The sequence below is a fragment of the Delphinapterus leucas genome, unplaced genomic scaffold, assembly GCF_059928025.1.
Source record: "Delphinapterus leucas isolate spDelLeu-1000000601 "Yukka" unplaced genomic scaffold, BTC_Dleu_Yukka2 spDelLeu_asBTCV2_sq31, whole genome shotgun sequence".
NCBI classification, from domain to species: domain Eukaryota; kingdom Metazoa; phylum Chordata; class Mammalia; order Artiodactyla; family Monodontidae; genus Delphinapterus; species Delphinapterus leucas.
In genome coordinates, this window is record NW_028322240.1 from 4518337 (window position 1) to 4590425 (window position 72089).

The following is a 72089-nucleotide window of genomic DNA, read 5'->3' on the forward strand; positions in this document are numbered from 1 at the left end:
TCATATTTCAGGAGGTAGATTGGAATTGCATTTAAAGCATGTGAAGAGCGGCAGATCTTTGACACTGATGCACTTGGACAAAAGTGCGTAAACATTTTTTCCTGAATATATTCAGGAAAAAACGCATATGCCCTTTTTGGCCAACCAAGCACTCCAGCAATGGAAATCCGCACTACAATGAAGTCTCATTTCCCATTCGTCAAAAGGGCCATCTGAAAAAAATGTAAAAACCAGAAACACAGGACAGGCCATGGAGAACAGGGAGCCTTGTTATGCTGATGGGCGGGATGTAAATTGCCAACAGACACTCTGGAGATGTTTATGGTGTATCCTGAAACATCTGAAAAACAAAGCTACAGAGCCTAGGGTACTTCCACTTTTAGCCCTATAGCTTAGGAAAATTAAAATCAACAAGACACAGCCAGCACAAAATTTAGGGCTGCTGTGTTTACAAGAAACTCGAGTCCAGTACAAATTAAATATCCCAGAAAGAAAAAAATGGATAAAGGAGTTGTGCTACTTACGTACAACGGAATATCACTCAGCAATGAAATCAATGTCATCAGGCCTGTAGCAGCAAATTGAGTGGATTTAAATATGATGATTCTAAGAGAAATACGTCACACAGAGAAAGATAAGTATCATAAGATATCACTAATAGAGGGAGTGTAAACTTGGCTACACATAAACTGAAATACAAAACCGAAAAGAGTCTCACATTTAGATAAAAACTTATGCTTGCTTAAGGGGAATGTTGAGTTGGGGTGCTGTATAAAACCAGAGATTGAAATTAGCACACATACCGTTCCATAAGCCAAATATGTACTAGACAAGACCTACTCTTTGCTCAACGAAATAGACTCATCCATGGTGTATCACCTCACACATGTTAGAATGGGCATCATCAGAAAATCTACAAACAACAAATGCTGGAAAGGGTGTGGAGATAAGGAACCCTCTTGCACTATTGTTGGGAATGTAAATTGATACAGTCACTGTGGAGAACATTATGGAGTTTCTTATAAAACTAAGAATAGAATTACCATATGATACAGCAATCCCACTACTGGGCATATACCCAGACAAAACCATAAATCAAAAAGAGACATTCACCGCAATGTTCATTGCATCACTATTTACAATATCCAGGTAATGGAAGCAACCTAAATGCCCACAGACAGACGAATGCATAAAGAAGTGGTACATATATAAAATGAAATATTACTAAGCCATAAAAAGGAATGAAATTGGGTCATTTGTAGAGACGTTGATGGATCTAGAGACTGTCATACAGAGTGAAGTAAGTCAGAAATAGAAAAACAAATCTTGTCTATTAATGCCTATATGTGGAACCTAGACAAATTTTACAGATGAACCGTTTTGCAAGGCAGAAATAGAGCAACAGATGTAGACAACAAACGTATGGACACCAAGGGGGGAAAGCTGTTGGGGGGTGGTGGTGGGAGGAGTTGAGAGATTGGGATTGGCATATATACATTTATATGTATAAAAGAGATAACCAAAAAGAACCTGCTGTATAAAAAAATAAAATAAAATTCAAATTACAAAAAGTAAAACAGAGAAAATATTCTTCCCTTCACATACATGTATTTATATGAATAAATTATTTCCATGCTTATATCTGTAAATACAAAAAAGAGGAATAAAATCTACCTTGAACCAAAAACGAAAAAAAGAAAAAAAACCAGAACCCACCAGTTACACAGAGGAAAACCGTATCAGGGCACTTGCTCCAGTTGTAAGCAATTCTGAAGTTGGTCAGTGGTGGGGAATCATCTCCCATTCAGCCAGCAGGCCCCACGCAACAAGCGTCCTCATTGCAAAGCTGGGGGACCGTGCCGAGGCATCTGTGAGTAAACGTGGGCTGAGCCCCAGGCCAGCTGCTGCTGAAATGTTCCCACCCTTCCCAGGTAAAACACCTGAATATGTACAAGGACTTGAAAGCCTAGAGGAAGGGCCATGGAGCCACATGAGCGACAGCATGCCAGCCGACTTGGTGCCTGCAGGCCAGCCAGGGTGGTCCTGGCCCTGGGTGCTCTTCTGGAAGCTTTCCATTTCCCTGCCTGAGATACCCCTGCTGTCCCGGCCCCCACTGCTTTCTTCCTCACTCACCTCTGCCCAGGGAGAAATTCCAGCGGCAGGTATGGGTGACACATCCTCTTCTTTAGCAGGTGGCATCTTGGCAACTGCTGCAGAAAGTCCAGCAGAGCCCCACTCACACTGGGCCACCCACAAAGCCGTGGCCTCTCACTCCCTCCCACCAGTCCAGCCCCAAGACTGCTGACAGGGCAGAGAAAATGGCGTCAGGCACAGCTGCAGGGGCTCTTGCTGCCTGGAGCGGTGTTTATATTGATCTGAACCCAGGCACACCTGGGGAGGGCTGGCCGGCACGGTCAGGCTTCCCAGGCCAGCCAATAATCACCCCTCAGGGGCTCACAGTTGCAGAAACTGGAACTTGCTGAATCGGCCAGGTCCAAGGAACAGGTGTGGGCTCCTGAGAGTCAGGATAGACAAGGGGCTGCAGCTCTGGCTTGTTTTCTAATTATATTATCTGGCCCATGAGTGGGAGACAACTTCAAGAAAACCCTCTCCTAATGAGAGGAACCCAGGAGTCAGGGAGAGGAGGGGTGGGTGGTGGGTGGAGACAAAGGCCTGGTGCCCCGGGTGCAGTGGAAGTCTCTGGAAGACCAGGTGGAGGGAGGCCACACAGAGTGATGCCCAGGGTCACAGACCTGTCGGAGCTGCTGTTTGTTAGTTCAAGTCCTGCTCTGAGGTGCTCTGTGTCAGATCTGAGTGACAGGTGAGCTGGGAGTGCTCTGCAATGAGGGCGATATGCACGGTTCCTGTGTTCCCAGCCCTGCCATGGTACCTGCAAGGGTAGCTCTGTATCCTGGGAGGGGCCTGACCACGAGAGCCCCATGGGCTGCAGGGGGACCTGCCCAGGGAACACCATATCCTGGGAGGGTCCTGAACATGAGAGCCCCGTGGGCTGGGTTGGGGTACCTGCCCAGGTGAGCTCCATATCCTGGGATTGGCCTGACCTCGAGAGCCCCATGGGCTGCTGGAGTCCTGGTAAAGGATGTCAGGACAGTCAGTTAAGCCACTGAGGATATACCTCCAGTAGTTCCTAAACCCTACACCCTGCTGCTCATTCTACCAACCACCAGGACATGGTATTCTGTATTAGTCTTCAATGATGCCTTCTTTTGTATTCTATTAGTCCCAGAGTCACAAGAAATTTTGGCTTGTGAGTGGCAGGACTCAACATACAACTAAAACAATACTTCCGGGCCGTGTTGTCCCAAGGGTTCAAAAATTCCCACACCATCTTTGGGGAAAGCTCAGCTAAAGACCTAAAAGTTCTACCTCTGGAAAAGGAAACACTCCTTCAATATGCAGACGACATTCTGATCGCCAGCCCTACTAAGGAGACCTCTGAACTACGAAGCCAATAAAGGATACAAGTTGTCCAAGAAAAAGCTCAAATATCACAGACTACGGTGACCTGCCTGGGCTTCATTCTCACAGAAGGTCGGAGAAGCCCATCCCAGGAAAGGGAAGAAACAATTTACAGCCTTACCCATTTCTAAAACTAGAAGACAGCTTAGGGGTTCCTGGGGAGGCCAGGGTTTGCTGCTTCTGGATCCCTAACTACAGTCTACTAGCTCGGCCTCTATATGAAACACTGAAAGGAAAAGGTGATGATCCTTTTGAATAGAATGCAGAAGTGGCCTTTCAAGAATGGAAAGAGCAGTCAATTCAGACCCTTGCACAGGAACTCCCTAATTTAGCTAAACCCTTTGACCTTTACATTCCTGGTGAACGGTGAATCGCCATTGGAGTATTAGTGCAAAACCTGGGACCACTTGAAATGGAACAATGCAAGAATGCGATCCAGGTAGGATAAACTACGGTCACCAAGGGGATTGGCCCACCGCCACATCTGGCCAAGATACTGGCAGTATCCGAAAACCTGGAAATCAGCAGCCCAAAAGGCCACCTCCCTCCTAAGGTAAAAGGACCCCACGTGGTGATCCTAACCACCAAACATGCCCTGAAGTTGCAGGGTTGGCTCCGTGGGCACACTGACCTTGAGTGAGGAGGCCCTCCAACTCCAACCTCCATAGAGATAACCGGGGCAAAGGGGCACCATGACGACTCGTGTGAAGGTGTCTGCACGGGCAAATTTAACGCTCATTTCCCACCAGGAAGAGGAATTAACCAAAGGCTCAGCATGCCGTGCCAGAACCAGATTAGGGCCTGAAGCATTCCTGCGGGTTTGCGGCCAGCTCACAAGAAAGCGAGATGAAGAAAGGAGCTCAGGGGCACTGTAATTCACAAACCTGCAGAGTTATAAATGACAGCTATGGTCTAAAAATATATTGAAGGAAGGCTGCGAAGAGGACTTGAAAGTGGGGCAGAATTTCAGGAAAACGATTTCAGGGGGTAGACTGGAATTGCATTTAAAGCATAGGAAAAGAGGCAGAACGACGACAATGATGCACTTGGCCAAAAAGGGCGTATGCGTTTTTTCCTGAATATATTCAGGAAAAAACGCATACGCCCTTTTTGGCCAACCAAGCAAGCGTGTAAAGGAAATCTGCAATACAATGAAGTCTCACTGCGCCCCGGTCAAAAGGGCCATCTGAAAAAAGTGTAAAATCCAGAAAGGCAGCACAGACCATGGAGAAGAGGGAGCCTTGTTATGCTGATGGGCGGGATGTAATTTGCCAACAGCCACTCTGGAGAAGTGTATGGTGTTTCCTCAAACACCTAAAAAACCAAGCAACGGAGCCTACAGCACTTCCACTTATGGTCCTATAGCTTAGTGAAATTAAAATCAAAAACACACAGCCACCCCAAAGTTTCGGACGGCTCTGTTTACAAGAACCTCGTCTACGGTACAAGTTAAATATCCAAGAAAGCGAAAAATGGATAAAGAAATTGTGGTACGTACGTACAATGGAATATCACTCACCAATGAAATCTATGTCATCAGGCCCATCGCGGCATAATGAGTGGATTCAGGTACGATGATTCTAAGTGAAATAAGTCACAGAGAAAATGAAACATCATAAGATATCACTAATACAAGGAATGTAAACTTGGCTACACATGAACTGAATTACAAAACAGAACAGGGTCTCAAATTTAGAAAACCAACTTATGCTTGCTTAAGGGGAAATGTGAGTTGGGGTGCTGCATAAAACCAGAGATAGAAATTAGCACAGATACCTTTCCATAAGCCAAATATATAATACTCAAGACCTACCCCTTGCTCAACGAAATGGACTAAACACCCCATATTCAAAGCCTAGGAATACACCTGACTGATCAGAATCTTCAAACCCATGGATTTATATGTCTCCATAAGAGAGTCAAGCGTGTGTACAGCTGCAAGAACGCAGCAGTGAAAATCCGATAAATCCCATTATCAAACTAAATTACAAAAACAAAACACAATGACAGTGAAAGAGACAGCAATTCTTAAATAATTGATTCAGGGCTTGTGATGAAACCTGAATTTACCACATCTACACCCAGAGCTGGGTGAGGCATAAGGCTGGACACTTCGAACTGATAGCATTGGTGAGGTTCGGTGAGCAAATTCAGACCCTTTTTAGTCATACTGCATGGTACCCATTCCATGGGTCAATAATCTCCAGGTTTAAGGAATTCTTCCTTCAGCTAAAACATGCATGGGAAACCCAGAGTATTGTCCACTGTGAGACTGGGAAACCATTTTAAATGGCTCTCAGGTTTCGTTCCCTGGTACTCGGGTTCACCATTCCAGATGCTTTACTAACCCTCTACCCACTTGGAGAGTCAGTGCCTTTAACCTCCTGTTTGGCACAGTTTGCAATTTCTGCACAAGATGAACAGGAATAGGGAGAACCAATGAGAGACTAGCTGTAGGTGTCTCCACGGGCAAATTGAATGCTCATTTCTCACCAGAAAGAGGAATTTACCAAAGGCTCAGCGTGCCGTGCCGAAACCAGATTACGGCCTGAAGCAATCCTGCGGTTTTGCGGCCAGCTCACAAGAAAGCGTGTTGAAGAAAGGAGCTCAGGGACACTGTATTTAACAAACCTGCAGAGTTATTAATGACAGGTATCATACAAAAATATATTGAAGTAAGGCTGCGAGGAGGACTTGAAAGCGGGGCAGTATTCCTGGAATATGATTTCAGGACGTAGACGGGAAGTGCTCTGAAAGCATAGGAGAAGAGGCAGATCCTGGACAATGATGCACTTGGTCAAAATGTGCATCTGCGTTTTTTCCAGGGCCCTCATTAAAGAGGGTAGGAGGCTCCCAGAATGCTTTAGTGGCCAACAGAGGGCCCACATCATCAAGGCGACGTGAGCCAGCCAGGCAGGAGTGACCTCACATCAGAGGGCCCACCTCACAGAAGGGTAAGGAACCCAGCCAGGATCAGACTCTCACCAGAGTGCCCACATCAGCAAGGGGCTGTGAACCAGGCAGGAGTGTCATCACACCCGTGGGGCCATATCATCAAAAGTTGAGGTAACAAGAAAATGTGGCCTCAAACCAGAGGACCCACATCACCATGGGTCTTGGAGCGAGGCAGGCAGGATTAACCTCACAACACATGGCCCATTGTATAAAAAAGGTGAGGAATCCAGCAGTTGGGACATCCCAGCAGGCGGCCCAGAGCACCGAGGCTATGGGATCCAGGCAGTGATGAACTCACAACAGAGGGCCCTCATCATGAAACTGTGAGCAAACCAGCCGTTGTGACCTCAGAGCACAAGGCCCACATCCCCATGGGGAAGGGAACCAAGTAGGAGTGTCATCGCACCAGTGGGCCCACATCAGAAAATGTGGGGAGCCCAGCAGTTAGGGCCTGACACCAGAGGGCTCTCATCACCGAGGAGAGGAGGCTCCCAGCAGGCTCCAACTGCTACCAGTGGGCCGCCGTCGCCAATGCGGGGTGTGCCAGCCAGGCAAGAGTGACCTCAGAGCAGAGGGCCCACCTCACAAAAGTGTGAGGAACCCAAGGAGGATCAGACTCTCACCAGAGGGCCCACATCACCAAGAGAATGGGAACCAGGCTGGAGTGTCCTCACACCAGTGGGACCTCATCAACGAAATGTGAGTGACCCAGCACACGTGGCCTCAAACCAGAGGACACACATCACCAAGGGGCTGGGAGTGAGGCAGGCAGGAGGAGTCTCAAAACAGAGGGCCCATAGAAGAAAAAAGGTGAGGAATCCCGCAGTTGGAACCTCCCAGCAGGCGGCCAGGAGCAGCGAGGCTATGGGATCCAGACCTGACTGAACTCAAAACAGAGGGCCCTCATCATGAAACTGTGAGCAACCCAGGCTTTGGGACCTCAGAGCAGAAGGCCCACATTCCTATGTGGTTGGGAACATGGCATAAGTGTACTCGCACCTCAGGGCACACATCAGAGAATTGTGGGAGCCCAGAAGTTAGGGTCTGACGCCAGAGGGCCCTCATTACCAAGGGGAGGAGACTCCAAGCAGGCACCAACTCCCAACTGAGGGCCCATGTCGACAAGGTGACGTGTGACAGCCAGGCAGGAGTGACCTCACAGCAGAGGGCCTACCTCACAGAAGGGTGAGGAACCCAGCCAGGATAAGACTCTCACCAGAGGGCCCACATCACCAAGGGGATCAGAACCAGGCAGGACTGTCTTCACACCAGGGTGACCACATCATAGAAAGGTGAGGAAACCAGCACATGAGGCCTAAACCAGAGGACCCACATCTCCGAGGGGCTCGGATTGAGGCAGGCATGAGTAGCCTCACAACACAGGGCCAATAGAATAAAAAAGGTGAGGAATCCTGCAGTGGGAACCTCCCAGCAGGCGGCCCAGAGCACCGAGTCTATGTGATCCAGGCTGCAGTGAACTCACAGCAGAGGGCCCACATCATGAAACTGTGAGCAACCCAGCCATTGGGACCTCAGAGCAGAAGGCCCACATCCCCATGGGGATGGGAACCTCGCAGGAGTGTCCTCGCACCACTTAGCACGTATCAGAAAATGTGGGTACCCAGCAGTTAGGGCCTGACGCCAGAGGGCCCTCATCACCGAGGGGAGGAGGCTCCCAGCATGCTCCAACTGCCACAAGAGGGCCGATGTTGCCCAGGCGGGCTGTGCCAGCCAGGCAGGAGTGACCTCACAGCAGAGGGCCCACCTCACAGAAGGGTGAGGAACCCAGCCAGGATCAGACTCTCACCAGAGAGCCCACATCTTCAAGGGGATAGGAACCAGGCAAGAGTGTCCTCACACCAGTGGGGCCACATCATCGAAAGGTGAGGGACCCAGCACACGTGGCCTCAAACCAGAGGACACACATCACCAAGGGGCTGGGAGTGAGGCAGGCAGGAGGAGTCTCAAAACAGAGGGCCCATAGAAGAAAAAAGGTGAGGAATCCCGCAGTTGTAACCTCCCCGCAGGTGGCCAGGAGCAGCGAGGCTATGGGATCCAGGCCGGAGTGAACTCACACCAGGGGGCCCTCATCATGAAACTGAGCAACCCACCGTTGGGACCTCAGAGCAGAAGGCCCACATTCCCATGGTGTTGGGAACCTGGCAGGAGTGTACTCGCACCACAGGGCGCACATCAGAAAAATTTGGGAGGCCAGGAGTTAGGGCCTGACGCCAGAGGGCCCTCATTACCAAGGGGAGGAGACTCGCAGCAGGCACCAACTCCCACGAGAGAGCCAACGTCGTCAAGGCGGGGTGGGCCAGCCAGGCAGGAGTGACCTCAGAGAAGAGGGCCCACCTCTCAGAAGTGTGAGGAACCCAGCCAGGATCAGACTCTCACCGGAGGGTCCACATCACCAAGGGGATGGGAACCAGGCAGGAGTGTCCTCACACCAGTGGGGCCACATCAGCCAAAGGTGAGGAACCCAGCACATGTGGCCTCAAACTACAGGACACACATAACCAAGGGGCTGGGAGTGAGGCAGGTGTCCGGAGGGGCACATTTAACTCTAATTTCCCACCAGGAAGAGGAATTAACCAAAGGCTCAGAGTGCCGTGTCGGACCCTGATTATGGCCTAAAGCAAACCTGCGGTTCTGTGGCCAGCTTTCAAGGAAACGAGTTAAGAAAGGAAATCACGGGCACTGTAATTCACAAACCTGCAGAGATATAAATGACAGCTATTGGCAAAAATATATTGAAGTAAGTCTGCAAAGAGGACTTGAAAACGAGGCAGAATTGCAGGAATCATATTTCAGGAGGTAGATTGGAATTGCATTTAAAGCATGTGAAGAGCGGCAGATCTTTGACACTGATGCACTTGGACAAAAGTGCGTAAACATTTTTTCCTGAATATATTCAGGAAAAAACGCATATGCCCTTTTTGGCCAACCAAGCACTCCAGCAATGGAAATCCGCACTACAATGAAGTCTCATTTCCCATTCGTCAAAAGGGCCATCTGAAAAAAATGTAAAAACCAGAAACACAGGACAGGCCATGGAGAACAGGGAGCCTTGTTATGCTGATGGGCGGGATGTAAATTGCCAACAGACACTCTGGAGATGTTTATGGTGTATCCTGAAACATCTGAAAAACAAAGCTACAGAGCCTAGGGTACTTCCACTTTTAGCCCTATAGCTTAGGAAAATTAAAATCAACAAGACACAGCCAGCACAAAATTTAGGGCTGCTGTGTTTACAAGAAACTCGAGTCCAGTACAAATTAAATATCCCAGAAAGAAAAAAATGGATAAAGGAGTTGTGCTACTTACGTACAACGGAATATCACTCAGCAATGAAATCAATGTCATCAGGCCTGTAGCAGCAAATTGAGTGGATTTAAATATGATGATTCTAAGAGAAATACGTCACACAGAGAAAGATAAGTATCATAAGATATCACTAATAGAGGGAGTGTAAACTTGGCTACACATAAACTGAAATACAAAACCGAAAAGAGTCTCACATTTAGATAAAAACTTATGCTTGCTTAAGGGGAATGTTGAGTTGGGGTGCTGTATAAAACCAGAGATTGAAATTAGCACACATACCGTTCCATAAGCCAAATATGTACTAGACAAGACCTACTCTTTGCTCAACGAAATAGACTCATCCATGGTGTATCACCTCACACATGTTAGAATGGGCATCATCAGAAAATCTACAAACAACAAATGCTGGAAAGGGTGTGGAGATAAGGAACCCTCTTGCACTATTGTTGGGAATGTAAATTGATACAGTCACTGTGGAGAACATTATGGAGTTTCTTATAAAACTAAGAATAGAATTACCATATGATACAGCAATCCCACTACTGGGCATATACCCAGACAAAACCATAAATCAAAAAGAGACATTCACCGCAATGTTCATTGCATCACTATTTACAATATCCAGGTAATGGAAGCAACCTAAATGCCCACAGACAGACGAATGCATAAAGAAGTGGTACATATATAAAATGAAATATTACTAAGCCATAAAAAGGAATGAAATTGGGTCATTTGTAGAGACGTTGATGGATCTAGAGACTGTCATACAGAGTGAAGTAAGTCAGAAATAGAAAAACAAATCTTGTCTATTAATGCCTATATGTGGAACCTAGACAAATTTTACAGATGAACCGTTTTGCAAGGCAGAAATAGAGCAACAGATGTAGACAACAAACGTATGGACACCAAGGGGGGAAAGCTGTTGGGGGGTGGTGGTGGGAGGAGTTGAGAGATTGGGATTGGCATATATACATTTATATGTATAAAAGAGATAACCAAAAAGAACCTGCTGTATAAAAAAATAAAATAAAATTCAAATTACAAAAAGTAAAACAGAGAAAATATTCTTCCCTTCACATACATGTATTTATATGAATAAATTATTTCCATGCTTATATCTGTAAATACAAAAAAGAGGAATAAAATCTACCTTGAACCAAAAACGAAAAAAAGAAAAAAAACCAGAACCCACCAGTTACACAGAGGAAAACCGTATCAGGGCACTTGCTCCAGTTGTAAGCAATTCTGAAGTTGGTCAGTGGTGGGGAATCATCTCCCATTCAGCCAGCAGGCCCCACGCAACAAGCGTCCTCATTGCAAAGCTGGGGGACCGTGCCGAGGCATCTGTGAGTAAACGTGGGCTGAGCCCCAGGCCAGCTGCTGCTGAAATGTTCCCACCCTTCCCAGGTAAAACACCTGAATATGTACAAGGACTTGAAAGCCTAGAGGAAGGGCCATGGAGCCACATGAGCGACAGCATGCCAGCCGACTTGGTGCCTGCAGGCCAGCCAGGGTGGTCCTGGCCCTGGGTGCTCTTCTGGAAGCTTTCCATTTCCCTGCCTGAGATACCCCTGCTGTCCCGGCCCCCACTGCTTTCTTCCTCACTCACCTCTGCCCAGGGAGAAATTCCAGCGACAGGTATGGGTGACACATCCTCTTCTTTAGCAGGTGGCATCTTGGCAACTGCTGCAGAAAGTCCAGCAGAGCCCCACTCACACTGGGCCACCCACAAAGCCGTGGCCTCTCACTCCCTCCCACCAGTCCAGCCCCAAGACTGCTGACAGGGCAGAGAAAATGGCGTCAGGCACAGCTGCAGGGGCTCTTGCTGCCTGGAGCGGTGTTTATATTGATCTGAACCCAGGCACACCTGGGGAGGGCTGGCCGGCACGGTCAGGCTTCCCAGGCCAGCCAATAATCACCCCTCAGGGGCTCACAGTTGCAGAAACTGGAACTTGCTGAATCGGCCAGGTCCAAGGAACAGGTGTGGGCTCCTGAGAGTCAGGATAGACAAGGGGCTGCAGCTCTGGCTTGTTTTCTAATTATATTATCTGGCCCATGAGTGGGAGACAACTTCAAGAAAACCCTCTCCTAATGAGAGGAACCCAGGAGTCAGGGAGAGGAGGGGTGGGTGGTGGGTGGAGACAAAGGCCTGGTGCCCCGGGTGCAGTGGAAGTCTCTGGAAGACCAGGTGGAGGGAGGCCACACAGAGTGATGCCCAGGGTCACAGACCTGTCGGAGCTGCTGTTTGTTAGTTCAAGTCCTGCTCTGAGGTGCTCTGTGTCAGATCTGAGTGACAGGTGAGCTGGGAGTGCTCTGCAATGAGGGCGATATGCACGGTTCCTGTGTTCCCAGCCCTGCCATGGTACCTGCAAGGGTAGCTCTGTATCCTGGGAGGGGCCTGACCACGAGAGCCCCATGGGCTGCAGGGGGACCTGCCCAGGGAACACCATATCCTGGGAGGGTCCTGAACATGAGAGCCCCGTGGGCTGGGTTGGGGTACCTGCCCAGGTGAGCTCCATATCCTGGGATTGGCCTGACCTCGAGAGCCCCATGGGCTGCTGGAGTCCTGGTAAAGGATGTCAGGACAGTCAGTTAAGCCACTGAGGATATACCTCCAGTAGTTCCTAAACCCTACACCCTGCTGCTCATTCTACCAACCACCAGGACATGGTATTCTGTATTAGTCTTCAATGATGCCTTCTTTTGTATTCTATTAGTCCCAGAGTCACAAGAAATTTTGGCTTGTGAGTGGCAGGACTCAACATACAACTAAAACAATACTTCCGGGCCGTGTTGTCCCAAGGGTTCAAAAATTCCCACACCATCTTTGGGGAAAGCTCAGCTAAAGACCTAAAAGTTCTACCTCTGGAAAAGGAAACACTCCTTCAATATGCAGACGACATTCTGATCGCCAGCCCTACTAAGGAGACCTCTGAACTACGAAGCCAATAAAGGATACAAGTTGTCCAAGAAAAAGCTCAAATATCACAGACTACGGTGACCTGCCTGGGCTTCATTCTCACAGAAGGTCGGAGAAGCCCATCCCAGGAAAGGGAAGAAACAATTTACAGCCTTACCCATTTCTAAAACTAGAAGACAGCTTAGGGGTTCCTGGGGAGGCCAGGGTTTGCTGCTTCTGGATCCCTAACTACAGTCTACTAGCTCGGCCTCTATATGAAACACTGAAAGGAAAAGGTGATGATCCTTTTGAATAGAATGCAGAAGTGGCCTTTCAAGAATGGAAAGAGCAGTCAATTCAGACCCTTGCACAGGAACTCCCTAATTTAGCTAAACCCTTTGACCTTTACATTCCTGGTGAACGGTGAATCGCCATTGGAGTATTAGTGCAAAACCTGGGACCACTTGAAATGGAACAATGCAAGAATGCGATCCAGGTAGGATAAACTACGGTCACCAAGGGGATTGGCCCACCGCCACATCTGGCCAAGATACTGGCAGTATCCGAAAACCTGGAAATCAGCAGCCCAAAAGGCCACCTCCCTCCTAAGGTAAAAGGACCCCACGTGGTGATCCTAACCACCAAACATGCCCTGAAGTTGCAGGGTTGGCTCCGTGGGCACACTGACCTTGAGTGAGGAGGCCCTCCAACTCCAACCTCCATAGAGATAACCGGGGCAAAGGGGCACCATGACGACTCGTGTGAAGGTGTCTGCACGGGCAAATTTAACGCTCATTTCCCACCAGGAAGAGGAATTAACCAAAGGCTCAGCATGCCGTGCCAGAACCAGATTAGGGCCTGAAGCATTCCTGCGGGTTTGCGGCCAGCTCACAAGAAAGCGAGATGAAGAAAGGAGCTCAGGGGCACTGTAATTCACAAACCTGCAGAGTTATAAATGACAGCTATGGTCTAAAAATATATTGAAGGAAGGCTGCGAAGAGGACTTGAAAGTGGGGCAGAATTTCAGGAAAACGATTTCAGGGGGTAGACTGGAATTGCATTTAAAGCATAGGAAAAGAGGCAGAACGACGACAATGATGCACTTGGCCAAAAAGGGCGTATGCGTTTTTTCCTGAATATATTCAGGAAAAAACGCATACGCCCTTTTTGGCCAACCAAGCAAGCGTGTAAAGGAAATCTGCAATACAATGAAGTCTCACTGCGCCCCGGTCAAAAGGGCCATCTGAAAAAAGTGTAAAATCCAGAAAGGCAGCACAGACCATGGAGAAGAGGGAGCCTTGTTATGCTGATGGGCGGGATGTAATTTGCCAACAGCCACTCTGGAGAAGTGTATGGTGTTTCCTCAAACACCTAAAAAACCAAGCAACGGAGCCTACAGCACTTCCACTTATGGTCCTATAGCTTAGTGAAATTAAAATCAAAAACACACAGCCACCCCAAAGTTTCGGACGGCTCTGTTTACAAGAACCTCGTCTACGGTACAAGTTAAATATCCAAGAAAGCGAAAAATGGATAAAGAAATTGTGGTACGTACGTACAATGGAATATCACTCACCAATGAAATCTATGTCATCAGGCCCATCGCGGCATAATGAGTGGATTCAGGTACGATGATTCTAAGTGAAATAAGTCACACAGAAAATGAAACATCATAAGATATCACTAATACACGGAATGTAAACTTGGCTACACATGAACTGAATTACAAAACAGAACAGGGTCTCAAATTTAGAAAACCAACTTATGCTTGCTTAAGGGGAAATGTGAGTTGGGGTGCTGCATAAAACCAGAGATAGAAATTAGCACAGATACCTTTCCATAAGCCAAATATATAATACTCAAGACCTACCCCTTGCTCAACGAAATGGACTAAACACCCCATATTCAAAGCCTAGGAATACACCTGACTGATCAGAATCTTCAAACCCATGGATTTATATGTCTCCATAAGAGAGTCAAGCGTGTGTACAGCTGCAAGAACGCAGCAGTGAAAATCCGATAAATCCCATTATCAAACTAAATTACAAAAACAAAACACAATGACAGTGAAAGAGACAGCAATTCTTAAATAATTGATTCAGGGCTTGTGATGAAACCTGAATTTACCACATCTACACCCAGAGCTGGGTGAGGCATAAGGCTGGACACTTCGAACTGATAGCATTGGTGAGGTTCGGTGAGCAAATTCAGACCCTTTTTAGTCATACTGCATGGTACCCATTCCATGGGTCAATAATCTCCAGGTTTAAGGAATTCTTCCTTCAGCTAAAACATGCATGGGAAACCCAGAGTATTGTCCACTGTGAGACTGGGAAACCATTTTAAATGGCTCTCAGGTTTCGTTCCCTGGTACTCGGGTTCACCATTCCAGATGCTTTACTAACCCTCTACCCACTTGGAGAGTCAGTGCCTTTAACCTCCTGTTTGGCACAGTTTGCAATTTCTGCACAAGATGAACAGGAATAGGGAGAACCAATGAGAGACTAGCTGTAGGTGTCTCCACAGGCAAATTGAATGCTCATTTCTCACCAGAAAGAGGAATTTACCAAAGGCTCAGCGTGCCGTGCCGAAACCAGATTACGGCCTGAAGCAATCCTGCGGTTTTGCGGCCAGCTCACAAGAAAGCGTGTTGAAGAAAGGAGCTCAGGGACACTGTATTTAACAAACCTGCAGAGTTATTAATGACAGGTATCATACAAAAATATATTGAAGTAAGGCTGCGAGGAGGACTTGAAAGCGGGGCAGTATTCCTGGAATATGATTTCAGGACGTAGACGGGAAGTGCTCTGAAAGCATAGGAGAAGAGGCAGATCCTGGACAATGATGCACTTGGTCAAAATGTGCATCTGCGTTTTTTCCAGGGCCCTCATTAAAGAGGGTAGGAGGCTCCCAGAATGCTTTAGTGGCCAACAGAGGGCCCACATCATCAAGGCGACGTGAGCCAGCCAGGCAGGAGTGACCTCACATCAGAGGGCCCACCTCACAGAAGGGTAAGGAACCCAGCCAGGATCAGACTCTCACCAGAGTGCCCACATCAGCAAGGGGCTGTGAACCAGGCAGGAGTGTCATCACACCCGTGGGGCCATATCATCAAAAGTTGAGGTAACAAGAAAATGTGGCCTCAAACCAGAGGACCCACATCACCATGGGTCTTGGAGCGAGGCAGGCAGGATTAACCTCACAACACATGGCCCATTGTATAAAAAAGGTGAGGAATCCAGCAGTTGGGACATCCCAGCAGGCGGCCCAGAGCACCGAGGCTATGGGATCCAGGCAGTGATGAACTCACAACAGAGGGCCCTCATCATGAAACTGTGAGCAAACCAGCCGTTGTGACCTCAGAGCACAAGGCCCACATCCCCATGGGGAAGGGAACCAAGTAGGAGTGTCATCGCACCAGTGGGCACACATCAGAAAATGTGGGGAGCCCAGCAGTTAGGGCCTGACACCAGAGGGCTCTCATCACCGAGGAGAGGAGGCTCCCAGCAGGCTCCAACTGCTACCAGTGGGCCGCCGTCGCCAATGCGGGGTGTGCCAGCCAGGCAAGAGTGACCTCAGAGCAGAGGGCCCACCTCACAAAAGTGTGAGGAACCCAAGGAGGATCAGACTCTCACCAGAGGGCCCACATCACCAAGAGAATGGGAACCAGGCTGGAGTGTCCTCACACCAGTGGGACCTCATCAACGAAATGTGAGTGACCCAGCACACGTGGCCTCAAACCAGAGGACACACATCACCAAGGGGCTGGGAGTGAGGCAGGCAGGAGGAGTCTCAAAACAGAGGGCCCATAGAAGAAAAAAGGTGAGGAATCCCGCAGTTGGAACCTCCCAGCAGGCGGCCAGGAGCAGCGAGGCTATGGGATCCAGACCTGACTGAACTCAAAACAGAGGGCCCTCATCATGAAACTGTGAGCAACCCAGGCTTTGGGACCTCAGAGCAGAAGGCCCACATTCCTATGTGGTTGGGAACATGGCATAAGTGTACTCGCACCTCAGGGCACACATCAGAGAATTGTGGGAGCCCAGAAGTTAGGGTCTGACGCCAGAGGGCCCTCATTACCAAGGGGAGGAGACTCCAAGCAGGCACCAACTCCCAACTGAGGGCCCATGTCGACAAGGTGACGTGTGACAGCCAGGCAGGAGTGACCTCACAGCAGAGGGCCTACCTCACAGAAGGGTGAGGAACCCAGCCAGGATAAGACTCTCACCAGAGGGCCCACATCACCAAGGGGATCAGAACCAGGCAGGACTGTCTTCACACCAGGGTGACCACATCATAGAAAGGTGAGGAAACCAGCACATGAGGCCTAAACCAGAGGACCCACATCTCCGAGGGGCTCGGATTGAGGCAGGCATGAGTAGCCTCACAACACAGGGCCAATAGAATAAAAAAGGTGAGGAATCCTGCAGTGGGAACCTCCCAGCAGGCGGCCCAGAGCACCGAGTCTATGTGATCCAGGCTGCAGTGAACTCACAGCAGAGGGCCCACATCATGAAACTGTGAGCAACCCAGCCATTGGGACCTCAGAGCAGAAGGCCCACATCCCCATGGGGATGGGAACCTCGCAGGAGTGTCCTCGCACCACTTAGCACGTATCAGAAAATGTGGGTACCCAGCAGTTAGGGCCTGACGCCAGAGGGCCCTCATCACCGAGGGGAGGAGGCTCCCAGCATGCTCCAACTGCCACAAGAGGGCCGATGTTGCCCAGGCGGGCTGTGCCAGCCAGGCAGGAGTGACCTCACAGCAGAGGGCCCACCTCACAGAAGGGTGAGGAACCCAGCCAGGATCAGACTCTCACCAGAGAGCCCACATCTTCAAGGGGATAGGAACCAGGCAAGAGTGTCCTCACACCAGTGGGGCCACATCATCGAAAGGTGAGGGACCCAGCACACGTGGCCTCAAACCAGAGGACACACATCACCAAGGGGCTGGGAGTGAGGCAGGCAGGAGGAGTCTCAAAACAGAGGGCCCATAGAAGAAAAAAGGTGAGGAATCCCGCAGTTGTAACCTCCCCGCAGGTGGCCAGGAGCAGCGAGGCTATGGGATCCAGGCCGGAGTGAACTCACACCAGGGGGCCCTCATCATGAAACTGAGCAACCCACCGTTGGGACCTCAGAGCAGAAGGCCCACATTCCCATGGTGTTGGGAACCTGGCAGGAGTGTACTCGCACCACAGGGCGCACATCAGAAAAATTTGGGAGGCCAGGAGTTAGGGCCTGACGCCAGAGGGCCCTCATTACCAAGGGGAGGAGACTCGCAGCAGGCACCAACTCCCACGAGAGAGCCAACGTCGTCAAGGCGGGGTGGGCCAGCCAGGCAGGAGTGACCTCAGAGAAGAGGGCCCACCTCTCAGAAGTGTGAGGAACCCAGCCAGGATCAGACTCTCACCGGAGGGTCCACATCACCAAGGGGATGGGAACCAGGCAGGAGTGTCCTCACACCAGTGGGGCCACATCAGCCAAAGGTGAGGAACCCAGCACATGTGGCCTCAAACTACAGGACACACATAACCAAGGGGCTGGGAGTGAGGCAGGTGTCCGGAGGGGCACATTTAACTCTAATTTCCCACCAGGAAGAGGAATTAACCAAAGGCTCAGAGTGCCGTGTCGGACCCTGATTATGGCCTAAAGCAAACCTGCGGTTCTGTGGCCAGCTTTCAAGGAAACGAGTTAAGAAAGGAAATCACGGGCACTGTAATTCACAAACCTGCAGAGATATAAATGACAGCTATTGGCAAAAATATATTGAAGTAAGTCTGCAAAGAGGACTTGAAAACGAGGCAGAATTGCAGGAATCATATTTCAGGAGGTAGATTGGAATTGCATTTAAAGCATGTGAAGAGCGGCAGATCTTTGACACTGATGCACTTGGACAAAAGTGCGTAAACATTTTTTCCTGAATATATTCAGGAAAAAACGCATATGCCCTTTTTGGCCAACCAAGCACTCCAGCAATGGAAATCCGCACTACAATGAAGTCTCATTTCCCATTCGTCAAAAGGGCCATCTGAAAAAAATGTAAAAACCAGAAACACAGGACAGGCCATGGAGAACAGGGAGCCTTGTTATGCTGATGGGCGGGATGTAAATTGCCAACAGACACTCTGGAGATGTTTATGGTGTATCCTGAAACATCTGAAAAACAAAGCTACAGAGCCTAGGGTACTTCCACTTTTAGCCCTATAGCTTAGGAAAATTAAAATCAACAAGACACAGCCAGCACAAAATTTAGGGCTGCTGTGTTTACAAGAAACTCGAGTCCAGTACAAATTAAATATCCCAGAAAGAAAAAAATGGATAAAGGAGTTGTGCTACTTACGTACAACGGAATATCACTCAGCAATGAAATCAATGTCATCAGGCCTGTAGCAGCAAATTGAGTGGATTTAAATATGATGATTCTAAGAGAAATACGTCACACAGAGAAAGATAAGTATCATAAGATATCACTAATAGAGGGAGTGTAAACTTGGCTACACATAAACTGAAATACAAAACCGAACAGAGTCTCACATTTAGATAAAAACTTATGCTTGCTTAAGGGGAATGTTGAGTTGGGGTGCTGTATAAAACCAGAGATTGAAATTAGCACACATACCGTTCCATAAGCCAAATATGTACTAGACAAGACCTACTCTTTGCTCAACGAAATAGACTCATCCATGGTGTATCACCTCACACATGTTAGAATGGGCATCATCAGAAAATCTACAAACAACAAATGCTGGAAAGGGTGTGGAGATAAGGAACCCTCTTGCACTATTGTTGGGAATGTAAATTGATACAGTCACTGTGGAGAACATTATGGAGTTTCTTATAAAACTAAGAATAGAATTACCATATGATACAGCAATCCCACTACTGGGCATATACCCAGACAAAACCATAAATCAAAAAGAGACATTCACCGCAATGTTCATTGCATCACTATTTACAATATCCAGGTAATGGAAGCAACCTAAATGCCCACAGACAGACGAATGCATAAAGAAGTGGTACATATATAAAATGAAATATTACTAAGCCATAAAAAGGAATGAAATTGGGTCATTTGTAGAGACGTTGATGGATCTAGAGACTGTCATACAGAGTGAAGTAAGTCAGAAATAGAAAAACAAATCTTGTCTATTAATGCCTATATGTGGAACCTAGACAAATTTTACAGATGAACCGTTTTGCAAGGCAGAAATAGAGCAACAGATGTAGACAACAAACGTATGGACACCAAGGGGGGAAAGCTGTTGGGGGGTGGTGGTGGGAGGAGTTGAGAGATTGGGATTGGCATATATACATTTATATGTATAAAAGAGATAACCAAAAAGAACCTGCTGTATAAAAAAATAAAATAAAATTCAAATTACAAAAAGTAAAACAGAGAAAATATTCTTCCCTTCACATACATGTATTTATATGAATAAATTATTTCCATGCTTATATCTGTAAATACAAAAAAGAGGAATAAAATCTACCTTGAACCAAAAACGAAAAAAAGAAAAAAAACCAGAACCCACCAGTTACACAGAGGAAAACCGTATCAGGGCACTTGCTCCAGTTGTAAGCAATTCTGAAGTTGGTCAGTGGTGGGGAATCATCTCCCATTCAGCCAGCAGGCCCCACGCAACAAGCGTCCTCATTGCAAAGCTGGGGGACCGTGCCGAGGCATCTGTGAGTAAACGTGGGCTGAGCCCCAGGCCAGCTGCTGCTGAAATGTTCCCACCCTTCCCAGGTAAAACACCTGAATATGTACAAGGACTTGAAAGCCTAGAGGAAGGGCCATGGAGCCACATGAGCGACAGCATGCCAGCCGACTTGGTGCCTGCAGGCCAGCCAGGGTGGTCCTGGCCCTGGGTGCTCTTCTGGAAGCTTTCCATTTCCCTGCCTGAGATACCCCTGCTGTCCCGGCCCCCACTGCTTTCTTCCTCACTCACCTCTGCCCAGGGAGAAATTCCAGCGGCAGGTATGGGTGACACATCCTCTTCTTTAGCAGGTGGCATCTTGGCAACTGCTGCAGAAAGTCCAGCAGAGCCCCACTCACACTGGGCCACCCACAAAGCCGTGGCCTCTCACTCCCTCCCACCAGTCCAGCCCCAAGACTGCTGACAGGGCAGAGAAAATGGCGTCAGGCACAGCTGCAGGGGCTCTTGCTGCCTGGAGCGGTGTTTATATTGATCTGAACCCAGGCACACCTGGGGAGGGCTGGCCGGCACGGTCAGGCTTCCCAGGCCAGCCAATAATCACCCCTCAGGGGCTCACAGTTGCAGAAACTGGAACTTGCTGAATCGGCCAGGTCCAAGGAACAGGTGTGGGCTCCTGAGAGTCAGGATAGACAAGGGGCTGCAGCTCTGGCTTGTTTTCTAATTATATTATCTGGCCCATGAGTGGGAGACAACTTCAAGAAAACCCTCTCCTAATGAGAGGAACCCAGGAGTCAGGGAGAGGAGGGGTGGGTGGTGGGTGGAGACAAAGGCCTGGTGCCCCGGGTGCAGTGGAAGTCTCTGGAAGACCAGGTGGAGGGAGGCCACACAGAGTGATGCCCAGGGTCACAGACCTGTCGGAGCTGCTGTTTGTTAGTTCAAGTCCTGCTCTGAGGTGCTCTGTGTCAGATCTGAGTGACAGGTGAGCTGGGAGTGCTCTGCAATGAGGGCGATATGCACGGTTCCTGTGTTCCCAGCCCTGCCATGGTACCTGCAAGGGTAGCTCTGTATCCTGGGAGGGGCCTGACCACGAGAGCCCCATGGGCTGCAGGGGGACCTGCCCAGGGAACACCATATCCTGGGAGGGTCCTGAACATGAGAGCCCCGTGGGCTGGGTTGGGGTACCTGCCCAGGTGAGCTCCATATCCTGGGATTGGCCTGACCTCGAGAGCCCCATGGGCTGCTGGAGTCCTGGTAAAGGATGTCAGGACAGTCAGTTAAGCCACTGAGGATATACCTCCAGTAGTTCCTAAACCCTACACCCTGCTGCTCATTCTACCAACCACCAGGACATGGTATTCTGTATTAGTCTTCAATGATGCCTTCTTTTGTATTCTATTAGTCCCAGAGTCACAAGAAATTTTGGCTTGTGAGTGGCAGGACTCAACATACAACTAAAACAATACTTCCGGGCCGTGTTGTCCCAAGGGTTCAAAAATTCCCACACCATCTTTGGGGAAAGCTCAGCTAAAGACCTAAAAGTTCTACCTCTGGAAAAGGAAACACTCCTTCAATATGCAGACGACATTCTGATCGCCAGCCCTACTAAGGAGACCTCTGAACTACGAAGCCAATAAAGGATACAAGTTGTCCAAGAAAAAGCTCAAATATCACAGACTACGGTGACCTGCCTGGGCTTCATTCTCACAGAAGGTCGGAGAAGCCCATCCCAGGAAAGGGAAGAAACAATTTACAGCCTTACCCATTTCTAAAACTAGAAGACAGCTTAGGGGTTCCTGGGGAGGCCAGGGTTTGCTGCTTCTGGATCCCTAACTACAGTCTACTAGCTCGGCCTCTATATGAAACACTGAAAGGAAAAGGTGATGATCCTTTTGAATAGAATGCAGAAGTGGCCTTTCAAGAATGGAAAGAGCAGTCAATTCAGACCCTTGCACAGGAACTCCCTAATTTAGCTAAACCCTTTGACCTTTACATTCCTGGTGAACGGTGAATCGCCATTGGAGTATTAGTGCAAAACCTGGGACCACTTGAAATGGAACAATGCAAGAATGCGATCCAGGTAGGATAAACTACGGTCACCAAGGGGATTGGCCCACCGCCACATCTGGCCAAGATACTGGCAGTATCCGAAAACCTGGAAATCAGCAGCCCAAAAGGCCACCTCCCTCCTAAGGTAAAAGGACCCCACGTGGTGATCCTAACCACCAAACATGCCCTGAAGTTGCAGGGTTGGCTCCGTGGGCACACTGACCTTGAGTGAGGAGGCCCTCCAACTCCAACCTCCATAGAGATAACCGGGGCAAAGGGGCACCATGACGACTCGTGTGAAGGTGTCTGCACGGGCAAATTTAACGCTCATTTCCCACCAGGAAGAGGAATTAACCAAAGGCTCAGCATGCCGTGCCAGAACCAGATTAGGGCCTGAAGCATTCCTGCGGGTTTGCGGCCAGCTCACAAGAAAGCGAGATGAAGAAAGGAGCTCAGGGGCACTGTAATTCACAAACCTGCAGAGTTATAAATGACAGCTATGGTCTAAAAATATATTGAAGGAAGGCTGCGAAGAGGACTTGAAAGCGGGGCAGAATTTCAGGAAAACGATTTCAGGGGGTAGACTGGAATTGCATTTAAAGCATAGGAAAAGAGGCAGAACGACGACAATGATGCACTTGGCCAAAAAGGGCGTATGCGTTTTTTCCTGAATATATTCAGGAAAAAACGCATACGCCCTTTTTGGCCAACCAAGCAAGCGTGTAAAGGAAATCTGCAATACAATGAAGTCTCACTGCGCCCCGGTCAAAAGGGCCATCTGAAAAAAGTGTAAAATCCAGAAAGGCAGCACAGACCATGGAGAAGAGGGAGCCTTGTTATGCTGATGGGCGGGATGTAATTTGCCAACAGCCACTCTGGAGAAGTGTATGGTGTTTCCTCAAACACCTAAAAAACCAAGCAACGGAGCCTACAGCACTTCCACTTATGGTCCTATAGCTTAGTGAAATTAAAATCAAAAACACACAGCCACCCCAAAGTTTCGGACGGCTCTGTTTACAAGAACCTCGTCTACGGTACAAGTTAAATATCCAAGAAAGCGAAAAATGGATAAAGAAATTGTGGTACGTACGTACAATGGAATATCACTCACCAATGAAATCTATGTCATCAGGCCCATCGCGGCATAATGAGTGGATTCAGGTACGATGATTCTAAGTGAAATAAGTCACACAGAAAATGAAACATCATAAGATATCACTAATACAAGGAATGTAAACTTGGCTACACATGAACTGAATTACAAAACAGAACAGGGTCTCAAATTTAGAAAACCAACTTATGCTTGCTTAAGGGGAAATGTGAGTTGGGGTGCTGCATAAAACCAGAGATAGAAATTAGCACAGATACCTTTCCATAAGCCAAATATATAATACTCAAGACCTACCCCTTGCTCAACGAAATGGACTAAACACCCCATATTCAAAGCCTAGGAATACACCTGACTGATCAGAATCTTCAAACCCATGGATTTATATGTCTCCATAAGAGAGTCAAGCGTGTGTACAGGTGCAAGAACGCAGCAGTGAAAATCCGATAAATCCCATTATCAAACTAAATTACAAAAACAAAACACAATGACAGTGAAAGAGACAGCAATTCTTAAATAATTGATTCAGGGCTTGTGATGAAACCTGAATTTACCACATCTACACCCAGAGCTGGGTGAGGCATAAGGCTGGACACTTCGAACTGATAGCATTGGTGAGGTTCGGTGAGCAAATTCAGACCCTTTTTAGTCATACTGCATGGTACCCATTCCATGGGTCAATAATCTCCAGGTTTAAGGAATTCTTCCTTCAGCTAAAACATGCATGGGAAACCCAGATTATTGTCCACTGTGAGACTGGGAAACCATTTTAAATGGCTCTCAGGTTTCGTTCCCTGGTACTCGGGTTCACCATTCCAGATGCTTTACTAAACCTCTACCCACTTGGAGAGTCAGTGCCTTTAACCTCCTGTTTGGCACAGTTTGCAATTTCTGCACAAGATGAACAGGAATAGGGAGAACCAATGAGAGACTAGCTGTAGGTGTCTCCACGGGCAAATTGAATGCTCATTTCTCACCAGAAAGAGGAATTTACCAAAGGCTCAGCGTGCCGTGCCGAAACCAGATTACGGCCTGAAGCAATCCTGCGGTTTTGCGGCCAGCTCACAAGAAAGCGTGTTGAAGAAAGGAGCTCAGGGACACTGTATTTAACAAACCTGCAGAGTTATTAATGACAGGTATCATACAAAAATATATTGAAGTAAGGCTGCGAGGAGGACTTGAAAGCGGGGCAGTATTCCTGGAATATGATTTCAGGACGTAGACGGGAAGTGCTCTGAAAGCATAGGAGAAGAGGCAGATCCTGGACAATGATGCACTTGGTCAAAATGTGCATCTGCGTTTTTTCCAGGGCCCTCATTAAAGAGGGTAGGAGGCTCCCAGAATGCTTTAGTGGCCAACAGAGGGCCCACATCATCAAGGCGACGTGAGCCAGCCAGGCAGGAGTGACCTCACATCAGAGGGCCCACCTCACAGAAGGGTAAGGAACCCAGCCAGGATCAGACTCTCACCAGAGTGCCCACATCAGCAAGGGGCTGTGAACCAGGCAGGAGTGTCATCACACCCGTGGGGCCATATCATCAAAAGTTGAGGTAACAAGAAAATGTGGCCTCAAACCAGAGGACCCACATCACCATGGGTCTTGGAGCGAGGCAGGCAGGATTAACCTCACAACACATGGCCCATTGTATAAAAAAGGTGAGGAATCCAGCAGTTGGAACATCCCAGCAGGCGGCCCAGAGCACCGAGGCTATGGGATCCAGGCAGTGATGAACTCACAACAGAGGGCCCTCATCATGAAACTGTGAGCAAACCAGCCGTTGTGACCTCAGAGCACAAGGCCCACATCCCCATGGGGAAGGGAACCAAGTAGGAGTGTCATCGCACCAGTGGGCACACATCAGAAAATGTGGGGAGCCCAGCAGTTAGGGTCTGACACCAGAGGGCTCTCATCACCGAGGAGAGGAGGCTCCCAGCAGGCTCCAACTGCTACCAGTGGGCCGCCGTCGCCAATGCGGGGTGTGCCAGCCAGGCAAGAGTGACCTCAGAGCAGAGGGCCCACCTCACAAAAGTGTGAGGAACCCAAGGAGGATCAGACTCTCACCAGAGGGCCCACATCACCAAGAGAATGGGAACCAGGCTGGAGTGTCCTCACACCAGTGGGACCTCATCAACGAAATGTGAGTGACCCAGCACACGTGGCCTCAAACCAGAGGACACACATCACCAAGGGGCTGGGAGTGAGGCAGGCAGGAGGAGTCTCAAAACAGAGGGCCCATAGAAGAAAAAAGGTGAGGAATCCCGCAGTTGGAACCTCCCAGCAGGCGGCCAGGAGCAGCGAGGCTATGGGATCCAGACCTGACTGAACTCAAAACAGAGGGCCCTCATCATGAAACTGTGAGCAACCCAGGCTTTGGGACCTCAGAGCAGAAGGCCCACATTCCTATGTGGTTGGGAACATGGCATAAGTGTACTCGCACCTCAGGGCACACATCAGAGAATTGTGGGAGCCCAGAAGTTAGGGTCTGACGCCAGAGGGCCCTCATTACCAAGGGGAGGAGACTCCAAGCAGGCACCAACTCCCAACTGAGGGCCCATGTCGACAAGGTGACGTGTGACAGCCAGGCAGGAGTGACCTCACAGCAGAGGGCCTACCTCACAGAAGGGTGAGGAACCCAGCCAGGATAAGACTCTCACCAGAGGGCCCACATCACCAAGGGGATCAGAACCAGGCAGGACTGTCTTCACACCAGGGTGACCACATCATAGAAAGGTGAGGAAACCAGCACATGAGGCCTAAACCAGAGGACCCACATCTCCGAGGGGCTCGGATTGAGGCAGGCATGAGTAGCCTCACAACACAGGGCCAATAGAATAAAAAAGGTGAGGAATCCTGCAGTGGGAACCTCCCAGCAGGCGGCCCAGAGCACCGAGTCTATGTGATCCAGGCTGCAGTGAACTCACAGCAGAGGGCCCACATCATGAAACTGTGAGCAACCCAGCCATTGGGACCTCAGAGCAGAAGGCCCACATCCCCATGGGGATGGGAACCTCGCAGGAGTGTCCTCGCACCACTTAGCACGTATCAGAAAATGTGGGTACCCAGCAGTTAGGGCCTGACGCCAGAGGGCCCTCATCACCGAGGGGAGGAGGCTCCCAGCATGCTCCAACTGCCACAAGAGGGCCGATGTTGCCCAGGCGGGCTGTGCCAGCCAGGCAGGAGTGACCTCACAGCAGAGGGCCCACCTCACAGAAGGGTGAGGAACCCAGCCAGGATCAGACTCTCACCAGAGAGCCCACATCTTCAAGGGGATAGGAACCAGGCAAGAGTGTCCTCACACCAGTGGGGCCACATCATCGAAAGGTGAGGGACCCAGCACACGTGGCCTCAAACCAGAGGACACACATCACCAAGGGGCTGGGAGTGAGGCAGGCAGGAGGAGTCTCAAAACAGAGGGCCCATAGAAGAAAAAAGGTGAGGAATCCCGCAGTTGTAACCTCCCCGCAGGTGGCCAGGAGCAGCGAGGCTATGGGATCCAGGCCGGAGTGAACTCACACCAGGGGGCCCTCATCATGAAACTGAGCAACCCACCGTTGGGACCTCAGAGCAGAAGGCCCACATTCCCATGGTGTTGGGAACCTGGCAGGAGTGTACTCGCACCACAGGGCGCACATCAGAAAAATTTGGGAGGCCAGGAGTTAGGGCCTGACGCCAGAGGGCCCTCATTACCAAGGGGAGGAGACTCGCAGCAGGCACCAACTCCCACGAGAGAGCCAACGTCGTCAAGGCGGGGTGGGCCAGCCAGGCAGGAGTGACCTCAGAGAAGAGGGCCCACCTCTCAGAAGTGTGAGGAACCCAGCCAGGATCAGACTCTCACCGGAGGGTCCACATCACCAAGGGGATGGGAACCAGGCAGGAGTGTCCTCACACCAGTGGGGCCACATCAGCCAAAGGTGAGGAACCCAGCACATGTGGCCTCAAACTACAGGACACACATAACCAAGGGGCTGGGAGTGAGGCAGGTGTCCGGAGGGGCACATTTAACTCTAATTTCCCACCAGGAAGAGGAATTAACCAAAGGCTCAGAGTGCCGTGTCGGACCCTGATTATGGCCTAAAGCAAACCTGCGGTTCTGTGGCCAGCTTTCAAGGAAACGAGTTAAGAAAGGAAATCACGGGCACTGTAATTCACAAACCTGCAGAGATATAAATGACAGCTATTGGCAAAAATATATTGAAGTAAGTCTGCAAAGAGGACTTGAAAACGAGGCAGAATTGCAGGAATCATATTTCAGGAGGTAGATTGGAATTGCATTTAAAGCATGTGAAAAGCGGCAGATCTTTGACACTGATGCACTTGGACAAAAGTGCGTAAACATTTTTTCCTGAATATATTCAGGAAAAAACGCATATGCCCTTTTTGGCCAACCAAGCACTCCAGCAATGGAAATCCGCACTACAATGAAGTCTCATTTCCCATTCGTCAAAAGGGCCATCTGAAAAAAGTGTAAAAACCAGAAACACAGGACAGGCCATGGAGAACAGGGAGCCTTGTTATGCTGATGGGCGGGATGTAAATTGCCAACAGACACTCTGGAGATGTTTATGGTGTATCCTGAAACATCTGAAAAACAAAGCTACAGAGCCTAGGGTACTTCCACTTTTAGCCCTATAGCTTAGGAAAATTAAAATCAACAAGACACAGCCAGCACAAAATTTAGGGCTGCTGTGTTTACAAGAAACTCGAGTCCAGTACAAATTAAATATCCCAGAAAGAAAAAAATGGATAAAGGAGTTGTGCTACTTACGTACAACGGAATATCACTCAGCAATGAAATCAATGTCATCAGGCCTGTAGCAGCAAATTGAGTGGATTTAAATATGATGATTCTAAGAGAAATACGTCACACAGAGAAAGATAAGTATCATAAGATATCACTAATAGAGGGAGTGTAAACTTGGCTACACATAAACTGAAATACAAAACCGAACAGAGTCTCACATTTAGATAAAAACTTATGCTTGCTTAAGGGGAATGTTGAGTTGGGGTGCTGTATAAAACCAGAGATTGAAATTAGCACACATACCGTTCCATAAGCCAAATATGTACTAGACAAGACCTACTCTTTGCTCAACGAAATAGACTCATCCATGGTGTATCACCTCACACATGTTAGAATGGGCATCATCAGAAAATCTACAAACAACAAATGCTGGAAAGGGTGTGGAGATAAGGAACCCTCTTGCACTATTGTTGGGAATGTAAATTGATACAGTCACTGTGGAGAACATTATGGAGTTTCTTATAAAACTAAGAATAGAATTACCATATGATACAGCAATCCCACTACTGGGCATATACCCAGACAAAACCATAAATCAAAAAGAGACATTCACCGCAATGTTCATTGCATCACTATTTACAATATCCAGGTAATGGAAGCAACCTAAATGCCCACAGACAGACGAATGCATAAAGAAGTGGTACATATATAAAATGAAATATTACTAAGCCATAAAAAGGAATGAAATTGGGTCATTTGTAGAGACGTTGATGGATCTAGAGACTGTCATACAGAGTGAAGTAAGTCAGAAATAGAAAAACAAATCTTGTCTATTAATGCCTATATGTGGAACCTAGACAAATTTTACAGATGAACCGTTTTGCAAGGCAGAAATAGAGCAACAGATGTAGACAACAAACGTATGGACACCAAGGGGGGAAAGCTGTTGGGGGGTGGTGGTGGGAGGAGTTGAGAGATTGGGATTGGCATATATACATTTATATGTATAAAAGAGATAACCAAAAAGAACCTGCTGTATAAAAAAATAAAATAAAATTCAAATTACAAAAAGTAAAACAGAGAAAATATTCTTCCCTTCACATACATGTATTTATATGAATAAATTATTTCCATGCTTATATCTGTAAATACAAAAAAGAGGAATAAAATCTACCTTGAACCAAAAACGAAAAAAAGAAAAAAAACCAGAACCCACCAGTTACACAGAGGAAAACCGTATCAGGGCACTTGCTCCAGTTGTAAGCAATTCTGAAGTTGGTCAGTGGTGGGGAATCATCTCCCATTCAGCCAGCAGGCCCCACGCAACAAGCGTCCTCATTGCAAAGCTGGGGGACCGTGCCGAGGCATCTGTGAGTAAACGTGGGCTGAGCCCCAGGCCAGCTGCTGCTGAAATGTTCCCACCCTTCCCAGGTAAAACACCTGAATATGTACAAGGACTTGAAAGCCTAGAGGAAGGGCCATGGAGCCACATGAGCGACAGCATGCCAGCCGACTTGGTGCCTGCAGGCCAGCCAGGGTGGTCCTGGCCCTGGGTGCTCTTCTGGAAGCTTTCCATTTCCCTGCCTGAGATACCCCTGCTGTCCCGGCCCCCACTGCTTTCTTCCTCACTCACCTCTGCCCAGGGAGAAATTCCAGCGGCAGGTATGGGTGACACATCCTCTTCTTTAGCAGGTGGCATCTTGGCAACTGCTGCAGAAAGTCCAGCAGAGCCCCACTCACACTGGGCCACCCACAAAGCCGTGGCCTCTCACTCCCTCCCACCAGTCCAGCCCCAAGACTGCTGACAGGGCAGAGAAAATGGCGTCAGGCACAGCTGCAGGGGCTCTTGCTGCCTGGAGCGGTGTTTATATTGATCTGAACCCAGGCACACCTGGGGAGGGCTGGCCGGCACGGTCAGGCTTCCCAGGCCAGCCAATAATCACCCCTCAGGGGCTCACAGTTGCAGAAACTGGAACTTGCTGAATCGGCCAGGTCCAAGGAACAGGTGTGGGCTCCTGAGAGTCAGGATAGACAAGGGGCTGCAGCTCTGGCTTGTTTTCTAATTATATTATCTGGCCCATGAGTGGGAGACAACTTCAAGAAAACCCTCTCCTAATGAGAGGAACCCAGGAGTCAGGGAGAGGAGGGGTGGGTGGTGGGTGGAGACAAAGGCCTGGTGCCCCGGGTGCAGTGGAAGTCTCTGGAAGACCAGGTGGAGGGAGGCCACACAGAGTGATGCCCAGGGTCACAGACCTGTCGGAGCTGCTGTTTGTTAGTTCAAGTCCTGCTCTGAGGTGCTCTGTGTCAGATCTGAGTGACAGGTGAGCTGGGAGTGCTCTGCAATGAGGGCGATATGCACGGTTCCTGTGTTCCCAGCCCTGCCATGGTACCTGCAAGGGTAGCTCTGTATCCTGGGAGGGGCCTGACCACGAGAGCCCCATGGGCTGCAGGGGGACCTGCCCAGGGAACACCATATCCTGGGAGGGTCCTGAACATGAGAGCCCCGTGGGCTGGGTTGGGGTACCTGCCCAGGTGAGCTCCATATCCTGGGATTGGCCTGACCTCGAGAGCCCCATGGGCTGCTGGAATCCTGGTAAAGGATGTCAGGACAGTCAGTTAAGCCACTGAGGATATACCTCCAGTAGTTCCTAAACCCTACACCCTGCTGGTCATTCTACCAACCACCAGGACATGGTATTCTGTATTAGTCTTCAATGATGCCTTCTTTTGTATTCTATTAGTCCCAGAGTCACAAGAAATTTTGGCTTGTGAGTGGCAGGACTCAACATACAACTAAAACAATACTTCCGGGCCGTGTTGTCCCAAGGGTTCAAAAATTCCCACACCATCTTTGGGGAAAGCTCAGCTAAAGACCTAAAAGTTCTACCTCTGGAAAAGGAAACACTCCTTCAATATGCAGACGACATTCTGATCGCCAGCCCTACTAAGGAGACCTCTGAACTACGAAGCCAATAAAGGATACAAGTTGTCCAAGAAAAAGCTCAAATATCACAGACTACGGTGACCTGCCTGGGCTTCATTCTCACAGAAGGTCGGAGAAGCCCATCCCAGGAAAGGGAAGAAACAATTTACAGCCTTACCCATTTCTAAAACTAGAAGACAGCTTAGGGGTTCCTGGGGAGGCCAGGGTTTGCTGCTTCTGGATCCCTAACTACAGTCTACTAGCTCGGCCTCTATATGAAACACTGAAAGGAAAAGGTGATGATCCTTTTGAATAGAATGCAGAAGTGGCCTTTCAAGAATGGAAAGAGCAGTCAATTCAGACCCTTGCACAGGAACTCCCTAATTTAGCTAAACCCTTTGACCTTTACATTCCTGGTGAACGGTGAATCGCCATTGGAGTATTAGTGCAAAACCTGGGACCACTTGAAATGGAACAATGCAAGAATGCGATCCAGGTAGGATAAACTACGGTCACCAAGGGGATTGGCCCACCGCCACATCTGGCCAAGATACTGGCAGTATCCGAAAACCTGGAAATCAGCAGCCCAAAAGGCCACCTCCCTCCTAAGGTAAAAGGACCCCACGTGGTGATCCTAACCACCAAACATGCCCTGAAGTTGCAGGGTTGGCTCCGTGGGCACACTGACCTTGAGTGAGGAGGCCCTCCAACTCCAACCTCCATAGAGATAACCGGGGCAAAGGGGCACCATGACGACTCGTGTGAAGGTGTCTGCATGGGCAAATTTAACGCTCATTTCCCACCAGGAAGAGGAATTAACCAAAGGCTCAGCATGCCGTGCCAGAACCAGATTAGGGCCTGAAGCATTCCTGCGGGTTTGCGGCCAGCTCACAAGAAAGCGAGATGAAGAAAGGAGCTCAGGGGCACTGTAATTCACAAACCTGCAGAGTTATAAATGACAGCTATGGTCTAAAAATATATTGAAGGAAGGCTGCGAAGAGGACTTGAAAGTGGGGCAGAATTTCAGGAAAACGATTTCAGGGGGTAGACTGGAATTGCATTTAAAGCATAGGAAAAGAGGCAGAACGACGACAATGATGCACTTGGCCAAAAAGGGTGTATGCGTTTTTTCCTGAATATATTCAGGAAAAAACGCATACGCCCTTTTTGGCCAACCAAGCAAGCGTGTAAAGGAAATCTGCACTACAATGAAGTCTCACTGCGCCCCGGTCAAAAGGGCCATCTGAAAAAAGTGTAAAATCCAGAAAGGCAGCACAGACCATGGAGAAGAGGGAGCCTTGTTATGCTGATGGGCGGGATGTAATTTGCCAACAGCCACTCTGGAGAAGTGTATGGTGTTTCCTCAAACACCTAAAAAACCAAGCAACGGAGCCTACAGCACTTCCACTTATGGTCCTATAGCTTAGTGAAATTAAAATCAAAAACACACAGCCACCCCAAAGTTTCGGACGGCTCTGTTTACAAGAACCTCGTCTACGGTACAAGTTAAATATCCAAGAAAGCGAAAAATGGATAAAGAAATTGTGGTACGTACGTACAATGGAATATCACTCACCAATGAAATCTATGTCATCAGGCCCATCGCGGCATAATGAGTGGATTCAGGTACGATGATTCTACGAGAAATAAGTCACACAGAAAATGAAACATCATAAGATATCACTAATACAAGGAATGTAAACTTGGCTACACATGAACTGAATTACAAAACAGAACAGGGTCTCAAATTTAGAAAACCAACTTATGCTTGCTTAAGGGGAAATGTGAGTTGGGGTGCTGCATAAAACCAGAGATAGAAATTAGCACAGATACCTTTCCATAAGCCAAATATATAATACTCAAGACCTACCCCTTGCTCAACGAAATGGACTAAACACCCCATATTCAAAGCCTAGGAATACACCTGACTGATCAGAATCTTCAAACCCATGGATTTATATGTCTCCATAAGAGAGTCAAGCGTGTGTACAGCTGCAAGAACGCAGCAGTGAAAATCCGATAAATCCCATTATCAAACTAAATTACAAAAACAAAACACAATGACAGTGAAAGAGACAGCAATTCTTAAATAATTGATTCAGGGCTTGTGATGAAACCTGAATTTACCACATCTACACCCAGAGCTGGGTGAGGCATAAGGCTGGACACTTCGAACTGATAGCATTGGTGAGGTTCGGTGAGCAAATTCAGACCCTTTTTAGTCATACTGCATGGTACCCATTCCATGGGTCAATAATCTCCAGGTTTAAGGAATTCTTCCTTCAGCTAAAACATGCATGGGAAACCCAGAGTATTGTCCACTGTGAGACTGGGAAACCATTTTAAATGGCTCTCAGGTTTCGTTCCCTGGTACTCGGGTTCACCATTCCAGATGCTTTACTAACCCTCTACCCACTTGGAGAGTCAGTGCCTTTAACCTCCTGTTTGGCACAGTTTGCAATTTCTGCACAAGATGAACAGGAATAGGGAGAACCAATGAGAGACTAGCTGTAGGTGTCTCCACGGGCAAATTGAATGCTCATTTCTCACCAGAAAGAGGAATTTACCAAAGGCTCAGCGTGCCGTGCCGAAACCAGATTACGGCCTGAAGCAATCCTGCGGTTTTGCGGCCAGCTCACAAGAAAGCGTGTTGAAGAAAGGAGCTCAGGGACACTGTATTTAACAAACCTGCAGAGTTATTAATGACAGGTATCATACAAAAATATATTGAAGTAAGGCTGCGAGGAGGACTTGAAAGCGGGGCAGTATTCCTGGAATATGATTTCAGGACGTAGACGGGAAGTGCTCTGAAAGCATAGGAGAAGAGGCAGATCCTGGACAATGATGCACTTGGTCAAAATGTGCATCTGCGTTTTTTCCAGGGCCCTCATTAAAGAGGGTAGGAGGCTCCCAGAATGCTTTAGTGGCCAACAGAGGGCCCACATCATCAAGGCGACGTGAGCCAGCCAGGCAGGAGTGACCTCACATCAGAGGGCCCACCTCACAGAAGGGTAAGGAACCCAGCCAGGATCAGACTCTCACCAGAGTGCCCACATCAGCAAGGGGCTGTGAACCAGGCAGGAGTGTCATCACACCCGTGGGGCCATATCATCAAAAGTTGAGGTAACAAGAAAATGTGGCCTCAAACCAGAGGACCCACATCACCATGGGTCTTGGAGCGAGGCAGGCAGGATTAACCTCACAACACATGGCCCATTGTATAAAAAAGGTGAGGAATCCAGCAGTTGGAACATCCCAGCAGGCGGCCCAGAGCACCGAGGCTATGGGATCCAGGCAGTGATGAACTCACAACAGAGGGCCCTCATCATGAAACTGTGAGCAAACCAGCCGTTGTGACCTCAGAGCACAAGGCCCACATCCCCATGGGGAAGGGAACCAAGTAGGAGTGTCATCGCACCAGTGGGCACACATCAGAAAATGTGGGGAGCCCAGCAGTTAGGGCCTGACACCAGAGGGCTCTCATCACCGAGGAGAGGAGGCTCCCAGCAGGCTCCAACTGCTACCAGTGGGCCGCCGTCGCCAATGCGGGGTGTGCCAGCCAGGCAAGAGTGACCTCAGAGCAGAGGGCCCACCTCACAAAAGTGTGAGGAACCCAAGGAGGATCAGACTCTCACCAGAGGGCCCACATCACCAAGAGAATGGGAACCAGGCTGGAGTGTCCTCACACCAGTGGGACCTCATCAACGAAATGTGAGTGACCCAGCACACGTGGCCTCAAACCAGAGGACACACATCACCAAGGGGCTGGGAGTGAGGCAGGCAGGAGGAGTCTCAAAACAGAGGGCCCATAGAAGAAAAAAGGTGAGGAATCCCGCAGTTGGAACCTCCCAGCAGGCGGCCAGGAGCAGCGAGGCTATGGGATCCAGACCTGACTGAACTCAAAACAGAGGGCCCTCATCATGAAACTGTGAGCAACCCAGGCTTTGGGACCTCAGAGCAGAAGGCCCACATTCCTATGTGGTTGGGAACATGGCATAAGTGTACTCGCACCTCAGGGCACACATCAGAGAATTGTGGGAGCCCAGAAGTTAGGGTCTGACGCCAGAGGGCCCTCATTACCAAGGGGAGGAGACTCCAAGCAGGCACCAACTCCCAACTGAGGGCCCATGTCGACAAGGTGACGTGTGACAGCCAGGCAGGAGTGACCTCACAGCAGAGGGCCTACCTCACAGAAGGGTGAGGAACCCAGCCAGGATAAGACTCTCACCAGAGGGCCCACATCACCAAGGGGATCAGAACCAGGCAGGACTGTCTTCACACCAGGGTGACCACATCATAGAAAGGTGAGGAAACCAGCACATGAGGCCTAAACCAGAGGACCCACATCTCCGAGGGGCTCGGATTGAGGCAGGCATGAGTAGCCTCACAACACAGGGCCAATAGAATAAAAAAGGTGAGGAATCCTGCAGTGGGAACCTCCCAGCAGGCGGCCCAGAGCACCGAGTCTATGTGATCCAGGCTGCAGTGAACTCACAGCAGAGGGCCCACATCATGAAACTGTGAGCAACCCAGCCATTGGGACCTCAGAGCAGAAGGCCCACATCCCCATGGGGATGGGAACCTCGCAGGAGTGTCCTCGCACCACTTAGCACGTATCAGAAAATGTGGGTACCCAGCAGTTAGGGCCTGACGCCAGAGGGCCCTCATCACCGAGGGGAGGAGGCTCCCAGCATGCTCCAACTGCCACAAGAGGGCCGATGTTGCCCAGGCGGGCTGTGCCAGCCAGGCAGGAGTGACCTCACAGCAGAGGGCCCACCTCACAGAAGGGTGAGGAACCCAGCCAGGATCAGACTCTCACCAGAGAGCCCACATCTTCAAGGGGATAGGAACCAGGCAAGAGTGTCCTCACACCAGTGGGGCCACATCATCGAAAGGTGAGGGACCCAGCACACGTGGCCTCAAACCAGAGGACACACATCACCAAGGGGCTGGGAGTGAGGCAGGCAGGAGGAGTCTCAAAACAGAGGGCCCATAGAAGAAAAAAGGTGAGGAATCCCGCAGTTGTAACCTCCCCGCAGGTGGCCAGGAGCAGCGAGGCTATGGGATCCAGGCCGGAGTGAACTCACACCAGAGGGCCCTCATCATGAAACTGAGCAACCCACCGTTGGGACCTCAGAGCAGAAGGCCCACATTCCCATGGTGCTGGGAACCTGGCAGGAGTGTACTCGCACCACAGGGCGCACATCAGAAAATTTTGGGAGGCCAGGAGTTAGGGCCTGACGCCAGAGGGCCCTCATTACCAAGGGGAGGAGACTCGCAGCAGGCACCAACTCCCACGAGAGAGCCGACGTCGTCAAGGCGGGGTGGGCCAGCCAGGCAGGAGTGACCTCAGAGAAGAGGGCCCACCTCTCAGAAGTGTGAGGAACCCAGCCAGGATCAGACTCTCACCGGAGGGTCCACATCACCAAGGGGATGGGAACCAGGCAGGAGTGTCCTCACACCAGTGGGGCCACATCAGCCAAAGGTGAGGAACCCAGCACATGTGGCCTCAAACTACAGGACACACATAACCAAGGGGCTGGGAGTGAGGCAGGTGTCCGGAGGGGCACATTTAACTCTAATTTCCCACCAGGAAGAGGAATTAACCAAAGGCTCAGAGTGCCGTGTCGGACCCTGATTATGGCCTAAAGCAAACCTGCGGTTCTGTGGCCAGCTTTCAAGGAAACGAGTTAAGAAAGGAAATCACGGGCACTGTAATTCACAAACCTGCAGAGATATAAATGACAGCTATTGGCAAAAATATATTGAAGTAAGTCTGCAAAGAGGACTTGAAAACGAGGCAGAATTGCAGGAATCATATTTCAGGAGGTAGATTGGAATTGCATTTAAAGCATGTGAAGAGCGGCAGATCTTTGACACTGATGCACTTGGACAAAAGTGCGTAAACATTTTTTCCTGAATATATTCAGGAAAAAATGCATATGCCCTTTTTGGCCAACCAAGCACTCCAGCAATGGAAATCCGCACTACAATGAAGTCTCATTTCCCATTCGTCAAAAGGGCCATCTGAAAAAAATGTAAAAACCAGAAACACAGGACAGGCCATGGAGAACAGGGAGCCTTGTTATGCTGATGGGCGGGATGTAAATTGCCAACAGACACTCTGGAGATGTTTATGGTGTATCCTGAAACATCTGAAAAACAAAGCTACAGAGCCTAGGGTACTTCCACTTTTAGCCCTATAGCTTAGGAAAATTAAAATCAGCAAGACACAGCCAGCACAAAATTTAGGGCTGCTGTGTTTACAAGAAACTCGAGTCCAGTACAAATTAAATATCCCAGAAAGAAAAAAATGGATAAAGGAGTTGTGCTACTTACGTACAACGGAATATCACTCAGCAATGAAATCAATGTCATCAGGCCTGTAGCAGCAAATTGAGTGGATTTAAATATGATGATTCTAAGAGAAATACGTCACACAGAGAAAGATAAGTATCATAAGATATCACTAATAGAGGGAGTGTAAACTTGGCTACACATAAACTGAAATACAAAACCGAACAGAGTCTCACATTTAGATAAAAACTTATGCTTGCTTAAGGGGAATGTTGAGTTGGGGTGCTGTATAAAACCAGAGATTGAAATTAGCACACATACCGTTCCATAAGCCAAATATGTACTAGACAAGACCTACTCTTTGCTCAACGAAATAGACTCATCCATGGTGTATCACCTCACACATGTTAGAATGGGCATCATCAGAAAATCTACAAACAACAAATGCTGGAAAGGGTGTGGAGATAAGGAACCCTCTTGCACTATTGTTGGGAATGTAAATTGATACAGTCACTGTGGAGAACATTATGGAGTTTCTTATAAAACTAAGAATAGAATTACCATATGATACAGCAATCCCACTACTGGGCATATACCCAGACAAAACCATAAATCAAAAAGAGACATTCACCGCAATGTTCATTGCATCACTATTTACAATATCCAGGTAATGGAAGCAACCTAAATGCCCACAGACAGACGAATGCATAAAGAAGTGGTACATATATAAAATGAAATATTACTAAGCCATAAAAAGGAATGAAATTGGGTCATTTGTAGAGACGTTGATGGATCTAGAGACTGTCATACAGAGTGAAGTAAGTCAGAAATAGAAAAACAAATCTTGTCTATTAATGCCTATATGTGGAACCTAGACAAATTTTACAGATGAACCGTTTTGCAAGGCAGAAATAGAGCAACAGATGTAGACAACAAACGTATGGACACCAAGGGGGGAAAGCTGTTGGGGGGTGGTGGTGGGAGGAGTTGAGAGATTGGGATTGGCATATATACATTTATATGTATAAAAGAGATAACCAAAAGGAACCTGCTGTATAAAAAAATAAAATAAAATTCAAATTACAAAAAGTAAAACAGAGAAAATATTCTTCCCTTCACATACATGTATTTATATGAATAAATTATTTCCATGCTTATATCTGTAAATACAAAAAAGAGGAATAAAATCTACCTTGAACCAAAAACGAAAAAAAGAAAAAAAACCAGAACCCACCAGTTACACAGAGGAAAACCGTATCAGGGCACTTGCTCCAGTTGTAAGCAATTCTGAAGTTGGTCAGTGGTGGGGAATCATCTCCCATTCAGCCAGCAGGCCCCACGCAACAAGCGTCCTCATTGCAAAGCTGGGGGACCGTGCCGAGGCATCTGTGAGTAAACGTGGGCTGAGCCCCAGGCCAGCTGCTGCTGAAATGTTCCCACCCTTCCCAGGTAAAACACCTGAATATGTACAAGGACTTGAAAGCCTAGAGGAAGGGCCATGGAGCCACATGAGCGACAGCATGCCAGCCGACTTGGTGCCTGCAGGCCAGCCAGGGTGGTCCTGGCCCTGGGTGCTCTTCTGGAAGCTTTCCATTTCCCTGCCTGAGATACCCCTGCTGTCCCGGCCCCCACTGCTTTCTTCCTCACTCACCTCTGCCCAGGGAGAAATTCCAGCGGCAGGTATGGGTGACACATCCTCTTCTTTAGCAGGTGGCATCTTGGCAACTGCTGCAGAAAGTCCAGCAGAGCCCCACTCACACTGGGCCACCCACAAAGCCGTGGCCTCTCACTCCCTCCCACCAGTCCAGCCCCAAGACTGCTGACAGGGCAGAGAAAATGGCGTCAGGCACAGCTGCAGGGGCTCTTGCTGCCTGGAGCGGTGTTTATATTGATCTGAACCCAGGCACACCTGGGGAGGGCTGGCCGGCACGGTCAGGCTTCCCAGGCCAGCCAATAATCACCCCTCAGGGGCTCACAGTTGCAGAAACTGGAACTTGCTGAATCGGCCAGGTCCAAGGAACAGGTGTGGGCTCCTGAGAGTCAGGATAGACAAGGGGCTGCAGCTCTGGCTTGTTTTCTAATTATATTATCTGGCCCATGAGTGGGAGACAACTTCAAGAAAACCCTCTCCTAATGAGAGGAACCCAGGAGTCAGGGAGAGGAGGGGTGGGTGGTGGGTGGAGACAGAGGCCTGGTGCCCCGGGTGCAGTGGAAGTCTCTGGAAGACCAGGTGGAGGGAGGCCACACAGAGTGATGCCCAGGGTCACAGACCTGTCGGAGCTGCTGTTTGTTAGTTCAAGTCCTGCTCTGAGGTGCTCTGTGTCAGATCTGAGTGACAGGTGAGCTGGGAGTGCTCTGCAATGAGGGCGATATGCACGGTTCCTGTGTTCCCAGCCCTGCCATGGTACCTGCAAGGGTAGCTCTGTATCCTGGGAGGGGCCTGACCACGAGAGCCCCATGGGCTGCAGGGGGACCTGCCCAGGGAACACCATATCCTGGGAGGGTCCTGAACATGAGAGCCCCGTGGGCTGGGTTGGGGTACCTGCCCAGGTGAGCTCCATATCCTGGGATTGGCCTGACCTCGAGAGCCCCATGGGCTGCTGGAGTCCTGGTAAAGGATGTCAGGACAGTCAGTTAAGCCACTGAGGATATACCTCCAGTAGTTCCTAAACCCTACACCCTGCTGCTCATTCTACCAACCACCAGGACATGGTATTCTGTATTAGTCTTCAATGATGCCTTCTTTTGTATTCTATTAGTCCCAGAGTCACAAGAAATTTTGGCTTGTGAGTGGCAGGACTCAACATACAACTAAAACAATACTTCCGGGCCGTGTTGTCCCAAGGGTTCAAAAATTCCCACACCATCTTTGGGGAAAGCTCAGCTAAAGACCTAAAAGTTCTACCTCTGGAAAAGGAAACACTCCTTCAATATGCAGACGACATTCTGATCGCCAGCCCTACTAAGGAGACCTCTGAACTACGAAGCCAATAAAGGATACAAGTTGTCCAAGAAAAAGCTCAAATATCACAGACTACGGTGACCTGCCTGGGCTTCATTCTCACAGAAGGTCGGAGAAGCCCATCCCAGGAAAGGGAAGAAACAATTTACAGCCTTACCCATTTCTAAAACTAGAAGACAGCTTAGGGGTTCCTGGGGAGGCCAGGGTTTGCTGCTTCTGGATCCCTAACTACAGTCTACTAGCTCGGCCTCTATATGAAACACTGAAAGGAAAAGGTGATGATCCTTTTGAATAGAATGCAGAAGTGGCCTTTCAAGAATGGAAAGAGCAGTCAATTCAGACCCTTGCACAGGAACTCCCTAATTTAGCTAAACCCTTTGACCTTTACATTCCTGGTGAACGGTGAATCGCCATTGGAGTATTAGTGCAAAACCTGGGACCACTTGAAATGGAACAATGCAAGAATGCGATCCAGGTAGGATAAACTACGGTCACCAAGGGGATTGGCCCACCGCCACATCTGGCCAAGATACTGGCAGTATCCGAAAACCTGGAAATCAGCAGCCCAAAAGGCCACCTCCCTCCTAAGGTAAAAGGACCCCACGTGGTGATCCTAACCACCAAACATGCCCTGAAGTTGCAGGGTTGGCTCCGTGGGCACACTGACCTTGAGTGAGGAGGCCCTCCAACTCCAACCTCCATAGAGATAACCGGGGCAAAGGGGCACCATGACGACTCGTGTGAAGGTGTCTGCACGGGCAAATTTAACGCTCATTTCCCACCAGGAAGAGGAATTAACCAAAGGCTCAGCATGCCGTGCCAGAACCAGATTAGGGCCTGAAGCATTCCTGCGGGTTTGCGGCCAGCTCACAAGAAAGCGAGATGAAGAAAGGAGCTCAGGGGCACTGTAATTCACAAACCTGCAGAGTTATAAATGACAGCTATGGTCTAAAAATATATTGAAGGAAGGCTGCGAAGAGGACTTGAAAGTGGGGCAGAATTTCAGGAAAACGATTTCAGGGGGTAGACTGGAATTGCATTTAAAGCATAGGAAAAGAGGCAGAACGACGACAATGATGCACTTGGCCAAAAAGGGCGTATGCGTTTTTTCCTGAATATATTCAGGAAAAAACGCATACGCCCTTTTTGGCCAACCAAGCAAGCGTGTAAAGGAAATCTGCACTACAATGAAGTCTCACTGCGCCCCGGTCAAAAGGGCCATCTGAAAAAAGTGTAAAATCCAGAAAGGCAGCACAGACCATGGAGAAGAGGGAGCCTTGTTATGCTGATGGGCGGGATGTAATTTGCCAACAGCCACTCTGGAGAAGTGTATGGTGTTTCCTCAAACACCTAAAAAACCAAGCAACGGAGCCTACAGCACTTCCACTTATGGTCCTATAGCTTAGTGAAATTAAAATCAAAAACACACAGCCACCCCAAAGTTTCGGACGGCTCTGTTTACAAGAACCTCGTCTACGGTACAAGTTAAATATCCAAGAAAGCGAAAAATGGATAAAGAAATTGTGGTACGTACGTACAATGGAATATCACTCACCAATGAAATCTATGTCATCAGGCCCATCGCGGCATAATGAGTGGATTCAGGTACGATGATTCTAAGTGAAATAAGTCACACAGAAAATGAAACATCATAAGATATCACTAATACAAGGAATGTAAACTTGGCTACACATGAACTGAATTACAAAACAGAACAGGGTCTCAAATTTAGAAAACCAACTTATGCTTGCTTAAGGGGAAATGTGAGTTGGGGTGCTGCATAAAACCAGAGATAGAAATTAGCACAGATACCTTTCCATAAGCCAAATATATAATACTCAAGACCTACCCCTTGCTCAACGAAATGGACTAAACACCCCATATTCAAAGCCTAGGAATACACCTGACTGATCAGAATCTTCAAACCCATGGATTTATATGTCTCCATAAGAGAGTCAAGCGTGTGTACAGGTGCAAGAACGCAGCAGTGAAAATCCGATAAATCCCATTATCAAACTAAATTACAAAAACAAAACACAATGACAGTGAAAGAGACAGCAATTCTTAAATAATTGATTCAGGGCTTGTGATGAAACCTGAATTTACCACATCTACACCCAGAGCTGGGTGAGGCATAAGGCTGGACACTTCGAACTGATAGCATTGGTGAGGTTCGGTGAGCAAATTCAGACCCTTTTTAGTCATACTGCATGGTACCCATTCCATGGGTCAATAATCTCCAGGTTTAAGGAATTCTTCCTTCAGCTAAAACATGCATGGGAAACCCAGATTATTGTCCACTGTGAGACTGGGAAACCATTTTAAATGGCTCTCAGGTTTCGTTCCCTGGTACTCGGGTTCACCATTCCAGATGCTTTACTAAACCTCTACCCACTTGGAGAGTCAGTGCCTTTAACCTCCTGTTTGGCACAGTTTGCAATTTCTGCACAAGATGAACAGGAATAGGGAGAACCAATGAGAGACTAGCTGTAGGTGTCTCCACGGGCAAATTGAATGCTCATTTCTCACCAGAAAGAGGAATTTACCAAAGGCTCAGCGTGCCGTGCCGAAACCAGATTACGGCCTGAAGCAATCCTGCGGTTTTGCGGCCAGCTCACAAGAAAGCGTGTTGAAGAAAGGAGCTCAGGGACACTGTATTTAACAAACCTGCAGAGTTATTAATGACAGGTATCATACAAAAATATATTGAAGTAAGGCTGCGAGGAGGACTTGAAAGCGGGGCAGTATTCCTGGAATATGATTTCAGGACGTAGACGGGAAGTGCTCTGAAAGCATAGGAGAAGAGGCAGATCCTGGACAATGATGCACTTGGTCAAAATGTGCATCTGCGTTTTTTCCAGGGCCCTCATTAAAGAGGGTAGGAGGCTCCCAGAATGCTTTAGTGGCCAACAGAGGGCCCACATCATCAAGGCGACGTGAGCCAGCCAGGCAGGAGTGACCTCACATCAGAGGGCCCACCTCACAGAAGGGTAAGGAACCCAGCCAGGATCAGACTCTCACCAGAGTGCCCACATCAGCAAGGGGCTGTGAACCAGGCAGGAGTGTCATCACACCCGTGGGGCCATATCATCAAAAGTTGAGGTAACAAGAAAATGTGGCCTCAAACCAGAGGACCCACATCACCATGGGTCTTGGAGCGAGGCAGGCAGGATTAACCTCACAACACATGGCCCATTGTATAAAAAAGGTGAGGAATCCAGCAGTTGGGACATCCCAGCAGGCGGCCCAGAGCACCGAGGCTATGGGATCCAGGCAGTGATGAACTCACAACAGAGGGCCCTCATCATGAAACTGTGAGCAAACCAGCCGTTGTGACCTCAGAGCACAAGGCCCACATCCCCATGGGGAAGGGAACCAAGTAGGAGTGTCATCGCACCAGTGGGCACACATCAGAAAATGTGGGGAGCCCAGCAGTTAGGGCCTGACACCAGAGGGCTCTCATCACCGAGGAGAGGAGGCTCCCAGCAGGCTCCAACTGCTACCAGTGGGCCGCCGTCGCCAATGCGGGGTGTGCCAGCCAGGCAAGAGTGACCTCAGAGCAGAGGGCCCACCTCACAAAAGTGTGAGGAACCCAAGGAGGATCAGACTCTCACCAGAGGGCCCACATCACCAAGAGAATGGGAACCAGGCTGGAGTGTCCTCACACCAGTGGGACCTCATCAACGAAATGTGAGTGACCCAGCACACGTGGCCTCAAACCAGAGGACACACATCACCAAGGGGCTGGGAGTGAGGCAGGCAGGAGGAGTCTCAAAACAGAGGGCCCATAGAAGAAAAAAGGTGAGGAATCCCGCAGTTGGAACCTCCCAGCAGGCGGCCAGGAGCAGCGAGGCTATGGGATCCAGACCTGACTGAACTCAAAACAGAGGGCCCTCATCATGAAACTGTGAGCAACCCAGGCTTTGGGACCTCAGAGCAGAAGGCCCACATTCCTATGTGGTTGGGAACATGGCATAAGTGTACTCGCACCTCAGGGCACACATCAGAGAATTGTGGGAGCCCAGAAGTTAGGGTCTGACGCCAGAGGGCCCTCATTACCAAGGGGAGGAGACTCCAAGCAGGCACCAACTCCCAACTGAGGGCCCATGTCGACAAGGTGACGTGTGACAGCCAGGCAGGAGTGACCTCACAGCAGAGGGCCTACCTCACAGAAGGGTGAGGAACCCAGCCAGGATAAGACTCTCACCAGAGGGCCCACATCACCAAGGGGATCAGAACCAGGCAGGACTGTCTTCACACCAGGGTGACCACATCATAGAAAGGTGAGGAAACCAGCACATGAGGCCTAAACCAGAGGACCCACATCTCCGAGGGGCTCGGATTGAGGCAGGCATGAGTAGCCTCACAACACAGGGCCAATAGAATAAAAAAGGTGAGGAATCCTGCAGTGGGAACCTCCCAGCAGGCGGCCCAGAGCACCGAGTCTATGTGATCCAGGCTGCAGTGAACTCACAGCAGAGGGCCCACATCATGAAACTGTGAGCAACCCAGCCATTGGGACCTCAGAGCAGAAGGCCCACATCCCCATGGGGATGGGAACCTCGCAGGAGTGTCCTCGCACCACTTAGCACGTATCAGAAAATGTGGGTACCCAGCAGTTAGGGCCTGACGCCAGAGGGCCCTCATCACCGAGGGGAGGAGGCTCCCAGCATGCTCCAACTGCCACAAGAGGGCCGATGTTGCCCAGGCGGGCTGTGCCAGCCAGGCAGGAGTGACCTCACAGCAGAGGGCCCACCTCACAGAAGGGTGAGGAACCCAGCCAGGATCAGACTCTCACCAGAGAGCCCACATCTTCAAGGGGATAGGAACCAGGCAAGAGTGTCCTCACACCAGTGGGGCCACATCATCGAAAGGTGAGGGACCCAGCACACGTGGCCTCAAACCAGAGGACACACATCACCAAGGGGCTGGGAGTGAGGCAGGCAGGAGGAGTCTCAAAACAGAGGGCCCATAGAAGAAAAAAGGTGAGGAATCCCGCAGTTGTAACCTCCCCGCAGGTGGCCAGGAGCAGCGAGGCTATGGGATCCAGGCCGGAGTGAACTCACACCAGAGGGCCCTCATCATGAAACTGAGCAACCCACCGTTGGGACCTCAGAGCAGAAGGCCCACATTCCCATGGTGTTGGGAACCTGGCAGGAGTGTACTCGCACCACAGGGCGCACATCAGAAAATTTTGGGAGGCCAGGAGTTAGGGCCTGACGCCAGAGGGCCCTCATTACCAAGGGGAGGAGACTCGCAGCAGGCACCAACTCCCACGAGAGAGCCGACGTCGTCAAGGCGGGGTGGGCCAGCCAGGCAGGAGTGACCTCAGAGAAGAGGGCCCACCTCTCAGAAGTGTGAGGAACCCAGCCAGGATCAGACTCTCACCGGAGGGTCCACATCACCAAGGGGATGGGAACCAGGCAGGAGTGTCCTCACACCAGTGGGGCCACATCAGCCAAAGGTGAGGAACCCAGCACATGTGGCCTCAAACTACAGGACACACATAACCAAGGGGCTGGGAGTGAGGCAGGTGTCCGGAGGGGCACATTTAACTCTAATTTCCCACCAGGAAGAGGAATTAACCAAAGGCTCAGAGTGCCGTGTCGGACCCTGATTATGGCCTAAAGCAAACCTGCGGTTCTGTGGCCAGCTTTCAAGGAAACGAGTTAAGAAAGGAAATCACGGGCACTGTAATTCACAAACCTGCAGAGATATAAATGACAGCTATTGGCAAAAATATATTGAAGTAAGTCTGCAAAGAGGACTTGAAAACGAGGCAGAATTGCAGGAATCATATTTCAGGAGGTAGATTGGAATTGCATTTAAAGCATGTGAAGAGCGGCAGATCTTTGACACTGATGCACTTGGACAAAAGTGCGTAAACATTTTTTCCTGAATATATTCAGGAAAAAATGCATATGCCCTTTTTGGCCAACCAAGCACTCCAGCAATGGAAATCCGCACTACAATGAAGTCTCATTTCCCATTCGTCAAAAGGGCCATCTGAAAAAAATGTAAAAACCAGAAACACAGGACAGGCCATGGAGAACAGGGAGCCTTGTTATGCTGATGGGCGGGATGTAAATTGCCAACAGACACTCTGGAGATGTTTATGGTGTATCCTGAAACATCTGAAAAACAAAGCTACAGAGCCTAGGGTACTTCCACTTTTAGCCCTATAGCTTAGGAAAATTAAAATCAACAAGACACAGCCAGCACAAAATTTAGGGCTGCTGTGTTTACAAGAAACTCGAGTCCAGTACAAATTAAATATCCCAGAAAGAAAAAAATGGATAAAGGAGTTGTGCTACTTACGTACAACGGAATATCACTCAGCAATGAAATCAATGTCATCAGGCCTGTAGCAGCAAATTGAGTGGATTTAAATATGATGATTCTAAGAGAAATACGTCACACAGAGAAAGATAAGTATCATAAGATATCACTAATAGAGGGAGTGTAAACTTGGCTACACATAAACTGAAATACAAAACCGAACAGAGTCTCACATTTAGATAAACACTTATGCTTGCTTAAGGGGAATGTTGAGTTGGGGTGCTGTATAAAACCAGAGATTGAAATTAGCACACATACCGTTCCATAAGCCAAATATGTACTAGACAAGACCTACTCTTTGCTCAACGAAATAGACTCATCCATGGTGTATCACCTCACACATGTTAGAATGGGCATCATCAGAAAATCTACAAACAACAAATGCTGGAAAGGGTGTGGAGATAAGGAACCCTCTTGCACTATTGTTGGGAATGTAAATTGATACAGTCACTGTGGAGAACATTATGGAGTTTCTTATAAAACTAAGAATAGAATTACCATATGATACAGCAATCCCACTACTGGGCATATACCCAGACAAAACCATAAATCAAAAAGAGACATTCACCGCAATGTTCATTGCATCACTATTTACAATATCCAGGTAATGGAAGCAACCTAAATGCCCACAGACAGACGAATGCATAAAGAAGTGGTACATATATAAAATGAAATATTACTAAGCCATAAAAAGGAATGAAATTGGGTCATTTGTAGAGACGTTGATGGATCTAGAGACTGTCATACAGAGTGAAGTAAGTCAGAAATAGAAAAACAAATCTTGTCTATTAATGCCTATATGTGGAACCTAGACAAATTTTACAGATGAACCGTTTTGCAAGGCAGAAATAGAGCAACAGATGTAGACAACAAACGTATGGACACCAAGGGGGGAAAGCTGTTGGGGGGTGGTGGTGGGAGGAGTTGAGAGATTGGGATTGGCATATATACATTTATATGTATAAAAGAGATAACCAAAAAGAACCTGCTGTATAAAAAAATAAAATAAAATTCAAATTACAAAAAGTAAAACAGAGAAAATATTCTTCCCTTCACATACATGTATTTATATGAATAAATTATTTCCATGCTTATATCTGTAAATACAAAAAAGAGGAATAAAATCTACCTTGAACCAAAAACGAAAAAAAGAAAAAAAACCAGAACCCACCAGTTACACAGAGGAAAACCGTATCAGGGCACTTGCTCCAGTTGTAAGCAATTCTGAAGTTGGTCAGTGGTGGGGAATCATCTCCCATTCAGCCAGCAGGCCCCACGCAACAAGCGTCCTCATTGCAAAGCTGGGGGACCGTGCCGAGGCATCTGTGAGTAAACGTGGGCTGAGCCCCAGGCCAGCTGCTGCTGAAATGTTCCCACCCTTCCCAGGTAAAACACCTGAATATGTACAAGGACTTGAAAGCCTAGAGGAAGGGCCATGGAGCCACATGAGCGACAGCATGCCAGCCGACTTGGTGCCTGCAGGCCAGCCAGGGTGGTCCTGGCCCTGGGTGCTCTTCTGGAAGCTTTCCATTTCCCTGCCTGAGATACCCCTGCTGTCCCGGCCCCCACTGCTTTCTTCCTCACTCACCTCTGCCCAGGGAGAAATTCCAGCGGCAGGTATGGGTGACACATCCTCTTCTTTAGCAGGTGGCATCTTGGCAACTGCTGCAGAAAGTCCAGCAGAGCCCCACTCACACTGGGCCACCCACAAAGCCGTGGCCTCTCACTCCCTCCCACCAGTCCAGCCCCAAGACTGCTGACAGGGCAGAGAAAATGGCGTCAGGCACAGCTGCAGGGGCTCTTGCTGCCTGGAGCGGTGTTTATATTGATCTGAACCCAGGCACACCTGGGGAGGGCTGGCCGGCACGGTCAGGCTTCCCAGGCCAGCCAATAATCACCCCTCAGGGGCTCACAGTTGCAGAAACTGGAACTTGCTGAATCGGCCAGGTCCAAGGAACAGGTGTGGGCTCCTGAGAGTCAGGATAGACAAGGGGCTGCAGCTCTGGCTTGTTTTCTAATTATATTATCTGGCCCATGAGTGGGAGACAACTTCAAGAAAACCCTCTCCTAATGAGAGGAACCCAGGAGTCAGGGAGAGGAGGGGTGGGTGGTGGGTGGAGACAGAGGCCTGGTGCCCCGGGTGCAGTGGAAGTCTCTGGAAGACCAGGTGGAGGGAGGCCACACAGAGTGATGCCCAGGGTCACAGACCTGTCGGAGCTGCTGTTTGTTAGTTCAAGTCCTGCTCTGAGGTGCTCTGTGTCAGATCTGAGTGACAGGTGAGCTGGGAGTGCTCTGCAATGAGGGCGATATGCACGGTTCCTGTGTTCCCAGCCCTGCCATGGTACCTGCAAGGGTAGCTCTGTATCCTGGGAGGGGCCTGACCACGAGAGCCCCATGGGCTGCAGGGGGACCTGCCCAGGGAACACCATATCCTGGGAGGGTCCTGAACATGAGAGCCCCGTGGGCTGGGTTGGGGTACCTGCCCAGGTGAGCTCCATATCCTGGGATTGGCCTGACCTCGAGAGCCCCATGGGCTGCTGGAGTCCTGGTAAAGGATGTCAGGACAGTCAGTTAAGCCACTGAGGATATACCTCCAGTAGTTCCTAAACCCTACACCCTGCTGCTCATTCTACCAACCACCAGGACATGGTATTCTGTATTAGTCTTCAATGATGCCTTCTTTTGTATTCTATTAGTCCCAGAGTCACAAGAAATTTTGGCTTGTGAGTGGCAGGACTCAACATACAACTAAAACAATACTTCCGGGCCGTGTTGTCCCAAGGGTTCAAAAATTCCCACACCATCTTTGGGGAAAGCTCAGCTAAAGACCTAAAAGTTCTACCTCTGGAAAAGGAAACACTCCTTCAATATGCAGACGACATTCTGATCGCCAGCCCTACTAAGGAGACCTCTGAACTACGAAGCCAATAAAGGATACAAGTTGTCCAAGAAAAAGCTCAAATATCACAGACTACGGTGACCTGCCTGGGCTTCATTCTCACAGAAGGTCGGAGAAGCCCATCCCAGGAAAGGGAAGAAACAATTTACAGCCTTACCCATTTCTAAAACTAGAAGACAGCTTAGGGGTTCCTGGGGAGGCCAGGGTTTGCTGCTTCTGGATCCCTAACTACAGTCTACTAGCTCGGCCTCTATATGAAACACTGAAAGGAAAAGGTGATGATCCTTTTGAATAGAATGCAGAAGTGGCCTTTCAAGAATGGAAAGAGCAGTCAATTCAGACCCTTGCACAGGAACTCCCTAATTTAGCTAAACCCTTTGACCTTTACATTCCTGGTGAACGGTGAATCGCCATTGGAGTATTAGTGCAAAACCTGGGACCACTTGAAATGGAACAATGCAAGAATGCGATCCAGGTAGGATAAACTACGGTCACCAAGGGGATTGGCCCACCGCCACATCTGGCCAAGATACTGGCAGTATCCGAAAACCTGGAAATCAGCAGCCCAAAAGGCCACCTCCCTCCTAAGGTAAAAGGACCCCACGTGGTGATCCTAACCACCAAACATGCCCTGAAGTTGCAGGGTTGGCTCCGTGGGCACACTGACCTTGAGTGAGGAGGCCCTCCAACTCCAACCTCCATAGAGATAACCGGGGCAAAGGGGCACCATGACGACTCGTGTGAAGGTGTCTGCACGGGCAAATTTAACGCTCATTTCCCACCAGGAAGAGGAATTAACCAAAGGCTCAGCATGCCGTGCCAGAACCAGATTAGGGCCTGAAGCATTCCTGCGGGTTTGCGGCCAGCTCACAAGAAAGCGAGATGAAGAAAGGAGCTCAGGGGCACTGTAATTCACAAACCTGCAGAGTTATAAATGACAGCTATGGTCTAAAAATATATTGAAGGAAGGCTGCGAAGAGGACTTGAAAGTGGGGCAGAATTTCAGGAAAACGATTTCAGGGGGTAGACTGGAATTGCATTTAAAGCATAGGAAAAGAGGCAGAACGACGACAATGATGCACTTGGCCAAAAAGGGCGTATGCGTTTTTTCCTGAATATATTCAGGAAAAAACGCATACGCCCTTTTTGGCCAACCAAGCAAGCGTGTAAAGGAAATCTGCACTACAATGAAGTCTCACTGCGCCCCGGTCAAAAGGGCCATCTGAAAAAAGTGTAAAATCCAGAAAGGCAGCACAGACCATGGAGAAGAGGGAGCCTTGTTATGCTGATGGGCGGGATGTAATTTGCCAACAGCCACTCTGTAGAAGTGTATGGTGTTTCCTCAAACACCTAAAAAACCAAGCAACGGAGCCTACAGCACTTCCACTTATGGTCCTATAGCTTAGTGAAATTAAAATCAAAAACACACAGCCACCCCAAAGTTTCGGACGGCTCTGTTTACAAGAACCTCGTCTACGGTACAAGTTAAATATCCAAGAAAGCGAAAAATGGATAAAGAAATTGTGGTACGTACGTACAATGGAATATCACTCACCAATGAAATCTATGTCATCAGGCCCATCGCGGCATAATGAGTGGATTCAGGTACGATGATTCTAAGTGAAATAAGTCACACAGAAAATGAAACATCATAAGATATCACTAATACAAGGAATGTAAACTTGGCTACACATGAACTGAATTACAAAACAGAACAGGGTCTCAAATTTAGAAAACCAACTTATGCTTGCTTAAGGGGAAATGTGAGTTGGGGTGCTGCATAAAACCAGAGATAGAAATTAGCACAGATACCTTTCCATAAGCCAAATATATAATACTCAAGACCTACCCCTTGCTCAACGAAATGGACTAAACACCCCATATTCAAAGCCTAGGAATACACCTGACTGATCAGAATCTTCAAACCCATGGATTTATATGTCTCCATAAGAGAGTCAAGCGTGTGTACAGGTGCAAGAACGCAGCAGTGAAAATCCGATAAATCCCATTATCAAACTAAATTACAAAAACAAAACACAATGACAGTGAAAGAGACAGCAATTCTTAAATAATTGATTCAGGGCTTGTGATGAAACCTGAATTTACCACATCTACACCCAGAGCTGGGTGAGGCATAAGGCTGGACACTTCGAACTGATAGCATTGGTGAGGTTCGGTGAGCAAATTCAGACCCTTTTTAGTCATACTGCATGGTACCCATTCCATGGGTCAATAATCTCCAGGTTTAAGGAATTCTTCCTTCAGCTAAAACATGCATGGGAAACCCAGAGTATTGTCCACTGTGAGACTGGGAAACCATTTTAAATGGCTCTCAGGTTTCGTTCCCTGGTACTCGGGTTCACCATTCCAGATGCTTTACTAACCCTCTACCCACTTGGAGAGTCAGTGCCTTTAACCTCCTGTTTGGCACAGTTTGCAATTTCTGCACAAGATGAACAGGAATAGGGAGAACCAATGAGAGACTAGCTGTAGGTGTCTCCACGGGCAAATTGAATGCTCATTTCTCACCAGAAAGAGGAATTTACCAAAGGCTCAGCGTGCCGTGCCGAAACCAGATTACGGCCTGAAGCAATCCTGCGGTTTTGCGGCCAGCTCACAAGAAAGCGTGTTGAAGAAAGGAGCTCAGGGACACTGTATTTAACAAACCTGCAGAGTTATTAATGACAGGTATCATACAAAAATATATTGAAGTAAGGCTGCGAGGAGGACTTGAAAGCGGGGCAGTATTCCTGGAATATGATTTCAGGACGTAGACGGGAAGTGCTCTGAAAGCATAGGAGAAGAGGCAGATCCTGGACAATGATGCACTTGGTCAAAATGTGCATCTGCGTTTTTTCCAGGGCCCTCATTAAAGAGGGTAGGAGGCTCCCAGAATGCTTTAGTGGCCAACAGAGGGCCCACATCATCAAGGCGACGTGAGCCAGCCAGGCAGGAGTGACCTCACATCAGAGGGCCCACCTCACAGAAGGGTAAGGAACCCAGCCAGGATCAGACTCTCACCAGAGTGCCCACATCAGCAAGGGGCTGTGAACCAGGCAGGAGTGTCATCACACCCGTGGGGCCATATCATCAAAAGTTGAGGTAACAAGAAAATGTGGCCTCAAACCAGAGGACCCACATCACCATGGGTCTTGGAGCGAGGCAGGCAGGATTAACCTCACAACACATGGCCCATTGTATAAAAAAGGTGAGGAATCCAGCAGTTGGGACATCCCAGCAGGCGGCCCAGAGCACCGAGGCTATGGGATCCAGGCAGTGATGAACTCACAACAGAGGGCCCTCATCATGAAACTGTGAGCAAACCAGCCGTTGTGACCTCAGAGCACAAGGCCCACATCCCCATGGGGAAGGGAACCAAGTAGGAGTGTCATCGCACCAGTGGGCACACATCAGAAAATGTGGGGAGCCCAGCAGTTAGGGCCTGACACCAGAGGGCTCTCATCACCGAGGAGAGGAGGCTCCCAGCAGGCTCCAACTGCTACCAGTGGGCCGCCGTCGCCAATGCGGGGTGTGCCAGCCAGGCAAGAGTGACCTCAGAGCAGAGGGCCCACCTCACAAAAGTGTGAGGAACCCAAGGAGGATCAGACTCTCACCAGAGGGCCCACATCACCAAGAGAATGGGAACCAGGCTGGAGTGTCCTCACACCAGTGGGACCTCATCAACGAAATGTGAGTGACCCAGCACACGTGGCCTCAAACCAGAGGACACACATCACCAAGGGGCTGGGAGTGAGGCAGGCAGGAGGAGTCTCAAAACAGAGGGCCCATAGAAGAAAAAAGGTGAGGAATCCCGCAGTTGGAACCTCCCAGCAGGCGGCCAGGAGCAGCGAGGCTATGGGATCCAGACCTGACTGAACTCAAAACAGAGGGCCCTCATCATGAAACTGTGAGCAACCCAGGCTTTGGGACCTCAGAGCAGAAGGCCCACATTCCTATGTGGTTGGGAACATGGCATAAGTGTACTCGCACCTCAGGGCACACATCAGAGAATTGTGGGAGCCCAGAAGTTAGGGTCTGACGCCAGAGGGCCCTCATTACCAAGGGGAGGAGACTCCAAGCAGGCACCAACTCCCAACTGAGGGCCCATGTCGACAAGGTGACGTGTGACAGCCAGGCAGGAGTGACCTCACAGCAGAGGGCCTACCTCACAGAAGGGTGAGGAACCCAGCCAGGATAAGACTCTCACCAGAGGGCCCACATCACCAAGGGGATCAGAACCAGGCAGGACTGTCTTCACACCAGGGTGACCACATCATAGAAAGGTGAGGAAACCAGCACATGAGGCCTAAACCAGAGGACCCACATCTCCGAGGGGCTCGGATTGAGGCAGGCATGAGTAGCCTCACAACACAGGGCCAATAGAATAAAAAAGGTGAGGAATCCTGCAGTGGGAACCTCCCAGCAGGCGGCCCAGAGCACCGAGTCTATGTGATCCAGGCTGCAGTGAACTCACAGCAGAGGGCCCACATCATGAAACTGTGAGCAACCCAGCCATTGGGACCTCAGAGCAGAAGGCCCACATCCCCATGGGGATGGGAACCTCGCAGGAGTGTCCTCGCACCACTTAGCACGTATCAGAAAATGTGGGTACCCAGCAGTTAGGGCCTGACGCCAGAGGGCCCTCATCACCGAGGGGAGGAGGCTCCCAGCATGCTCCAACTGCCACAAGAGGGCCGATGTTGCCCAGGCGGGCTGTGCCAGCCAGGCAGGAGTGACCTCACAGCAGAGGGCCCACCTCACAGAAGGGTGAGGAACCCAGCCAGGATCAGACTCTCACCAGAGAGCCCACATCTTCAAGGGGATAGGAACCAGGCAAGAGTGTCCTCACACCAGTGGGGCCACATCATCGAAAGGTGAGGGACCCAGCACACGTGGCCTCAAACCAGAGGACACACATCACCAAGGGGCTGGGAGTGAGGCAGGCAGGAGGAGTCTCAAAACAGAGGGCCCATAGAAGAAAAAAGGTGAGGAATCCCGCAGTTGTAACCTCCCCGCAGGTGGCCAGGAGCAGCGAGGCTATGGGATCCAGGCCGGAGTGAACTCACACCAGGGGGCCCTCATCATGAAACTGAGCAACCCACCGTTGGGACCTCAGAGCAGAAGGCCCACATTCCCATGGTGTTGGGAACCTGGCAGGAGTGTACTCGCACCACAGGGCGCACATCAGAAAAATTTGGGAGGCCAGGAGTTAGGGCCTGACGCCAGAGGGCCCTCATTACCAAGGGGAGGAGACTCGCAGCAGGCACCAACTCCCACGAGAGAGCCAACGTCGTCAAGGCGGGGTGGGCCAGCCAGGCAGGAGTGACCTCAGAGAAGAGGGCCCACCTCTCAGAAGTGTGAGGAACCCAGCCAGGATCAGACTCTCACCGGAGGGTCCACATCACCAAGGGGATGGGAACCAGGCAGGAGTGTCCTCACACCAGTGGGGCCACATCAGCCAAAGGTGAGGAACCCAGCACATGTGGCCTCAAACTACAGGACACACATAACCAAGGGGCTGGGAGTGAGGCAGGTGTCCGGAGGGGCACATTTAACTCTAATTTCCCACCAGGAAGAGGAATTAACCAAAGGCTCAGAGTGCCGTGTCGGACCCTGATTATGGCCTAAAGCAAACCTGCGGTTCTGTGGCCAGCTTTCAAGGAAACGAGTTAAGAAAGGAAATCACGGGCACTGTAATTCACAAACCTGCAGAGATATAAATGACAGCTATTGGCAAAAATATATTGAAGTAAGTCTGCAAAGAGGACTTGAAAACGAGGCAGAATTGCAGGAATCATATTTCAGGAGGTAGATTGGAATTGCATTTAAAGCATGTGAAGAGCGGCAGATCTTTGACACTGATGCACTTGGACAAAAGTGCGTAAACATTTTTTCCTGAATATATTCAGGAAAAAATGCATATGCCCTTTTTGGCCAACCAAGCACTCCAGCAATGGAAATCCGCACTACAATGAAGTCTCATTTCCCATTCGTCAAAAGGGCCATCTGAAAAAAATGTAAAAACCAGAAACACAGGACAGGCCATGGAGAACAGGGAGCCTTGTTATGCTGATGGGCGGGATGTAAATTGCCAACAGACACTCTGGAGATGTTTATGGTGTATCCTGAAACATCTGAAAAACAAAGCTACAGAGCCTAGGGTACTTCCACTTTTAGCCCTATAGCTTAGGAAAATTAAAATCAACAAGACACAGCCAGCACAAAATTTAGGGCTGCTGTGTTTACAAGAAACTCGAGTCCAGTACAAATTAAATATCCCAGAAAGAAAAAAATGGATAAAGGAGTTGTGCTACTTACGTACAACGGAATATCACTCAGCAATGAAATCAATGTCATCAGGCCTGTAGCAGCAAATTGAGTGGATTTAAATATGATGATTCTAAGAGAAATACGTCACACAGAGAAAGATAAGTATCATAAGATATCACTAATAGAGGGAGTGTAAACTTGGCTACACATAAACTGAAATACAAAACCGAACAGAGTCTCACATTTAGATAAACACTTATGCTTGCTTAAGGGGAATGTTGAGTTGGGGTGCTGTATAAAACCAGAGATTGAAATTAGCACACATACCGTTCCATAAGCCAAATATGTACTAGACAAGACCTACTCTTTGCTCAACGAAATAGACTCATCCATGGTGTATCACCTCACACATGTTAGAATGGGCATCATCAGAAAATCTACAAACAACAAATGCTGGAAAGGGTGTGGAGATAAGGAACCCTCTTGCACTATTGTTGGGAATGTAAATTGATACAGTCACTGTGGAGAACATTATGGAGTTTCTTATAAAACTAAGAATAGAATTACCATATGATACAGCAATCCCACTACTGGGCATATACCCAGACAAAACCATAAATCAAAAAGAGACATTCACCGCAATGTTCATTGCATCACTATTTACAATATCCAGGTAATGGAAGCAACCTAAATGCCCACAGACAGACGAATGCATAAAGAAGTGGTACATATATAAAATGAAATATTACTAAGCCATAAAAAGGAATGAAATTGGGTCATTTGTAGAGACGTTGATGGATCTAGAGACTGTCATACAGAGTGAAGTAAGTCAGAAATAGAAAAACAAATCTTGTCTATTAATGCCTATATGTGGAACCTAGACAAATTTTACAGATGAACCGTTTTGCAAGGCAGAAATAGAGCAACAGATGTAGACAACAAACGTATGGACACCAAGGGGGGAAAGCTGTTGGGGGGTGGTGGTGGGAGGAGTTGAGAGATTGGGATTGGCATATATACATTTATATGTATAAAAGAGATAACCAAAAAGAACCTGCTGTATAAAAAAATAAAATAAAATTCAAATTACAAAAAGTAAAACAGAGAAAATATTCTTCCCTTCACATACATGTATTTATATGAATAAATTATTTCCATGCTTATATCTGTAAATACAAAAAAGAGGAATAAAATCTACCTTGAACCAAAAACGAAAAAAAGAAAAAAAACCAGAACCCACCAGTTACACAGAGGAAAACCGTATCAGGGCACTTGCTCCAGTTGTAAGCAATTCTGAAGTTGGTCAGTGGTGGGGAATCATCTCCCATTCAGCCAGCAGGCCCCACGCAACAAGCGTCCTCATTGCAAAGCTGGGGGACCGTGCCGAGGCATCTGTGAGTAAACGTGGGCTGAGCCCCAGGCCAGCTGCTGCTGAAATGTTCCCACCCTTCCCAGGTAAAACACCTGAATATGTACAAGGACTTGAAAGCCTAGAGGAAGGGCCATGGAGCCACATGAGCGACAGCATGCCAGCCGACTTGGTGCCTGCAGGCCAGCCAGGGTGGTCCTGGCCCTGGGTGCTCTTCTGGAAGCTTTCCATTTCCCTGCCTGAGATACCCCTGCTGTCCCGGCCCCCACTGCTTTCTTCCTCACTCACCTCTGCCCAGGGAGAAATTCCAGCGGCAGGTATGGGTGACACATCCTCTTCTTTAGCAGGTGGCATCTTGGCAACTGCTGCAGAAAGTCCAGCAGAGCCCCACTCACACTGGGCCACCCACAAAGCCGTGGCCTCTCACTCCCTCCCACCAGTCCAGCCCCAAGACTGCTGACAGGGCAGAGAAAATGGCGTCAGGCACAGCTGCAGGGGCTCTTGCTGCCTGGAGCGGTGTTTATATTGATCTGAACCCAGGCACACCTGGGGAGGGCTGGCCGGCACGGTCAGGCTTCCCAGGCCAGCCAATAATCACCCCTCAGGGGCTCACAGTTGCAGAAACTGGAACTTGCTGAATCGGCCAGGTCCAAGGAACAGGTGTGGGCTCCTGAGAGTCAGGATAGACAAGGGGCTGCAGCTCTGGCTTGTTTTCTAATTATATTATCTGGCCCATGAGTGGGAGACAACTTCAAGAAAACCCTCTCCTAATGAGAGGAACCCAGGAGTCAGGGAGAGGAGGGGTGGGTGGTGGGTGGAGACAGAGGCCTGGTGCCCCGGGTGCAGTGGAAGTCTCTGGAAGACCAGGTGGAGGGAGGCCACACAGAGTGATGCCCAGGGTCACAGACCTGTCGGAGCTGCTGTTTGTTAGTTCAAGTCCTGCTCTGAGGTGCTCTGTGTCAGATCTGAGTGACAGGTGAGCTGGGAGTGCTCTGCAATGAGGGCGATATGCACGGTTCCTGTGTTCCCAGCCCTGCCATGGTACCTGCAAGGGTAGCTCTGTATCCTGGGAGGGGCCTGACCACGAGAGCCCCATGGGCTGCAGGGGGACCTGCCCAGGGAACACCATATCCTGGGAGGGTCCTGAACATGAGAGCCCCGTGGGCTGGGTTGGGGTACCTGCCCAGGTGAGCTCCATATCCTGGGATTGGCCTGACCTCGAGAGCCCCATGGGCTGCTGGAGTCCTGGTAAAGGATGTCAGGACAGTCAGTTAAGCCACTGAGGATATACCTCCAGTAGTTCCTAAACCCTACACCCTGCTGCTCATTCTACCAACCACCAGGACATGGTATTCTGTATTAGTCTTCAATGATGCCTTCTTTTGTATTCTATTAGTCCCAGAGTCACAAGAAATTTTGGCTTGTGAGTGGCAGGACTCAACATACAACTAAAACAATACTTCCGGGCCGTGTTGTCCCAAGGGTTCAAAAATTCCCACACCATCTTTGGGGAAAGCTCAGCTAAAGACCTAAAAGTTCTACCTCTGGAAAAGGAAACACTCCTTCAATATGCAGACGACATTCTGATCGCCAGCCCTACTAAGGAGACCTCTGAACTACGAAGCCAATAAAGGATACAAGTTGTCCAAGAAAAAGCTCAAATATCACAGACTACGGTGACCTGCCTGGGCTTCATTCTCACAGAAGGTCGGAGAAGCCCATCCCAGGAAAGGGAAGAAACAATTTACAGCCTTACCCATTTCTAAAACTAGAAGACAGCTTAGGGGTTCCTGGGGAGGCCAGGGTTTGCTGCTTCTGGATCCCTAACTACAGTCTACTAGCTCGGCCTCTATATGAAACACTGAAAGGAAAAGGTGATGATCCTTTTGAATAGAATGCAGAAGTGGCCTTTCAAGAATGGAAAGAGCAGTCAATTCAGACCCTTGCACAGGAACTCCCTAATTTAGCTAAACCCTTTGACCTTTACATTCCTGGTGAACGGTGAATCGCCATTGGAGTATTAGTGCAAAACCTGGGACCACTTGAAATGGAACAATGCAAGAATGCGATCCAGGTAGGATAAACTACGGTCACCAAGGGGATTGGCCCACCGCCACATCTGGCCAAGATACTGGCAGTATCCGAAAACCTGGAAATCAGCAGCCCAAAAGGCCACCTCCCTCCTAAGGTAAAAGGACCCCACGTGGTGATCCTAACCACCAAACATGCCCTGAAGTTGCAGGGTTGGCTCCGTGGGCACACTGACCTTGAGTGAGGAGGCCCTCCAACTCCAACCTCCATAGAGATAACCGGGGCAAAGGGGCACCATGACGACTCGTGTGAAGGTGTCTGCACGGGCAAATTTAACGCTCATTTCCCACCAGGAAGAGGAATTAACCAAAGGCTCAGCATGCCGTGCCAGAACCAGATTAGGGCCTGAAGCATTCCTGCGGGTTTGCGGCCAGCTCACAAGAAAGCGAGATGAAGAAAGGAGCTCAGGGGCACTGTAATTCACAAACCTGCAGAGTTATAAATGACAGCTATGGTCTAAAAATATATTGAAGGAAGGCTGCGAAGAGGACTTGAAAGCGGGGCAGAATTTCAGGAAAACGATTTCAGGGGGTAGACTGGAATTGCATTTAAAGCATAGGAAAAGAGGCAGAACGACGACAATGATGCACTTGGCCAAAAAGGGCGTATGCGTTTTTTCCTGAATATATTCAGGAAAAAACGCATACGCCCTTTTTGGCCAACCAAGCAAGCGTGTAAAGGAAATCTGCACTACAATGAAGTCTCACTGCGCCCCGGTCAAAAGGGCCATCTGAAAAAAGTGTAAAATCCAGAAAGGCAGCACAGACCATGGAGAAGAGGGAGCCTTGTTATGCTGATGGGCGGGATGTAATTTGCCAACAGCCACTCTGTAGAAGTGTATGGTGTTTCCTCAAACACCTAAAAAACCAAGCAACGGAGCCTACAGCACTTCCACTTATGGTCCTATAGCTTAGTGAAATTAAAATCAAAAACACACAGCCACCCCAAAGTTTCGGACGGCTCTGTTTACAAGAACCTCGTCTACGGTACAAGTTAAATATCCAAGAAAGCGAAAAATGGATAAAGAAATTGTGGTACGTACGTACAATGGAATATCACTCACCAATGAAATCTATGTCATCAGGCCCATCGCGGCATAATGAGTGGATTCAGGTACGATGATTCTAAGTGAAATAAGTCACACAGAAAATGAAACATCATAAGATATCACTAATACAAGGAATGTAAACTTGGCTACACATGAACTGAATTACAAAACAGAACAGGGTCTCAAATTTAGAAAACCAACTTATGCTTGCTTAAGGGGAAATGTGAGTTGGGGTGCTGCATAAAACCAGAGATAGAAATTAGCACAGATACCTTTCCATAAGCCAAATATATAATACTCAAGACCTACCCCTTGCTCAACGAAATGGACTAAACACCCCATATTCAAAGCCTAGGAATACACCTGACTGATCAGAATCTTCAAACCCATGGATTTATATGTCTCCATAAGAGAGTCAAGCGTGTGTACAGGTGCAAGAACGCAGCAGTGAAAATCCGATAAATCCCATTATCAAACTAAATTACAAAAACAAAACACAATGACAGTGAAAGAGACAGCAATTCTTAAATAATTGATTCAGGGCTTGTGATGAAACCTGAATTTACCACATCTACACCCAGAGCTGGGTGAGGCATAAGGCTGGACACTTCGAACTGATAGCATTGGTGAGGTTCGGTGAGCAAATTCAGACCCTTTTTAGTCATACTGCATGGTACCCATTCCATGGGTCAATAATCTCCAGGTTTAAGGAATTCTTCCTTCAGCTAAAACATGCATGGGAAACCCAGAGTATTGTCCACTGTGAGACTGGGAAACCATTTTAAATGGCTCTCAGGTTTCGTTCCCTGGTACTCGGGTTCACCATTCCAGATGCTTTACTAACCCTCTACCCACTTGGAGAGTCAGTGCCTTTAACCTCCTGTTTGGCACAGTTTGCAATTTCTGCACAAGATGAACAGGAATAGGGAGAACCAATGAGAGACTAGCTGTAGGTGTCTCCACGGGCAAATTGAATGCTCATTTCTCACCAGAAAGAGGAATTTACCAAAGGCTCAGCGTGCCGTGCCGAAACCAGATTACGGCCTGAAGCAATCCTGCGGTTTTGCGGCCAGCTCACAAGAAAGCGTGTTGAAGAAAGGAGCTCAGGGACACTGTATTTAACAAACCTGCAGAGTTATTAATGACAGGTATCATACAAAAATATATTGAAGTAAGGCTGCGAGGAGGACTTGAAAGCGGGGCAGTATTCCTGGAATATGATTTCAGGACGTAGACGGGAAGTGCTCTGAAAGCATAGGAGAAGAGGCAGATCCTGGACAATGATGCACTTGGTCAAAATGTGCATCTGCGTTTTTTCCAGGGCCCTCATTAAAGAGGGTAGGAGGCTCCCAGAATGCTTTAGTGGCCAACAGAGGGCCCACATCATCAAGGCGACGTGAGCCAGCCAGGCAGGAGTGACCTCACATCAGAGGGCCCACCTCACAGAAGGGTAAGGAACCCAGCCAGGATCAGACTCTCACCAGAGTGCCCACATCAGCAAGGGGCTGTGAACCAGGCAGGAGTGTCATCACACCCGTGGGGCCATATCATCAAAAGTTGAGGTAACAAGAAAATGTGGCCTCAAACCAGAGGACCCACATCACCATGGGTCTTGGAGCGAGGCAGGCAGGATTAACCTCACAACACATGGCCCATTGTATAAAAAAGGTGAGGAATCCAGCAGTTGGAACATCCCAGCAGGCGGCCCAGAGCACCGAGGCTATGGGATCCAGGCAGTGATGAACTCACAACAGAGGGCCCTCATCATGAAACTGTGAGCAAACCAGCCGTTGTGACCTCAGAGCACAAGGCCCACATCCCCATGGGGAAGGGAACCAAGTAGGAGTGTCATCGCACCAGTGGGCCCACATCAGAAAATGTGGGGAGCCCAGCAGTTAGGGCCTGACACCAGAGGGCTCTCATCACCGAGGAGAGGAGGCTCCCAGCAGGCTCCAACTGCTACCAGTGGGCCGCCGTCGCCAATGCGGGGTGTGCCAGCCAGGCAAGAGTGACCTCAGAGCAGAGGGCCCACCTCACAAAAGTGTGAGGAACCCAAGGAGGATCAGACTCTCACCAGAGGGCCCACATCACCAAGAGAATGGGAACCAGGCTGGAGTGTCCTCACACCAGTGGGACCTCATCAACGAAATGTGAGTGACCCAGCACACGTGGCCTCAAACCAGAGGACACACATCACCAAGGGGCTGGGAGTGAGGCAGGCAGGAGGAGTCTCAAAACAGAGGGCCCATAGAAGAAAAAAGGTGAGGAATCCCGCAGTTGGAACCTCCCAGCAGGCGGCCAGGAGCAGCGAGGCTATGGGATCCAGACCTGACTGAACTCAAAACAGAGGGCCCTCATCATGAAACTGTGAGCAACCCAGGCTTTGGGACCTCAGAGCAGAAGGCCCACATTCCTATGTGGTTGGGAACATGGCATAAGTGTACTCGCACCTCAGGGCACACATCAGAGAATTGTGGGAGCCCAGAAGTTAGGGTCTGACGCCAGAGGGCCCTCATTACCAAGGGGAGGAGACTCCAAGCAGGCACCAACTCCCAACTGAGGGCCCATGTCGACAAGGTGACGTGTGACAGCCAGGCAGGAGTGACCTCACAGCAGAGGGCCTACCTCACAGAAGGGTGAGGAACCCAGCCAGGATAAGACTCTCACCAGAGGGCCCACATCACCAAGGGGATCAGAACCAGGCAGGACTGTCTTCACACCAGGGTGACCACATCATAGAAAGGTGAGGAAACCAGCACATGAGGCCTAAACCAGAGGACCCACATCTCCGAGGGGCTCGGATTGAGGCAGGCATGAGTAGCCTCACAACACAGGGCCAATAGAATAAAAAAGGTGAGGAATCCTGCAGTGGGAACCTCCCAGCAGGCGGCCCAGAGCACCGAGTCTATGTGATCCAGGCTGCAGTGAACTCACAGCAGAGGGCCCACATCATGAAACTGTGAGCAACCCAGCCATTGGGACCTCAGAGCAGAAGGCCCACATCCCCATGGGGATGGGAACCTCGCAGGAGTGTCCTCGCACCACTTAGCACGTATCAGAAAATGTGGGTACCCAGCAGTTAGGGCCTGACGCCAGAGGGCCCTCATCACCGAGGGGAGGAGGCTCCCAGCATGCTCCAACTGCCACAAGAGGGCCGATGTTGCCCAGGCGGGCTGTGCCAGCCAGGCAGGAGTGACCTCACAGCAGAGGGCCCACCTCACAGAAGGGTGAGGAACCCAGCCAGGATCAGACTCTCACCAGAGAGCCCACATCTTCAAGGGGATAGGAACCAGGCAAGAGTGTCCTCACACCAGTGGGGCCACATCATCGAAAGGTGAGGGACCCAGCACACGTGGCCTCAAACCAGAGGACACACATCACCAAGGGGCTGGGAGTGAGGCAGGCAGGAGGAGTCTCAAAACAGAGGGCCCATAGAAGAAAAAAGGTGAGGAATCCCGCAGTTGTAACCTCCCCGCAGGTGGCCAGGAGCAGCGAGGCTATGGGATCCAGGCCGGAGTGAACTCACACCAGGGGGCCCTCATCATGAAACTGAGCAACCCACCGTTGGGACCTCAGAGCAGAAGGCCCACATTCCCATGGTGTTGGGAACCTGGCAGGAGTGTACTCGCACCACAGGGCGCACATCAGAAAAATTTGGGAGGCCAGGAGTTAGGGCCTGACGCCAGAGGGCCCTCATTACCAAGGGGAGGAGACTCGCAGCAGGCACCAACTCCCACGAGAGAGCCAACGTCGTCAAGGCGGGGTGGGCCAGCCAGGCAGGAGTGACCTCAGAGAAGAGGGCCCACCTCTCAGAAGTGTGAGGAACCCAGCCAGGATCAGACTCTCACCGGAGGGTCCACATCACCAAGGGGATGGGAACCAGGCAGGAGTGTCCTCACACCAGTGGGGCCACATCAGCCAAAGGTGAGGAACCCAGCACATGTGGCCTCAAACTACAGGACACACATAACCAAGGGGCTGGGAGTGAGGCAGGTGTCCGGAGGGGCACATTTAACTCTAATTTCCCACCAGGAAGAGGAATTAACCAAAGGCTCAGAGTGCCGTGTCGGACCCTGATTATGGCCTAAAGCAAACCTGCGGTTCTGTGGCCAGCTTTCAAGGAAACGAGTTAAGAAAGGAAATCACGGGCACTGTAATTCACAAACCTGCAGAGATATAAATGACAGCTATTGGCAAAAATATATTGAAGTAAGTCTGCAAAGAGGACTTGAAAACGAGGCAGAATTGCAGGAATCATATTTCAGGAGGTAGATTGGAATTGCATTTAAAGCATGTGAAGAGCGGCAGATCTTTGACACTGATGCACTTGGACAAAAGTGCGTAAACATTTTTTCCTGAATATATTCAGGAAAAAACGCATATGCCCTTTTTGGCCAACCAAGCACTCCAGCAATGGAAATCCGCACTACAATGAAGTCTCATTTCCCATTCGTCAAAAGGGCCATCTGAAAAAAATGTAAAAACCAGAAACACAGGACAGGCCATGGAGAACAGGGAGCCTTGTTATGCTGATGGGCGGGATGTAAATTGCCAACAGACACTCTGGAGATGTTTATGGTGTATCCTGAAACATCTGAAAAACAAAGCTACAGAGCCTAGGGTACTTCCACTTTTAGCCCTATAGCTTAGGAAAATTAAAATCAACAAGACACAGCCAGCACAAAATTTAGGGCTGCTGTGTTTACAAGAAACTCGAGTCCAGTACAAATTAAATATCCCAGAAAGAAAAAAATGGATAAAGGAGTTGTGCTACTTACGTACAACGGAATATCACTCAGCAATGAAATCAATGTCATCAGGCCTGTAGCAGCAAATTGAGTGGATTTAAATATGATGATTCTAAGAGAAATACGTCACACAGAGAAAGATAAGTATCATAAGATATCACTAATAGAGGGAGTGTAAACTTGGCTACACATAAACTGAAATACAAAACCGAACAGAGTCTCACATTTAGATAAAAACTTATGCTTGCTTAAGGGGAATGTTGAGTTGGGGTGCTGTATAAAACCAGAGATTGAAATTAGCACACATACCGTTCCATAAGCCAAATATGTACTAGACAAGACCTACTCTTTGCTCAACGAAATAGACTCATCCATGGTGTATCACCTCACACATGTTAGAATGGGCATCATCAGAAAATCTACAAACAACAAATGCTGGAAAGGGTGTGGAGATAAGGAACCCTCTTGCACTATTGTTGGGAATGTAAATTGATACAGTCACTGTGGAGAACATTATGGAGTTTCTTATAAAACTAAGAATAGAATTACCATATGATACAGCAATCCCACTACTGGGCATATACCCAGACAAAACCATAAATCAAAAAGAGACATTCACCGCAATGTTCATTGCATCACTATTTACAATATCCAGGTAATGGAAGCAACCTAAATGCCCACAGACAGACGAATGCATAAAGAAGTGGTACATATATAAAATGAAATATTACTAAGCCATAAAAAGGAATGAAATTGGGTCATTTGTAGAGACGTTGATGGATCTAGAGACTGTCATACAGAGTGAAGTAAGTCAGAAATAGAAAAACAAATCTTGTCTATTAATGCCTATATGTGGAACCTAGACAAATTTTACAGATGAACCGTTTTGCAAGGCAGAAATAGAGCAACAGATGTAGACAACAAACGTATGGACACCAAGGGGGGAAAGCTGTTGGGGGGTGGTGGTGGGAGGAGTTGAGAGATTGGGATTGGCATATATACATTTATATGTATAAAAGAGATAACCAAAAAGAACCTGCTGTATAAAAAAATAAAATAAAATTCAAATTACAAAAAGTAAAACAGAGAAAATATTCTTCCCTTCACATACATGTATTTATATGAATAAATTATTTCCATGCTTATATCTGTAAATACAAAAAAGAGGAATAAAATCTACCTTGAACCAAAAACGAAAAAAAGAAAAAAAAACAGAACCCACCAGTTACACAGAGGAAAACCGTATCAGGGCACTTGCTCCAGTTGTAAGCAATTCTGAAGTTGGTCAGTGGTGGGGAATCATCTCCCATTCAGCCAGCAGGCCCCACGCAACAAGCGTCCTCATTGCAAAGCTGGGGGACCGTGCCGAGGCATCTGTGAGTAAACGTGGGCTGAGCCCCAGGCCAGCTGCTGCTGAAATGTTCCCACCCTTCCCAGGTAAAACACCTGAATATGTACAAGGACTTGAAAGCCTAGAGGAAGGGCCATGGAGCCACATGAGCGACAGCATGCCAGCCGACTTGGTGCCTGCAGGCCAGCCAGGGTGGTCCTGGCCCTGGGTGCTCTTCTGGAAGCTTTCCATTTCCCTGCCTGAGATACCCCTGCTGTCCCGGCCCCCACTGCTTTCTTCCTCACTCACCTCTGCCCAGGGAGAAATTCCAGCGGCAGGTATGGGTGACACATCCTCTTCTTTAGCAGGTGGCATCTTGGCAACTGCTGCAGAAAGTCCAGCAGAGCCCCACTCACACTGGGCCACCCACAAAGCCGTGGCCTCTCACTCCCTCCCACCAGTCCAGCCCCAAGACTGCTGACAGGGCAGAGAAAATGGCGTCAGGCACAGCTGCAGGGGCTCTTGCTGCCTGGAGCGGTGTTTATATTGATCTGAACCCAGGCACACCTGGGGAGGGCTGGCCGGCACGGTCAGGCTTCCCAGGCCAGCCAATAATCACCCCTCAGGGGCTCACAGTTGCAGAAACTGGAACTTGCTGAATCGGCCAGGTCCAAGGAACAGGTGTGGGCTCCTGAGAGTCAGGATAGACAAGGGGCTGCAGCTCTGGCTTGTTTTCTAATTATATTATCTGGCCCATGAGTGGGAGACAACTTCAAGAAAACCCTCTCCTAATGAGAGGAACCCAGGAGTCAGGGAGAGGAGGGGTGGGTGGTGGGTGGAGACAGAGGCCTGGTGCCCCGGGTGCAGTGGAAGTCTCTGGAAGACCAGGTGGAGGGAGGCCACACAGAGTGATGCCCAGGGTCACAGACCTGTCGGAGCTGCTGTTTGTTAGTTCAAGTCCTGCTCTGAGGTGCTCTGTGTCAGATCTGAGTGACAGGTGAGCTGGGAGTGCTCTGCAATGAGGGCGATATGCACGGTTCCTGTGTTCCCAGCCCTGCCATGGTACCTGCAAGGGTAGCTCTGTATCCTGGGAGGGGCCTGACCACGAGAGCCCCATGGGCTGCAGGGGGACCTGCCCAGGGAACACCATATCCTGGGAGGGTCCTGAACATGAGAGCCCCGTGGGCTGGGTTGGGGTACCTGCCCAGGTGAGCTCCATATCCTGGGATTGGCCTGACCTCGAGAGCCCCATGGGCTGCTGGAGTCCTGGTAAAGGATGTCAGGACAGTCAGTTAAGCCACTGAGGATATACCTCCAGTAGTTCCTAAACCCTACACCCTGCTGCTCATTCTACCAACCACCAGGACATGGTATTCTGTATTAGTCTTCAATGATGCCTTCTTTTGTATTCTATTAGTCCCAGAGTCACAAGAAATTTTGGCTTGTGAGTGGCAGGACTCAACATACAACTAAAACAATACTTCCGGGCCGTGTTGTCCCAAGGGTTCAAAAATTCCCACACCATCTTTGGGGAAAGCTCAGCTAAAGACCTAAAAGTTCTACCTCTGGAAAAGGAAACACTCCTTCAATATGCAGACGACATTCTGATCGCCAGCCCTACTAAGGAGACCTCTGAACTACGAAGCCAATAAAGGATACAAGTTGTCCAAGAAAAAGCTCAAATATCACAGACTACGGTGACCTGCCTGGGCTTCATTCTCACAGAAGGTCGGAGAAGCCCATCCCAGGAAAGGGAAGAAACAATTTACAGCCTTACCCATTTCTAAAACTAGAAGACAGCTTAGGGGTTCCTGGGGAGGCCAGGGTTTGCTGCTTCTGGATCCCTAACTACAGTCTACTAGCTCGGCCTCTATATGAAACACTGAAAGGAAAAGGTGATGATCCTTTTGAATAGAATGCAGAAGTGGCCTTTCAAGAATGGAAAGAGCAGTCAATTCAGACCCTTGCACAGGAACTCCCAATTTAGCTAAACCCTTTGACCTTTACATTCCTGGTGAACGGTGAATCGCCATTGGAGTATTAGTGCAAAACCTGGGACCACTTGAAATGGAACAATGCAAGAATGCGATCCAGGTAGGATAAACTACGGTCACCAAGGGGATTGGCCCACCGCCACATCTGGCCAAGATACTGGCAGTATCCGAAAACCTGGAAATCAGCAGCCCAAAAGGCCACCTCCCTCCTAAGGTAAAAGGACCCCACGTGGTGATCCTAACCACCAAACATGCCCTGAAGTTGCAGGGTTGGCTCCGTGGGCACACTGACCTTGAGTGAGGAGGCCCTCCAACTCCAACCTCCATAGAGATAACCGGGGCAAAGGGGCACCATGACGACTCGTGTGAAGGTGTCTGCACGGGCAAATTTAACGCTCATTTCCCACCAGGAAGAGGAATTAACCAAAGGCTCAGCATGCCGTGCCAGAACCAGATTAGGGCCTGAAGCATTCCTGCGGGTTTGCGGCCAGCTCACAAGAAAGCGAGATGAAGAAAGGAGCTCAGGGGCACTGTAATTCACAAACCTGCAGAGTTATAAATGACAGCTATGGTCTAAAAATATATTGAAGGAAGGCTGCGAAGAGGACTTGAAAGCGGGGCAGAATTTCAGGAAAACGATTTCAGGGGGTAGACTGGAATTGCATTTAAAGCATAGGAAAAGAGGCAGAACGACGACAATGATGCACTTGGCCAAAAAGGGCGTATGCGTTTTTTCCTGAATATATTCAGGAAAAAACGCATACGCCCTTTTTGGCCAACCAAGCAAGCGTGTAAAGGAAATCTGCACTACAATGAAGTCTCACTGCGCCCCGGTCAAAAGGGCCATCTGAAAAAAGTGTAAAATCCAGAAAGGCAGCACAGACCATGGAGAAGAGGGAGCCTTGTTATGCTGATGGGCGGGATGTAATTTGCCAACAGCCACTCTGGAGAAGTGTATGGTGTTTCCTCAAACACCTAAAAAACCAAGCAACGGAGCCTACAGCACTTCCACTTATGGTCCTATAGCTTAGTGAAATTAAAATCAAAAACACACAGCCACCCCAAAGTTTCGGACGGCTCTGTTTACAAGAACCTCGTCTACGGTACAAGTTAAATATCCAAGAAAGCGAAAAATGGATAAAGAAATTGTGGTACGTACGTACAATGGAATATCACTCACCAATGAAATCTATGTCATCAGGCCCATCGCGGCATAATGAGTGGATTCAGGTACGATGATTCTAAGTGAAATAAGTCACACAGAAAATGAAACATCATAAGATATCACTAATACAAGGAATGTAAACTTGGCTACACATGAACTGAATTACAAAACAGAACAGGGTCTCAAATTTAGAAAACCAACTTATGCTTGCTTAAGGGGAAATGTGAGTTGGGGTGCTGCATAAAACCAGAGATAGAAATTAGCACAGATACCTTTCCATAAGCCAAATATATAATACTCAAGACCTACCCCTTGCTCAACGAAATGGACTAAACACCCCATATTCAAAGCCTAGGAATACACCTGACTGATCAGAATCTTCAAACCCATGGATTTATATGTCTCCATAAGAGAGTCAAGCGTGTGTACAGCTGCAAGAACGCAGCAGTGAAAATCCGATAAATCCCATTATCAAACTAAATTACAAAAACAAAACACAATGACAGTGAAAGAGACAGCAATTCTTAAATAATTGATTCAGGGCTTGTGATGAAACCTGAATTTACCACATCTACACCCAGAGCTGGGTGAGGCATAAGGCTGGACACTTCGAACTGATAGCATTGGTGAGGTTCGGTGAGCAAATTCAGACCCTTTTTAGTCATACTGCATGGTACCCATTCCATGGGTCAATAATCTCCAGGTTTAAGGAATTCTTCCTTCAGCTAAAACATGCATGGGAAACCCAGAGTATTGTCCACTGTGAGACTGGGAAACCATTTTAAATGGCTCTCAGGTTTCGTTCCCTGGTACTCGGGTTCACCATTCCAGATGCTTTACTAACCCTCTACCCACTTGGAGAGTCAGTGCCTTTAACCTCCTGTTTGGCACAGTTTGCAATTTCTGCACAAGATGAACAGGAATAGGGAGAACCAATGAGAGACTAGCTGTAGGTGTCTCCACGGGCAAATTGAATGCTCATTTCTCACCAGAAAGAGGAATTTACCAAAGGCTCAGCGTGCCGTGCCGAAACCAGATTACGGCCTGAAGCAATCCTGCGGTTTTGCGGCCAGCTCACAAGAAAGCGTGTTGAAGAAAGGAGCTCAGGGACACTGTATTTAACAAACCTGCAGAGTTATTAATGACAGGTATCATACAAAAATATATTGAAGTAAGGCTGCGAGGAGGACTTGAAAGCGGGGCAGTATTCCTGGAATATGATTTCAGGACGTAGACGGGAAGTGCTCTGAAAGCATAGGAGAAGAGGCAGATCCTGGACAATGATGCACTTGGTCAAAATGTGCATCTGCGTTTTTTCCAGGGCCCTCATTAAAGAGGGTAGGAGGCTCCCAGAATGCTTTAGTGGCCAACAGAGGGCCCACATCATCAAGGCGACGTGAGCCAGCCAGGCAGGAGTGACCTCACATCAGAGGGCCCACCTCACAGAAGGGTAAGGAACCCAGCCAGGATCAGACTCTCACCAGAGTGCCCACATCAGCAAGGGGCTGTGAACCAGGCAGGAGTGTCATCACACCCGTGGGGCCATATCATCAAAAGTTGAGGTAACAAGAAAATGTGGCCTCAAACCAGAGGACCCACATCACCATGGGTCTTGGAGCGAGGCAGGCAGGATTAACCTCACAACACATGGCCCATTGTATAAAAAAGGTGAGGAATCCAGCAGTTGGGACATCCCAGCAGGCGGCCCAGAGCACCGAGGCTATGGGATCCAGGCAGTGATGAACTCACAACAGAGGGCCCTCATCATGAAACTGTGAGCAAACCAGCCGTTGTGACCTCAGAGCACAAGGCCCACATCCCCATGGGGAAGGGAACCAAGTAGGAGTGTCATCGCACCAGTGGGCCCACATCAGAAAATGTGGGGAGCCCAGCAGTTAGGGCCTGACACCAGAGGGCTCTCATCACCGAGGAGAGGAGGCTCCCAGCAGGCTCCAACTGCTACCAGTGGGCCGCCGTCGCCAATGCGGGGTGTGCCAGCCAGGCAAGAGTGACCTCAGAGCAGAGGGCCCACCTCACAAAAGTGTGAGGAACCCAAGGAGGATCAGACTCTCACCAGAGGGCCCACATCACCAAGAGAATGGGAACCAGGCTGGAGTGTCCTCACACCAGTGGGACCTCATCAACGAAATGTGAGTGACCCAGCACACGTGGCCTCAAACCAGAGGACACACATCACCAAGGGGCTGGGAGTGAGGCAGGCAGGAGGAGTCTCAAAACAGAGGGCCCATAGAAGAAAAAAGGTGAGGAATCCCGCAGTTGGAACCTCCCAGCAGGCGGCCAGGAGCAGCGAGGCTATGGGATCCAGACCTGACTGAACTCAAAACAGAGGGCCCTCATCATGAAACTGTGAGCAACCCAGGCTTTGGGACCTCAGAGCAGAAGGCCCACATTCCTATGTGGTTGGGAACATGGCATAAGT